General features: G+C 41.2%; 1 protein-coding gene across 1 annotated transcript; it reads right to left on the reverse strand.

Moving 5' to 3' along the window:
• Positions 1-250: 250 nt before the first annotated feature.
• On the reverse strand, positions 251-31,964 carry APCDD1 (APC down-regulated 1). The gene is made up of 5 exons (XM_064656946.1): positions 31,576-31,964; positions 22,126-22,309; positions 19,911-20,442; positions 6,577-6,898; positions 251-4,537 (listed from the first exon to the last, which is right to left on the reverse strand). The coding sequence occupies exons 1-5, from the start codon at positions 31,631-31,633 to the stop codon at positions 4,089-4,091; spliced, it is 1,545 nt and encodes a 514-aa protein (XP_064513016.1). The 5' UTR covers positions 31,634-31,964; the 3' UTR covers positions 251-4,088.
• Between the last annotated feature and the right edge of the window lie 40,125 nt (positions 31,965-72,089).

Below are 72,089 nucleotides of genomic sequence, written 5' to 3' on the forward strand. Positions count from 1 at the left end.
CCTGAAGATATGCTGTGAAACCCAAATCATCACAGCTGTATCGATCAGAGCTGTTTCTAATGACAGATGTGTCTGTTTTGTCTGAAACAAAAAATGTTTTCCTGTGTATATAGTAAGAAATTATCTTTTCTGTGCACAAGTTACTCAACAGATGGGGTTTTGGCTGTTGCTTTCTGAGGCACCTATCATGTTTTTACAGGTAGAAAGTCAACAGAACAGGAAACTAACATGTAGAGGAGGCAAAGAAATCTTAAAGTTTTCAGTTAGGCTTTTTTTTTATTTCAATCAATAGTTTAACAAGTGCTTAAACTTCCCCAGCAGTTTAATCTGGAACACAGTTGAGAAGAAAAATATCTTCTATAGCTTTACAAAAATAAAAAGATTTTTTTTCTTTTAAATCCTACACTTTAGGCAAGCACACTCCAACTCAAGCAAGATAGACATTATATCTTAAAATAGAGACTTCTGTTAATAGAAATGACATTTTACCCCAGGGCAGCAGGCACAATATGTAAATGGTATAGAAACAGAATAAGAACACTTGTTTTGGCTTTTCTGATCCCTTTTGTCCTATTTCTTAAATAGAACCTGTTAAACCAATTGGCCTAAGAGTTTCTTCAGGTTACCATTTCTTCTGTGTCAGGTAGCTTCTTGAGTAGGATATTACTGAGGGAAAAGTTTTCACCTGTCTTGGTAACACTGGCAATTACTGAAGATACCAACATTAATGGTTTCATTTTTTTAAAGCTTGTGCATTTCAGCAAGGGACAAATCACTCAGTTTGTAGGTCTTCCACTGCTAAACCACTTCCAGCTTAACTTCTTTAGCAGCCAGGGCTGCCAGCACATGAGGTCAGGTTGGAGAAATAAAATTAATGTAATATATTGTGTCACAAATGTATATGGTACTGCGGAGCAGTTAATTTAGTGTGTGATGAAACCAAAAGATTGGATAAGCTTTAGCTCCTCATTCTGTGCCTGTAAACAAGGAGAAGCCTCACAGAGAGTATGGACTGGCACATAAACTATGCACTCTGTAGACTTACAGCTTTGTCCAACTTGACTCGTATTGGCTAACAGAAAAATAAAAAATATATAAGCACATGGAGGGAAGCTGGTGCTGCATAGGCTAAGAACCCAGGTGATAAAATTATGTTTCTGGTCAACACTACAAATGAACTACAGGAGTCCCCAGATAGATTTCTTGTACTGCATTATGAAGACCTTTTTAAATACTTCCTTTTTAAGTGTCTTTAAATGGCAGGGGAAAAAGATCATTTATTATACAATTTGTACATTGAGTCACATTTGCATGTAGTCTAACCATAAACCTTGGAAAACCCAGGCAAGTCTGTGATTCAAAACAGCTGAGACATGAATGTGCTTTTGGAGGTAAGAACTAGACAGAGCTTTCTCTTGAAACTGATGTAATATTTCTGACATTAGGCAATTTACAGAGGAGCCACATAGTGCTAACCTGTAGATGATTTCCCTGATGAATATAGAAGATCATGCTGTGGAGCAGTTCCTTTGCTCTCTGCTTCAGTCCTGCATCACAAGCACATGCTGATTTCAGCTGGGATTGAGTTGTGTGTGGCACTTGCATGGGGAATGGACGTGGTCTGACAACTCCTAGCCATTGATATTTTTTCAGAGATAGCACTGCCTGACCTGGGAATGGTCAACATTGGTAGAAGAAGCTTTCCTTTGTGATCTAAGGAACATCACGCCATACCCATCCTCTTTAATAAAAACTAACATGAATTCACTCATGCTGCTAGGTCTCAAACAGAAGTCAGAAATTACACTAATGGTCAAGGGACTTGTTTGACTGTAATAGCTCAGTAACCCATTTGGATGCTGACTACAAAACTCAAGTCTAGCTAGAGAAAACCAAACTCCATCCTGGTTCCTAGCTACTCTTTCAGAGACATTGTTTCTCCTTCTTGACCCCTGAGTTAAAACTGTCCTCCTGATGCCCCCTTTACCAGCAACTGATCCAGAGTTGGCTCTTCAAGTAGGTTTGACTATGTGGAGCAGAAAACCATCAAGAAAAGCTGTTCACAGGGCTCAATTCACCATGGTGAGCTGGCTTTCAGCTCCTTCCAGCAGGCTGAAGGAGGATCTGAAGGTGGAGCTGAAGGTGGATGGATGAACACTTTCTCTGGAGACCACTGAACCAACCTGAGCTCCATTCCTGACTCTTAAAAAGTTTTCTGTGACTTTTCATTTGCCTGAGGAAAAAATATGGAAGACGTGATCTGACCTGGCAGCAAGTCTATGATACTGTTCCTTCTCCCCATCCTCCTGCTGTCTCAAAAGCAGGTGAACTGATTTTGTTCCAGATCTGAGGAAACTCACATCCATGTTTTCAAGGAATTCTTTTGCTATAGCAGACAGTGTGAAGACTCACTATATAAAGTTGAAGGACCTTCATTCAAAACATACTTTTCCTGTGATACTGAAAATAACTCACTAAAGGCTCTTTTTCTGACTCAGTACTGAATGGGGCAGCTAGAAGCTGCTGATACTGTAAAGAAACGCTATGACCTTACTCCTTATGTTTCTTACACAGGTTCCTGCTCCTCCTGCAAACCAAAATGTGTACATTAGTAAAAGCCACAGCCGAAAGGCTGCAAGGTTCACTCCCCATTAAAGCAGGGAAGCACGGTTCATCTATGAACTTGTAACTCCTTGCTGGCCTTAAATGTCTCCCCTACAGCCTCCAGAGTCTGCTCCGATTCACATCAGTGCACAAAAGGATATATTTGCCACCGAGGGAAACTTCTGAGTTTCTTTAGCAGGCTCTTGCTGAAGAATGCTCTCTGAGGCCTGTGCCTATCCTATTTCCCAGCAATGTCTCCCCAGACCTCCCCAAACAATACTGATTTAAGCTCTATGAAATTGTGGTACGTATTGGGACAGTTCAGCAAGGAGAAAAGGGAGGACCTGACTGCATTTGGGCATCTCTTGCCCCTCCCTATGGTAAGACTGGGCCAGCGTCCCTCCCTCTGCAGGTCAGTTTCCAGCTGCTTTCTTGCTCTCCTAAGGGCCACGGAGTGCTTGCTGCTGCAACTCTTTTCCTTGTTCCTACATGAGGTCACATCACTAAAAATACACCGCTAAGTAGGTTTGCAGAACATATTAATCCCACCTGCTTCTTTACTTTGTCCACCTGGCTGACACAAATACTGCACACTAAGCATGCAGAGTAAGGCCTCAGGAATATGAAAACAGAAGTTGTCCCTGCAGCCTTGTACTGGCAGCTTACCTGCACTGTGTGCAACCAATAGAAAAAATGCTGCTGCTGGCTGGCTTTGAGTGGGCTTGGTTGTAACTGCTTGCTAGTTACAAAGGGAGGCCTCAAAGCAATTACATAGCTAACGAAATTGAATGAGAAAATATTAAACCACTGATTACTTTTACAACTTAATGATTGTAAAAATAGCTTAAATTACTTGGAATATTCTTTTTTCTTTTTTTAATTAGAGGTGTTAACCATTTAGCACTTTTGGAACAGAGGGCTGTTGATCTGCTGATTCTTTTTGTATTATGAGCTGTGAGATAATGGCAAGATAAATCTTTGTGGGTTTCCTCCTTATATACATATCTACATCAGAGCTGTGAAGTCAGAGGGGGAAGCTGCTATCACAGTACTGGCACAACACCGAACCCTTTCCCAGAGCTACATTCTGATGAGAACCCAGGCGTTGGGGAGAAGAGCACCACAATGGCAGGATGGTAGAGACAACTGAAGCAGGATCATAAATGTTCATCCCAGCAGTTAAAAGAAAAATAAAATAAAAGGAGACCCCCTCCCTCCCCCCAGAAGTCTGCAGTCCTAAAGTGCAATTACTTTTGTGCAGTCATGTCAGGCCAGGGATCAGACTGGATGAAGTTCAAAGCACAAACATCAAACGAGTGCCGTTCGGGATTCGAGGAGGAAGGGGGAAGTAAGGAAAAGAACAACAGTTCTCAGGCATTCAAGTGCATCAAGAAAATAAATGTCCCTTTCTTTTGGAAGAAAAACAACCCCCAGTCTGGTGGAATCCTGGCTTTGTAGTCACGAAAAATAAGTTGTTTTCACTTCTAGCTGAGAATGTCCCAATATGACACAGTACAAATAAACAACAAAGCAAGAGCTGGGGCACTGGGATATTTTTCCGGTGCCCTGCTGCTATACAGCCTTATTTTATTCTCCTCTGGTGACTCTTCAGACCTGGGTACTGATGAGGCGCACTGAATCAGAGGCGTCTGGTAGGAAGTGGCTCTCTTCTCCGGTCGGTCGGGGCTGGACCCGTCGCTCGGCCTCTGCCCATTGTACAGCAAGTACCTGCCTCGGGCATCCTGCTCCATTTTGAAGATTTCGTACTCGGTGTGAGGTAGGCGGATGCCAAGCGCAATGCAGCCGTTCGTGTGGGTGACATCTTGCTGCACCCCGACTTGCCAGGATCCCTGTGCTCCGCACTCATTCCCGTTGAAGACATTGAGCAGCGAGGCTGTGGATATATCCATCGGAGTGACCTTCATGTGATTCACTGTGAGAGAGGAAGAGGGGAGCTATTAGCAGAGGGACAGAAACAAAAGCAAAGCCAACATGCAGATTGGGGCCTGTTAAATCAAAATTGTCTCCCCTTGTTCATTTTTAAATGAATTTTTCCTATTATAGGTGTGGCCAGCAAATCTATTTGCATCACTTTATTTCTATGACTTTGTGCAAAAATTGCTTTTTGCATAGAACCATTCCCCTCCTCCAACTCAGTTGAAAAAAAACCTGACAGCCACATATCTCAGCCAGAGATTAAGCAGAGCTTTTCATAGGTTCCAGACAATCCTTTACAGATAAAACCTGGTTGGTTATATTAGGTGATAGGGAGAAGAGGAAACAATAAAACTTTACTGATGTTTTATTACCATCTGTATTAATCCATAAGTGGGGCTGTTTATCATGTATTTTTCATCATTTTTTAACATCTGTTACCCTGTAAAGCTAATGAAATAATTATTTTCAATTAGGGAACTAGGAAAATATCACAGCTGCACTATCATCATATATTATATTTTCTTTTTTGCATGAATTATAAAATATTGCTGACCTACAGAGAGATGCTTTTTCTCATATCCAAACATTGGCTGCAGCTTGCAGTATCAAATGTAGGAGCGCTGCAGCTTCTTCAGTTCTAACCTGTCTGTATTTCAAAGGAGCTTAAGGCACATAAACTTTTATTTTCCAGCCAAGTTAAAAAAGTTGGGAAAAGCCAAACTGAATGAGCCTACAGAAGCTGAATAGAGATTTTTCCTGGTGTGTGTTTGACACAAGAATATATGAAGAAAGGGGATCTGAATGGATCGGTGCTGACCAAAACAGAAGCAAGTAACTAGCCCTCATGGCTCCCAACACAGCAAAATCCCAAATTCTCTTTCAAGTCATTTTATAGCAATATTTGTTGGGATTTTTATTCTCAGGTTTTATAAACAGATGTTTGACTCAATGGCTCCACAGTTCACATTATTTGCTCTATACGGTGTAAAAGGTAATTTGTAAAAATTGAATGTACAAGTTTTATCAAAACCAAATTAGTGACCTTGGTCTGTAAGGTAAGTTGGCATAGCATAAATTCAAGCAAAAACTGGATTTCACCCCATAAGCTCAGCTAGGACATGCTACATATGCAGCTCTAAAGAACAAAAGTTTGACAGGCAAGGGTATCTCCTGCCTCCTATGAAAATCCCAGATTAGTAAATTATTTCTTATAGTTAGATGCTTTCCTAAATTAGACTCATGCAAGAAGCTTTATGCTTCTCACATGGTAACTGAAATAAGTAGGAGAAGAGCCTACAGAGTGCTTGAGGCTTCCAGAGGCTTTGCTGGGGTTGGTGCCATGGTGGCATGTCGTATTTTGGAGATGTTTGTTTGTGTGAGTGGTTCAGGCCTCTGAGCTCTTTCCATCCAGGGAGCCGTGGGACTGTTTGCACTGGAAGGCTTCTCAGCTGCAGGGACCTGGGTGGCATCACCACTGAGTGCTGCTTTCCAAAGTGCTCGAGGGGTTTTGGTTAGATATGTCTAGTCTTTGTTCTGGTGAGATTAATCAGAGCTGTCTTTAGGGACACTCTTACTTGCTTGAGGGCCCCTTGGAAGCATATATAAAGATGTGTGCTGCTACATCTATCTTTGACAGAAAATTATTTATACTTCTTCAGATCTGAAATGCCTTCTGAAGGTCCTTTTTTCTCTCTGCTGAAGGAGTCCTAGGACATAGATCTAACCTTAGACATTTTTCTTAGATGCTTGAAGTCTGGCCACTGGACTCCAAGACTTAGTGATGGGAAATCTTATTTTCTTGTGCTGTACTTAAAGACCTCTGCCTCAAATGAGTATTGCTTCAGTGGTGTGAAATGCCTAGCAGCTGTATAGTTTGTCTGGGCATTCACACAACGCTTGAAAACTTCCCAAGAAATTATGAACTCCTAAAAATCACATAATGAAACCATCGGAAAACAAATCACTATGAGCAAACTCTGCTCTGGTCCATGACTACCTGACCACCTCTGCCCCCAGTGTAGCAAGTCACTCTACCTTTAAACACAAACTCTGTGCCACCCATCACTTTGGAGGAGTGGACTCCCCGGCTGTAGCGTCCCTTGGCGTAGATGGTGAAGGTGGGGTGCTTGCAGATGGGGTCAGAGTAGTGGTAGTAGTGACCCTCCCAGGTGTTGTTGTTGTCATGGAAGATGAAGTGCCGAGTAAGGAAGAGAACCTCTGGTCGCACCTCGCAGCGCTGGCTCACCCACTCCCCGTGCAGCCCTATGGTCAGATCCGCCTTGGGGGGCAAGATGGGAGGGTGGTGCTCGTCCGAACGGTAGATGATTCTGCACGCGATGCACGTGCGGTCGTGGTTCTGAAACAAAGCAGAGAGAAACCCTTGTTAGGCATTATCTGTGATACAGGGCAATGAATCAGGCCAGCCACTTCATGCTGAAGTGACACCAGCCCCACATTTTAATGGATTGTCATTTCTTATCTTGTTAGTGGTACCTTTGGTTTTGTACGTGTAAGACTGCACAGCAGGAGAGCACTTAAGAGATTAAGTCCCTTGTCTGCGTTTATCTGAAATTAACATATTAGTTCAGCTTTTTATAGAACCTAGAAAAGGCTGACTTTACCTTTCAAATCATATGAGAAGCTGGCAGATAGTAATTTACTATGGTAGGGACTTTGCAACACTTGTGTTAGAAATCAAGACATTTGCTGAGCTCTTATTTTGCATCTGTCTTCTTTTTAGTTGTTAACTTTGGGTACTGTAGATAAACATGGGTGTCCTATGGACATTTTTCTTTTTGGATGGCAGCCTGGGAGAACAGTAACCAGTGATTTTAAACTTTCTTCAGCTTTTCTGAACCCTAATGCAAGTTTGTGAAGTGTGTGACATGGCCAGTTACTGCTGAACGTGGTGAAAGCTTTATGGCCCTCTCCAGCCAGAACAGGGTCTGTGGTGCCTGCTGAGCTCCACGATGGCTCACTGCTGTGGGCCAAGCAGCAGCCTCAAGTAGTTAAGTACCCCAGCCCTAACCATGAGCACAAGGGGTGCCTTACTAGGGGCATGCAGGCTCCAAGTCCACGGCAGGAAGGGAGGGAATTTCACACTGAGGCTTCTGCCTCCTGCCATCAGAAACGACAGGGACCTGTAGGTTGTTCCTAAGGCTAACTCTTTCTGTTTCTGTAAGGTTTTTGTCTTGTTGGCAAAAGTTTGGCCTCTAAGTTTTCAAACTGTGTTTTGCACTTTTTCAATGGCAAGAGAGAGATAGCACCATTAGCTTTTGTCTCTGCTCTGCTAAGCCTTGAATTAAATTTTATAGACCAATAGAGGATTAGGATACTAATTTTTTAGCTCATTTTATTGATGGCAAATAATTAGCTTAAGAAGAACAACCCCTCAAGATAAAAGCAGTGTTGTCACCAAGGGAGGTCGTGGACTCCTCATCCCTGGAGGTGCTGAAGGCCGGTTTGGATGGGGCTTTGAGCACCTTGGTCTAGTGGAAGGTGTCCCTATCCATGGCAGGAGGGTTGGAACTAGATGATCTTTAAGTCCTCTTCCAACTCAAGTTCTGTGATTCTGTTTTCCTGGTGCCTGTGTTGGGTTGGTGATGTGCCATTTGTTTACATCTCAAGACTTGACAGTAGAGGCTTTCTACTCAGCTGGTGATGTGCGGAGGAGCAGCGTCCCCTGAGCTGTAAGCAGGCTTACACTCAGAGTGAAAGACCACACAGATAGCTTGTGCCTTCATCTCTCAAGGGCACTACTTGATCCTTCCTGGAGAGAGGGGGATGCACTGGGGGGGTTACTCGCATCTGCCTTGTTCAAGCTGTGAGGTGTTTTCCTGAAGTGCAGTTCAGAGCACACTGAGTTAAGAGCTAAAGCTCACCATGCAGCAATCGGGAAGAGAGATTTATAGAAATACTTTATCTTTGAGCCCCTTTCCAGCCCTCTTTTTTGAGGTCTCTCTGAAATCCCTACATAATATAAGTGCTAATATTCATTGCTCTTTAGAGTCCATGTGAGCTGCTGTGGAGTCAACATTTCTCCACTCACTGCCTTCAGCTCTGTGAGCTCACTTTAGGGGTGACATTCACACAATCTTCATTAGTGCCCTGAGTTTCTCCAGTAATATGATATGACCGTAGGCATCTTCAGAGAATCAACATACAACTTCCACAATATATCCCTTTAACACATATTATATTTGCCCCCAACCCAGACCAGAAAGTTTTTTTTGCCAAAAGTGAAATCAATGAAAAGTCCACTGTTCTACATCCCTGGGATGTAGAATAATGGTCTATGTGCAAAATAACTATAAATGGTGTAGCTGGTTGATCTGAACCAGTGCTGACCAACAGCCCTGCTCTGAAGAGGAAGGATGTTGGACTTGGTAACCTCCAGAGGATTTTTCCACCCCAAAACACACGGTCTTCTGGGAACTATGTGTCAACATGCAATTCAAGTGGATGCACTTTCCCACTGTGGAGCTTTTTAAATAATGTTAAGATACATTTCTTCGGCTAAATTCCGCAAGCAGGAGCAAGGGCTACTAGTACCTTAGTGAAAAACAAAGAACATTTAAGTGAGTAATTTAACACAACTGGTGAAGTTAGAACAGACTTATATTCAAAAAGTATTTTTGAATTGTAATAGAAATAATGCTTTTTCTTCTTGGACATCAACGTCCAAAAGATGCCACCACTGCTTTGCATGGACACCCACAGAGATCCAGGCCAAGGGATTGCTCTGTGGAAGATGCCAGTGTCTATAAACCACTTGTTTCTCCAGCGTGGCTGTCCTGCCATGAGGTACACTGGTGTCACTCCTCTCTAACACATTAAGGGCTAATAAACTGCGCTGATGACAGTAACTTTACAGCTGTGATTGTCCCACTCAAATAAAGTGAAGCCAGAAAGCGAGACAAAGACAGTGTTATAAAATTAAACGTAGCTTATATAAGCTGAATCGGTCAACAGTAGGACACAATTTCTGCTACAGCCCCTCCTCTATTGAAGTAAATTTGAAAGCTTTTATTATGTCCCAGAGGAGACCCTGGCAGAGCACTATGGGGGTTTGGTTTATATTCACATCTTCTTCTCAGGAGCCTGTCCTCCAAAAACAGTTTTTGAGCCAAGGCAATTTAACCTCAAAATGAGTGATGTCTGTTGCCCTTGTTCAAAATCTGAAGAAAACCAAACAGAAACTCAGCCTGTTGTCTTTCTTGTTCAACCCTTGGCTATGGGATTCCTCTGCTGTTTCTCAGGTCTAGTGGATGGACAAGGTGAAGATCTGTAATCAATCCTATTTGCAACTACATATTTTTTTTACTTTTTTTTTGAACCAGAAAGGACTATCAAGCATAACAGTTCTTTTAGCTGTTCTTCTAGCAGCAATTCTAAAGTTTCATCTCTTCTCCATGCCATTAAAAAAAATAGGTATTATGAGTCAAGGCTCTGATGCTGGGAAGGAATATTCTCATAGTTTGATGTCTTCTCCATCATACTGGAAGTGCAGAAGATGCTGACTGGTAACACCTGCAGCTGCTTAGTCCCTTGCCTGTGGCCAGTGGCAGAGTGGGCAGAAGAAGGCCCATGGAGATCCACAGTGGAAAACAATTCATAACCACAAGCAGCCCCTTTCTCCTTATCAGGGGTGATTTTATGTCTTAGGGCATAAGAAGGGGTTATTTCCCAAAACATAAAACTACACTGTCTGGCATTACACTGTGAGCAGAGTGACTCCTTTGGCAAACTCTAGGAAGGTTCATGTTAACTTTCTGATATTTTTCTGTAGCTCACCTGGCTCTTTGACCTCTGTGGTCCAGAACCAATGTACCTCTGTGCAGCCCTTCCAACTCTGAAGGCTTTGCACCAGCTCTGATGGTCTGGCCAGTTGGGCTGCTAAGAAATGTCCAGCCTGACGGCCTTCTATGTACTGATCACGTGTCTGAATGAAGGGACAGAGGTGAACCATCACTTTTTGCATCAAACCAGGAGTGGGACAGGGAGAGGTTGGGGCAGTGTGGAAGGAAGCAGAACTACACCCTTCCCAGCAGTGAGACATCGCCTGGCTCAGGCACCTCATACGCCCGTACCCTGAATGCATCGGTTCGCTGAGACCAGCACTTGAATCTAAGCCCAAAAAAACCTTTTTTTTTTTTTGCTGTGATACTATCTTTCACAAAGTTATAAACTTCTTAGGAGAAGAATATGCCATGTGTAAACTCCCTCAGCATTATTTTTGCCTGAGTAATGGACAAGGGAAAGATCTAGTTTTGCTATGAGGCAATTCAACTTAATTTTGGAGTAATTTATGTTTAACAATTGACTGTATATTTCCCTCTTGCTTCTTTTTGGACAGCTGCTCTTGGATCTTAATTACACTAGCTGTGGCTTTGCAAATCACTCCCTTTCCATGTGTCTCAGGGAAAGATTATTTTCTAAAAACAGACGTTCAAAGAAAATAGGGAACAGAGACAGAGGACACTTGAGTCCAAACACGATTAAGTACTCTCTAATAAAAAGCTCATTTGGGCATGACATAAACTAAAAAGTAATAAAATGAGCAGCGGACAGGATGAACATCTGTTCTATGTTTTGATTATCTTAGGTGTACAATGCAATATTTTTAATAGTGGGGTCTTGCTTGAAGGACTGGCCCCTGAAATGGCTGGAAGATCCCTTCCCATGATGGGTGCCTCCTTGCAGCTCTGCAACGCCAAATTCATAGTGCCCCAATTCCTCACCCTCCTGGGTGTTTCTTTAAAGCCAATTTCTGAACTAAGCCATGTGTGCTGAAACAAGCCTGAATCTCCAGCTGGAAACTCAGTGTTTGTAGTTGGGGAGAAATTAGCTTGTGATCTGAAAATTTCCACCAACAATTTTTCTTATCCCTCCCTCCTGCTGTCTCAGCTGAAATGGTAATAGGGCCAGAGAGCTCTGGAAGCCAAGCAGGGAGGTTTCTAATAAAAAAAGGCAAACAAGGATGAGGTTCCCTTGATCTTTTTTCCAATTGCTGTGGATACTCAGAAACATAAACCCTCCCAGCATAGTTTAATTTTCTCTTAAGTTCTATAGATTTCTATGGCTGCCTAGGATTAATTTGCCTCTAATAAATTCATGGTGTTCTTTATGACTGAGGCAAAAAAACTTATCATACAAATGGGATGCTCTCGGAGCAATGGTGAAATGAGCTTTCAATAACACCTAGAAACATCTATTTGGAAGGTGTTCCACTTTTGTCTGAATACCTTTGTATTTCGATGCTGTCGTTAAGAGAACAAGACATCTATGGACCAAACAATTTTCCAAACATACAGAAAATGTGTCCTTTCCTTAGGGTCCAAGCAGAAACTGAAATCAGTGCTTAATTTTGAGGCAAGGACCTACAATATGTACTGCAAGTTGTACTTAGGGACAAAGCAAACAAGCACTAATAGTAAAGGGGAGGATGAAAAACTAGTTATTTTTCAACTGCACGCCTTGTTCAAACATATTTGCTCTCTCCCCTGTATATCTAGTTACCCTTTATATCTTGAAAATGTGTCTGTAAATACTATTTGTCTGAAACACCTCCAATTGTAACTTAACCTTTCTCCAGCAGAATTATAATCAATGACTATTCTGATATTTGCTCATTTACATAATGGAAAACTAACATTATCTCAACTATAACTTACTGTTTTTTAAGGGAAGATTCATTGCTCAGACTACTTAGAGTCTGAGAGATGCAGTGCATTCTTAGCAGAACAGACTGAAAAGTTAATGTGATATTTTAAATTAGATTCTTATCCTTAAAAGGACATGGCTAAAGATCTGATTAAGTATACACAGTCTGGAGGAAAAGAGATAGGAAGCAAAATTTTGTTTTCTGGTATTCAATTTTTCTCTGAAAATCAAATGTTTCTCTTCAAAAAAAGGAGAAAAGCATTTTTAGGGATTTCTTAGTATTTATTCTCCATATGATGGAGAATTTTGACCATTTTCTGTCAGGCTCTCTCTGTTGTCTTTACTAGCTGCAAATAGTTGGTATTTTACCAGATTAGACACAGTAAGAAGACAAAAATAATAGAAGGTAGTAATGTATAGTAAGGTCCTAAACCACCTAAAAATATGGCAGCTGCTGTTATAGGAGGCCTGATGCTGGGGCAGATGTAGGACTACTGCTGCTCAGAGCTGACCAGGGCTAAAAAAAGCAGAGGACAATTCTGTGAAGTGGTGAACCCAGTTCCTTTTCTCAGTAGCAGTTTGTTTTAAACATGCAACGTCTTTAAACCTGCATGAAATTGCACAGCAGATTCCCAAAGTAATTCGAGAAATTGTCTCTCCTCTTTTATCTTGAGTTGCTGCACGGTGGACACATCCTTCCCATTCCATAACCAGGTTAAGAGATTCAGGTATCAGCTCTGCCTCAGCAAGATGGAAAGCACATGTTCTTTGCAATTGTCTGGGCTGACACTGGGCTCCTCACTCACCTCTCCCCCCCACCATCAATGGCAGTGTGAAGCCAAAACCCAGAAGCAGGTCTCATTCATGGTTGGAAAAGGAGGACAGGTTGCACCTATACAGTAGGGTGAGAAGCAAGGGACAGCAAAATCCCCAGCACTCATCCCAGCTCCCTTCTGCACCCTCCCATCACTGAGGAAGATGCTCCTGACCAAGCTGTGGAGCCCACGTGAGGAAACCCAGGCTCTGGTTGTTCACAGGGTCAGGTTGCTCTTGCACTGGGGGCTTCCCTTTTAGGGTGAATTCTGTGGCCATCTTGTCTGGCATTGGCTATGCCACATAGCACATGACCGGGTCTGGCATGTTGCACCCATCATACCCTCACTGCAGGGCAATGTGAGGTGAGGGAGCAGGCATTGGGTTTCCTCAAGCATGGGCTCAGGCTTGAACTGTGTGTGCAGTACAGATCTAACCGGTGGCCTGGGATCCTGTAGAATCCAACAGTCACAAAAGCTGAGGTAGGAAACCCCTGCCATGTGAATGCACGTATTACTGTGAGGGGAAGTACTGAAGAAGGGAAAGAAAAACCACGTACACCCACCCGAATACCATGTCTCACAGGCAGGGCTAGATGGGACAGGAATGAAGCATGCCTGGTTAGGATGCTTTAAACCTCACCACCCAAGAAAACCGGGTACCAGGTTTTAGTGTCAGTAAGTGAATGCTCCCAGGATGAGTATAAATGGAAATGTTCTCTTGGGAGAACATCAGTTGAAGGAAATGCTTCCAGCTCAACAAAAAACATTGGATGGCTTTGCTTCACAGTGCCAAGGAGCCAAGTCCACAGGAAGGAGACCTTTATGAATTGCTCAGTATAATATCAAGCTCACGTCTCCACCACTCCAGATAACTGCAGACCAAGACAATGCTTTAACAAAAGGCCACAAACTCTCTTCACTGCAAAAGTGATAATCTGCAGGCTTTCCATGACCTCATATGAAGCTGAGTTGACTAATGTGCATTACGCTGGCTCTGGGGAGTTGAGAAGCACGGCTGACACAGTTATAATTCAGCCTGCCAAATGGAATGAAGAACAACAAAGATTTAAAACTTTAATTAAAACTCTTGAAGCAAGTAAAATGCCAGAGAGAGTGGTAACTCCTTTACAGGGTTGTCAGATGGGGATTTCTTTTGGTGGGGAGCAGAGGTGCTGCAAGCAGGAAGGAGGGTAGAGATATGCTCAGATTTATCTGCAAATGTGTACCATATATTCTAAGATATTGAGGAATGGTTTTTATTAACTGTTCTTATGAAGGGAAAGATAGTGAAAGAATCTGAAGGCACTACCATTACACAACTGTCTGATCTACGATGTTAATTCTGTTGCACAACCCTGCATAAAACTGAAATAAACACAAACAACATGAAATGCAAAAGTCTTCTGGTTGTTCTTTTCTGGTGTAAACTACTTTAGCCTGGGAAAAAGACAAGAACAAAGAGAAAACCAGACTTCTCAGATGAATGTGCCTGCATGTCATCTATCCCATTAAAATGATACTAAGTTATGGTGACATGAATGTTTTATGAAGTATTAACAAAAAATATTTCCTGGAAAACCCAAAGGGACAGCTTAAATGTCCATCTTCAAGAACAAAGTATTCCCAAATAAAGCTGCCTTATGTGTTTATTATGCCTTTAAAAAGCAACTTATACAGCCCCTGAACCATGAAGCAATATTACCAGTGAGTCCTCTCTCCCTCTTACAAAGAGATGAAGCAACTGTGCTTAGATTCCAACCATAAAGAAGGTGTCAGTAGTTTAGATACATATCTTGAGTCGATCTGAAGGCCTGTGGTTTATTTTGCTATGCTAAATAGTTAATAGTGTGTCACTGCATTTGTGTTGGAGCAGGCTTTTACTGGAGTTGCAGAACAGACGGTGGTAAGTGCAGATGTGGCAGCTTCAAAGGAGCAGGGCCACAGCCGACAGCACTGCCGAGCACGGCAAGGGCCAACCTCAGCTAGAAGCTGTTTGCTTCTCTCATCTCTGCAGGGCACAACACACACTGTTACTGTTCACAAACCTGGAATTAACCCATTTGAACATTCTTCTGAATATTCTTTCTTTGCTTCCCCTCACAATTTCCCCAACCAAGAGCCTTTTTCATGCAATAATGAACAAAAGAAACCCTTCAAGTCTTGGCTTAATCTAAAAGTCTAGTGGCACTACTCAGGCAAACAAAGGAGTTTTGTCTGCCAAAATTTTACTTTTTGGTTGAGATAATGTTTTGCATATTTCTCTGAGGCACTTCACATGTTGAACTTCTATTTATTAACTTATGATTGCATTTCCCCGTGAGCTCCTCAAGTACATAACATTCCCCTATAGATGAAGTCACTGCATTTCAAAGAGATGAAGACTCAAATTCTGAAAAGCACAGAAAACTTTGCACACTTTGTTCTTTCACCACCTGGCTAAAGGAAAGCCCTGACACCAGTCTCCATACATTGAATCTTTATTAGCTGCAAATGCGAGGTGCTGCTGGAAGTCAGCTCTCAGAGGTGAATAAACCTGTAAAAGACAACTAATCCACTGGAATCACGTTTTCAAGGGAAAATGTCCTACTGAAAGAGCATGGCCAGCAAACGTTTGAGCATGACAAAGAGCGAAGGTTATCCTAGCACTTTCTAGGCTTCTTATGATGTTCCAGACCACTCTGGCCTTATTCCTAAGCAATGATCTAACTAGAATGACCGGTCGTCATAGTCCTGCTCTGATCTTTCCCGTTACTCTGCTAACGATAAAATAGCTCAAGGAGTTCTTTGTTTACAAAGCAATATTACTGAGGCAATTACATGTGAAATAAGTCTCCCAGAACTGCTCTTGTACACATTTTCTGTAGCTTGGAGCAGACATCTCTGAAAACATCTTCTGTGCTGCACAGTGAACAAATACTGCATTCAAGCCTTCCTTCATGCTACAAGTCCCTGTATACATTTGTGATTTTACAGCTAATCATGCAGCCTCCTTGCTGTCATCCTAATTGGGAACATTTTTTGTAGTATACATAATGATGGCCAAGCAGTTTCCCCAGCCTGCCCTTTCCACCCATATGTTCTCTCATGCTGGCTGAAGAAGCTTCATGGGCAATATCTTGAATCACTTGATGCACTTGCAACGCCAAGGGACATCAAAGATGTTCATCTCCATTCATCAGTCAGTCCTAACTGATATCTTGAGCCAGGTTAGGAAACGGCTAAGATAAATCTATAGAGTGATCTATTCATCATCTGCACTCAGGAACTTCCGTGTATTTTACGGGAGGAATTTGTTTAAGGTATGCTCTTATCTAAGAGAATTTGTAAAGCCTTAAGAAATGACATATTATATGTTTTTAAAAGCTCCCTGATTTTATATGAGCACTTGAGATACTGTAATCTGTGAATTTATTCAGATTTGTAGCTCAGCATAAAGCTGTCTGGTTTTTGGACAGCCCTTTTGATTTACCATCCTGTGGTGAAATCACTGCAGGAATTTGGATAAGGTCCAACTGTATTTGTTTAAAGTCCTGATCATGGGGCTTTGGCATTCCTAACATATCCAGCAATCATTTGCTTTTAATTACCGTTCATTTCAACCACACAAGTAATGAATGTGGCTACCACATCCAATTTACAGGCTGTGTAAACTCTTGAGCTGGGTGGAACTTTCTTCTATATAGAGGTTTAACTATAAATTTAACTCAAAATGTGAATCCTCTTAACTTATTTTAGGCAGACCTGTATAAGTCTAAAACATAAATAAATAAAAAGGAAATGAAAAAAGCCTTAAATGAAAGATTCCACACAATACACCTGATTCACTTCAGAGGCAATTTCCTGGCCTCCCCAACCTCTTGGTATGACTGTGGAAACCTTAAAAAAACAAGTTGATTTAACGTTTCTATTTATTCACGGTGTCCAGTTTCCAGAGGAGTCTGTGACTTGTAGTTTTAAACTCAATTTAGCATTTAAACTCATTTTCAGCTGGGTCCCAGTGGAGCAACAATTAGAAAAGGAAAAGAGTTCAAAAAAGAAGGGTTATAACCTTTCAACGGTATGTTTGCCTGGATCCTTTTTTTTTAAAAAAAAGCACTTCTGTTACTATTCTTCTTCCACTTGGCAAACACTAGGTCAGACAGCTGGGTTGAGAACCTGCTGGTATAGAGAACTTCATGCTTAGGTACAAATCAGCACCCAGGGATCTTTAATGGCAGCTAAGGCAAAAGTTCATTTTTCAGGGGTATTGCTGTTTATATCATGCTGAAAGCCTAGTATCAGCAGGCCCAGCTTCTCCTGAGAGAAAAGAAATCTCATGTCAAATCTGCTCATGGGGGACCCACTAGAAAACATAAAGAGAAGCTGCATTGTTGTACACTCAAAACTTGTGTTAAACCTACACATCTTTTGCCATTGAAGGCTCCAGCTGGGACTGGTATCCCAGCAATCCAGATGCTGTATATCTATCTATCTATCTATCTATCTATCTGTATGTATATATGTATATATGCTATACATACATTGTGGGAACAAAACAGACCATGGAGACAATGTCTGCAGGAGAAAAAGAAGTAATGTAACTTGTCAGAAGTCATAATTGGCCAAACTCGGAGTTGAGCAGTAGCCTGCAAGTCAGGACATGGGGGCCCCATTTATTAAACTACTCAGTTTCACCATGGAGAGCTGGAATCTGTATGTATTTTGGTGTACTCTGAGTTAAGCTGTGCTTTCTGTAGTGTCAGCACTTTCTGTCACCATTAGTACTGTTACGAATGGGCTTCCAGCGTCATAAATTCAGCCTCAATGATTCAGGCTTGCCAAGAGCTGGTTACCAAAAATCACTTTTCTTTTCCCCCAGTTCTTGTAAATATATGACATGGAAGCCTCCTCTGTGATCCACACTGCAGGTTCTCCCGACTGGAGTGCTTGGGACCAACTGGACATGTGGGGCTGCAGGATAACAGTGTGTAAGGTGACTCAGGCAGGCAGGCTGAACCTCCTCTTTTCTTCCACATAGAGGTGTCACCCACTCATGTCAGAATGGATGGGATCATGCCTGAAATATTGGGATTTGTAAACATAAAGGAGAGCATCAGTGCTCTCATTGTTTATTTAGCTAACCTGTCCAAAGAAACAGGCCTCTTATGCAAGATCTGATCCCTTAAATTTGAGAATTGTATTTTAAAGGGGCTATATTTTAGAGGGAAAAAAAGATGTTACAGTAGCAGAATAGACAGGCAGGAGAATCATCACCAGTTTGTCCTAAAATTACAGCGGACCTGGACAACAAGCTTAATTTCATAAAGCTGGCTGAGAGTATATTGGACTGTTCTGACTGTAATGAAATTACTACAAGGTGGAAGTGTAGGCATTTACTATGTTATCTGTCAGCCCATAATAAGACAAGTAGATTAGACCAGAAAAAAATACTCAGCTACAGTGAATTAAATCAAGATTTTGTCTCTGTTCATGTGGTCAGAAAAAGATGCACAACATTTTCTAGAACAGATACAATATAGCTGGTGTCTGAAAATTTCTATCAGCAGATACCTTCAAGGAAGAGATTTAGCAAAGAACCCTCACTCCCAAACAAGTAAAGTGAGTCGATGTGCTTGTTTAATTAATTAAAGAAAATCAAAATTTTGATGAGGATTGTGTTGTGGTTCATCTGCTGCTCCTGAAACTCTCTATTTTAGGAAGATAAATAGATTTAAAAAGAAAATTTAAATTTGCCTGTGGTCATTTGAAAAGAGCATAAGAATGACAGAAATGACAACAGTTTTGATACAGAAACACAGTTGACTGTAGATTATAATGATATCTAGGCCAGGCTATAAAACAATTAATAAAGGCAGATCACAAAAGGTCCTGAACTATTAAAATTTGATATTCACAGGAGGCAGACACAACCCATGGTTTTGAATGGAAAGCCAAGGCTTTTTCATCAAAACTCTTCCTTCCCCTGTTGTGTTTCCTGCTATTGCTGATAAGCTGTAGCTGATTTTTGAACCATTCATGACTAGGTGATTAAAAATGGTGGTAACGCATTAGCTGGAAGTGATGCTGTGGCAGCACCCAGCTGGTGGCAGTGGTACCTGGCAATGTGGTTCCAATTGCTGCCTGCCTTTGAAATGTCACCAGGAAAGATCTATAGACAGCCTTCCTGTTATAGGCCATCACTGTCTACTCCTCCTGTTTGAGTTGTATTTAGCTCACTATGGGCTGATCACTTCCCAGTGAAGTGGAGGGCACTTTGAGGCCCCTCTGAAAACTGAAGTATCAAATGGAATTAGAGCCCCATTCAAAATTCACCTGTTTTTCATTTCATTAATGTGTATGCCTGCATCTGGATCCATGACCTGCACAGCCCACTAGTTTTTTACCCTTCATGCTGCCCCTTCCAATTTCCTCTTCTCCTCTTCAGGTTATGGATCACCCAACCTTCATATGCTCATGGAATTCAATTTCCTCTCTCCCTGGCACTCCCACAGCTATACAAGCATCCACTGATGCCTGTTCCTCTTCTCCTTTCTCAGCTCTGTATGAAACCTTCTTCTCAGCTGCTAGCCTACAGCCACAGTTCTGGCCAACCACTCCAATCTCTGCCTACAAGTTTTTGATTCCATCTCCAGAGTGGCCTTATTGGCCTCAGTTCACCAGACTACTTTTTTGCATATTTGATGCAGTCACATAAACCACAGCAAAGTTACTATTCTCACAAAATAAGTTCTGTGATCTTTTGTTAAGTGTAAGGCTGCAACAGACCACTTATATGTGCTTATATATAAGCACATCTACATTTTAGGTTATACTACTCAGAAGAACTGAGTAATTTGGGCTTTGCCACCAGTATCTCAAAAAGAGGGCATATATACACACACACACACTTACCTTGGCATTTTGAAGGGGAGGTTGATAACTAGAGGGCCGATAGTACCTCCTCTGAGCAGCATCAGTGTGAATGTCTCCAAGGAATAGCTCCTCCACAAGGTGGTCTAAATTGTGGTGCAGGTACTGCTTCTCCACACGGATCAGCTGGAGTTCGTGCATGGCAAAATTCAGAGCTTTGGTGCATTCACAGCCATTCTCTTCTCTCAGCAAATCGTAACTCACATCCTGCTCCCAGGGGCTATCTTCTGGGATAAATCCAGGACACGTGTGGTTCACCAACTCGCTTAATCTTTTGGCTACTGCTTCGTTGTGGCATATGATCTGTATGTTGCGTAGCTGATAGTCAGCTTCAGTGCCCCCTCGGATGATCCAGGACGCCTGCCGGAGGCGTATTTTGCCACGTATAACTAACGTGTAGATGGGGTTTGTGCAGCGATTGCCACCATAATAGAACTGGTAGGCCTTGAAAGTATTATTGTGGTAGAACCTGTAAGATCTTGTGACGAACTCTGGGCCTGCTCTAACTTCACAGCTGTGGGAAGAAAGAAAGAAAGTGTGGAAACAAAATTTTAGCAAGGTGGCACATCATGTACACTACAGGCAACAAGACCCGGACCCAGAGACACCTGGGTGCTAATCCCCCCCGGCATGAATGGGAGTAAACAGGAACTAGTCATCTGTGGCCTGCTGATTAATCAACAATTCCCTCTGCTGTTATTAATGTGATCATATCTAAAGGCTTTATCTTCTAGGTTTAAATACTTCGAATCATGTTTTGCTTTTTCTTTTTGTTTAGGACCACCATGTGAATCAATTCTTCACTGAAAAAAGTAGCAGCCTTTTAAACATCTATTCCCCTCTTTTGCATGGTAGATTTAGCAGAATGACTGATAACATCAGAAAGTGAAGTGCCGTATGTCCATGGAATAGAACAAAGAACTGGCTTCTAAGCTGCAGTAGAAGCTTCTCAGTGTGAGTTCCATGAGCTCTGGTCTGCTGAGGACATGTAGGATCATGTCCTCAGCTTTCCCACTCAAACATTCAACAGGGCTGGCAGCTAACACAAACTTCTGATGTTAATGCAAAACTTCTACTTGGCTTGAATTTGGACCATGCTATATTCAGGGCGTTTTGTTTGTTTGTTTGTTTGTTTGTTTTGGGGTTTTGTTTGGTTTTGTTTGTTTTGTTTTGTTTTTAGTTTTTGTTTGGTTGGGTTTTGTTTGGTTGGTTTTTTGTTTTTTGTTTGTTTGGTTTGGTTTTTTCTTCTTTTTTTTTTTTTTCTGAAGGTGTAAATAGCAGTTAAATTCCACTTCCTGTAGAAAGCCTTTTTGTGCCTTCAGACTTGTTCCCCTTGTCATCTCTGCACTGCTTAACATAGATTCATAGAATCATTGAGGTTGGAAAACACCTCTAAGACCACTGAGTCCAACCATTAATCCAGCACTGCCATGTTCACCATCAAACCACATTCCAAGGGCCACATTCACATGCCTTTTGAACTCTTCCAGAGACAGTGACTCTCCCACTTCCCTGAGTAGCCTATTCCAGTGCCTGAATACCCTTACAGTGAAGAACTTTTTCCTAATATCTAATCTAAACCTTCCCTGGTGCAACCATTTCCTCTCATCCTGAAATACACTCTGTTAAAAAAACCCCAGTCTTTCCTACTACAAGTCACTTCAAATGAGGATGTGAATATTGTCTGCTGAGACACAGGAAGCAAAATGGCTCTCTCAGTTACAAGTCATCATGTGTAAAGAGTTATAGAACTAGCGAAATACAGCTTCTTAATTTTCTTTTGCTAATAAAACCTGTGCTAGACACATGCTCTGGAAACAAGTACTCATTCAATGGATCTAATGCATGTAGACAAATACAGTACAATGTTATGTTTGAATAAGCATTCACTTTGACCAAAGTTGGTAGGCTTCTTCCTATTCAAAGAGCGATTTAAAGATATTTCACAGCATGCTGTTTAAAATCCAGATTATAAACTGATTCATCAAGACAGCTTTATAGCACGCTATTCTAATGTACATAATGCTACTCCTTCTTTTATGCATAAGCATATAGAGAGCATCTGGAATTTAGAGCATTACCATATTAAAGAAAGTATTTCCCCTGCTGCTTAAAGTGGGAATATTCACCCTTCCCTCTCTGTTCCTTCACCCTCTTCTCTTCCCCATCTCCAGCATCTTGTTTTATCTTTCCTTACCCAGTAGAGACCCAGTGGCCCTCAATATTGGGAGGCATCTGCACAGTGATCCGAGCTCCATTGTGAAGGTGTTTCAGCATGTGATGACACTGTGACTCCTTGAAAGCCCTCCACGCGCTCTTCTCCAAGGACCGAGGGTGGGACCTGCTGTCTGGGTGAAGAAGAGCAGAACCTTCTCCCAGCCCTGTGATAGAAAGTGTAAATTATATCATTAGACCCTGCTGAGAAGGGCTTCAACATGATAAAAAAGACTGTGAACATCTTGAGTTGAACAACATTTGTTCGCGTTGTTAAGTTTCTGGACAAATACTGTTTACATTTATTTTTCTCGTCTGAAAAAAACTCACAGGAAGCTCTCCCTTTCTGTCAGACCACTAATATTCCACTACATAAATTTGCTTTACGAAATACACTAGGGAAAAGAGCTTGAGCAAAGTGTTGTGTTTCCACACCCAGGAGATGTGGCTCTGAAAATGAATTTTATAGACACCTCTGTAATCTCTGGTCAGAACAATCAAAAACCCGGACCTTCAAACTCTTAGAAAGTTGCATCCAGGTCCGGACATAAACTTTGTGGTTTCAGCCCACCTCTAATTTGAACGCTTCTATAATAAACTTGCAAATAAAGACTACTCTTAAAGTCAAGGCAAAACAGATATTAAAAGCAAAGCCTCTGCACACAGGAAGCCTCTGTGATGTCTGAGGTGGTCAATTAAAGGCAGATTCTGCTATTTTTATTTTAAAGGGGAAAAAGAATTTCAGAAGCTAACTTTATCTCCAGCACTCAGTAATTTTGGTTTCTAGTAATGTATACATGCAAAATCCACCAGCACGCTCTCTACGCAATATTAATTGAACAAAATGAATACATAGCTTGAAAAGGAATGTGTCTTTACTCTTTTAGGCACAGCCTGCTCTTAGATATGTTTGAAAACATGGATCAAAAGAAAAACACACATCTAGGGGTTAAAAGGTGACAAACCTTACATAAAGTGTTGGAAAATGTGTTTCATTGCCAGAAGGAATATGAGTACCAAAGAGGGCTAGAAAATGGATATGGGGTGGATGGAGCAGTTCGTTGAGTGCCTGGGAAGTTTGGGCAGCCATCTCAGGAAAGGGATGTCTTGCTGAAACATGCTCTCAGGGGCAGAGTCTGGGATTGATGCCCATCTTTTCTAGTGCCTTTTTAGATGACCAGGCTCAAAAATTGCACAGTTGGGTATCATCAGTGTGTGGTCCAACCCTACATCGTGCCAAGCCACGTAAGACAGGATCCTACACTTTATGTCCCAGACCCCATGTAACACTTGGGCAAATGCTTGGGCAGTGTGCAGCATCACTACAGAAATTACAAAAAAAAAAAAAAATCAGTATTATTTGGTGTTAAGTAGGCACTGTCATAAACCTTTGCCATTTCCTACTCCAAAAAAAAACCCCACAAAAAACCAGGTGTCAGTGATTCATTGTTGGCTAGGTCTTAGATCTTCCAGAAGAAACTTGGGTAACACCTGGGAAAATGGCATTGCTAAAAATATAAATACATGTCAACCATTTAAAAATGGCAATTCCTAAGCTAAACAGAGTCAAGGACTTATCCAGTAGACAGGGTAAAGAACAATCAGAAAGAATACAATAAATACCTGAATCTAAACAGTGCTCACCACCAAATGATTCCAAGATTTAATAAGATTAATGAATACAACCTCACAAAGTCTACTGGAAAATCTGGTAGCTTTGTTGCAGGTTACAAACAATTCTTCGATATGAATGAGGATTTATGGCCTTGCTTTCTAAAGGGTAATAAATACTAGGGATGCTTTGATATTTGAGCATGCCATCTGAGATGCCCTTCCAAGAAGCTTGATTTTCAGGGCGTCAGTATTTCTCCCTTTCTGGAAGTCAAGGCTTCTCAGGTATTTCCACATTGCTGAGCAGAGTCACTCATGTTAGCACCAAACCACTCCTATTCTGCAGCCAGATATGGTAAAGCAGCATCAGAAATGGTATGGCCAAGGTAGGGTGATGCTCTGCTTGAGCTGACTACCCAGGCTCAGAGCATCTTTTGGATCAGAATTGACACTGCCTGCAACGTACCTGGTAGAAGTTGTAGCCACCAGTGCTAACTTTCAACAGGATGTCTCCTACAGATACATTTTCTCATATTGGAAAAGACTGAAAATTTACATTTCCTCTTGAAGTTGTTAAGTATTTGAAATCTGCCACCAAGAGGAGGTTTTGAAATTGTTCAAGTGACTATTTCCAAGGCATATTTATTATACTACTTGCTTTTAAGCAGTTTTATTTTGCCTAGCTCATGTCATATGATTCATGAATACGTGAATAGAAATGATTTATTCATGTAAGCATACTTGGGCATTTAATTTCTTCAAGCAAAAATCCTTCTGTAGGAGGATAGCATCTTACATGTGCACATATCAAAGAAGAAAACACAGTGACCACATTAGACATTCTCAATTATTCCCTGAAGGAAATAATGAAAAGAAGGAGTTTTTGAAAAGGAGTTAAACTTTATGTGGTATTATACACTGTCTTCTCTTTGATAAAGCTCAAAAAGCAATTGTGTCCCAGCTTTTCATGTTACATGTACATAGTTCTGTCTGCCACTTGCAAATGATAAACTGCAACCAGTGAACAGAAGGGAGATTTGCATCAATAGCCCTAGAGACCGGTACCTGAAAAGGGGGTATTTGTTTGGGACTCTGTCCATCCAACTATGACAAATGAAGGCAAGAACAAGTTTATGTAATCAAGACCGGCATAAGAACATAATGAAGGCTGCAGAGACAGAGGGAGAGATGTAGAAAACACACACGGAGAATCATAGAATGGTTTGAGTTGGAAGAGACAAAGTTTATTCAGTTCCAAACCCCCCGACCATGGGCAGGGACACATGCTACTAGAGCAGGGCCTTCCCTTCTCCAGGTTGAACAACCCCAGCTCTCTTAGCCTGTGTTCATAGGAGAGGTGCTCCAACCCTCTGATTATCTTCTTGGCTCTCCTCTGGACTCGTTCCAACAGGTCCATGTCCTTCTTCTGTTGGGGAACCCAGAGCCGGACACAGTACTTGAGGTGGGGTCTCACCAGAGCAGAGTAGAAGGGCAGAATCACCTCCCTCAACCTGCTGGCCATGCTGCTTTTGATGCAGCCCAGGATACATTTGGTATTCTGGGCTGCAAGCACGCATTCCCAAGACATATTGAGCTTCTCATCAACCAAGACCCTCAAGTCTTTCTCCTCTGGGTTGCTCTAAATGTTAAGCAACATTACATCAATAGGACCCAAATATCAGAATATGAAATACAGTGTAAAATTAAGAGACAGCTATGTGACCTTCACCTATGTTTGCCTTGCTAGGGCAAGGAAATAGTTAATTTACTTCCTTACAAAGTAATCATTTCAACGCTTTTGTAATTACTGACATATGCCTGTAGATATAACTACCATAAAAAGGAGACGCAACTTCCTCTTGTGCCATCTGCAGATCAAACACAAGACCGGCGATATGCTTCCCACACAGAGCAGTAAACCAAACACCATCTTCCTGTGTTTTTCCTCGCAACAGGTGCTCAGAAGCAGAACAGTGTCCCCCTGCTCCATCCTTGGCAGTGCACACGAGGTTTTGTTCTGCAAAAATTAGGTCCTGCAGGGATGATGTCACTAATTTTAAAAGATCCATTTGGCCATGTTAAATGGGACATCGCTGGAAGACTCAGCGTTAAAACAGCCATTCACGAAACTGGGAAAAGGATTTCATGAGTCTTTAGAAGCCCACTTTGGAGCATAGATGCAGTTGCAACATAGTTGGAGCCATTACTTTCATTCAAGAAGATCCAAGTCCGCTATTCCCTACAGCACTGACAGATGGTAGGTTTCAGTATGTCCATGACTGAGCATCTCAGACTCAACTGAGAATATCTCAGACTCTGACTGACTGTTTAAATTTTTGTGTGTTATGAAGGAATCTTACCCACTTGTTAATGAAAAAACCAAACAAAATCCACACACCATAAAATTACTCAAAAGTGTGACAGACTTCAAACAAACATACAAAAAAATCTCTGCACGAGACCAACAGCAATAATTTCGTGAAGCCTGTGGTTGGCTCTCATTTTAGTTAGACCACAACCAGAGATCATACGATTGTATCACCCACTCCATAGTGTCTGTTTTCACAAAGGATCAAGTCCAAAAGGAAAAGGAAAATTCCAGAATCCATCAGAAATGCCAGGTAGAAAAACAAAGCAAAACAAAACCATTTTATGATGAGCTGATATCCAGCTTCTCTTTCAAAATCAAGCTCTAGCAGTGTAGGTCACAGCTTTAGCATTAAACTAATTGAATACAGCATGAGAGGTGCTACAGCTCACTGGGGATCCATGCCCGGGCCCTCACAGATCACGCTTTACAGGGGAAGAATGCAACATCCATCTGAGTGGGAAAGCGGAGGTCTGTACAGCTGCCACTCCGGTTAAGACATGGATAGGAGCACGCACCACACCAGACAGAGGGCTTCAGGCTCTCAGGTTCGCTTATAAACTTCTATCTGATGTGGGAACAACCATTGAAGATAAAAATAATTGTTAAGGGAAGATAGGTTACTTCCAAGTTCTTCAAAGATTTCTGCACATAGCCGCGAGTAAAATACAAATCTTAAAAGGGCAATCTGTTGGCAGCCCATTACCCAAACGTGTTTCAAAAATGGTTACAGCAAAGCTTTCCGCCAACATTTCTGCAAAAAACTGCAAGCTGCTAGAATAAATGTTTAGGTTTTCTTTAAAATAGTATGCAAAATAGTATGCAAATACAATTGCAACAAAGATAACATTGAGTTCAAGCAGAGTTGTGCTTGAACACAAATAGTTTTAATTTAATTCATGCCTAAATACCCTGGCCAAATTCTGTTCACAGCTACGCCAGACTGCTAAAGTATAAGGCAAATAATCTTAAATATTAACCTGTTTAGATTTTATCAGTTTAATGAACACCTCTACCAGAATCTAAGCCATGGCTTCAGACATGTCCAAGTGTAGCACTTCAAACCAGTTTCAAAGCTACCAGGTGTTCAGCAGGTTCATCCTTTGCTAAATAGGAGAATATATGTTACCTGAAAGTAGGATTCAAACTGGATTTAGGCTGGGATTGCTCTGCAGGAACCACTTCACCTTTATTTATTTATTTATTTATTTATTTATTTATTTATTTATTTATTTTTTCTTTTAATTTCTAGCAATGTAAATACAGACAAGCACAATTTGACTATGAATTAAAAAACCTTGAGTGATAGCACAAATTCAAAATATGCGATAGCTTCATCTCTGATAGAAACATTTTAACATTCATGCTTTACTCCTGCAGCAATCTCTTTTCAAGTTAGAACTTGTCTGAAACTTGAAAAACCTTACAACAGATAAAGAATAATTGGCTGGATTAACTTTATAGCTCTCCTTATCTGGGCAGTTGCCCTGCACAATTAAATAAACAGACATTTGGATTATGCTCTTTCTTGAGGTGGGGTAATGTTAGATAATGCCCATGACAGGCCTTTAGCTACAGTAAATTTACATAATTGCCATGGAGAATATAATGTCCTGTTACCAAGCCCTGATCTGTGTTTACCAGTGTTTTCCCTGCACTTGAAACTTCAAAGAGTCCTTGAAGGACTGGGACCTAAATTAGCAACTACAAACAAAAGGGTTGGGAAAGGAAAGCCGGGTTTTATGGCTGTGGAAGCAAACAGAACAATGACTTCCTTTCACATGTATCTGTTGCCTCTTGTGCATACAGAGTTTCCACATAACGCTTCCAAAGAGACACAAATTGAATGTTTCAGAGCATGGAAGATTCTGAGAAGAGATCTAAAGTATGTTTAGAAGGTACAGCTAAAAGGTAACTCCCCCCAAACCTGAAAGGCCCATCATAGAGTCCCCTGTTACTCTATAGCTCAGTCCTTACTCAATGCCCCATCTTGGAAGAGGTCAGAGAACCAAGCACCAGTTACACAGCCCATAACCTCTGCTTAGTTGAAGCTCTTTAGGATGGCTGCTGCTACCCACGCAGGGTGAAACAGCACTGCCTAGAGTGTGGGCTTGTTTATGAAACCCTGAAGGGTTAAAGCTCACCTCCCTTCAGGGCAGCGGGAACTCTGCCACCAACATGAGTGGGTGCAGTGCTGGGATGTCAGTGCAGTTCAATATCAATGGTAGTTTGGCCTTGCCCTCTTTGAAAGAAACATCTGTCAGAAACATCTGCTCTGTCCTCCACCCACACCCTGGCACTGGGATTTATTCCAGAACTGCCCTTAACTTCAATGGGACTTGTGCCTGAGTAAAGACAATGCTAATAATCCTCACTACATATAATCCTACCCTCTATCAGCCTTGCTTAAAGCATCATCTCAATAATAAAGTATTACCCTTGATTTAACTAGCTAAAGGTATTTGCCTTCAGCATGGTTGAGGCTAGTTTTGGGCCTCATCACATGGCAGCCTACTTCCTACAGACACCCTACAAAACACAAAAAAATTACCCTTGCTGTTGATAACATCTACATTTTGCCACTTTTAGCCCCCGGTCAAGCTACAAAGATGAGTGAAAGAGTTTACACTGACAAAATTGGGAACAAAATTGAGTCCATCTTATAACTCTCTCTGCAAACGCTAGAAGTCTTTCTCTTTATTGTCTTCCAGATTTTGAAATGTGTTATTTAACTGAGGGAACAGATCACATATGCCTTTTGCACTGAGTACAGTATATGTTCATTTTATAGCTATGGGTATTTATATCTTCTGATGTATTTACTTATTACTTTCCTGAAAAGGTTTTGAAATAAAACACTTCTATGTAACTAACTTAAACAATATTGCCAGAGAACTTTTAAAAGCACAAAGTTTTGCTCTGAAAAGCCCATCAGTCTTGTCTTCATAATCTTTATTAGTACCATTTCCATGATGTTATCACCTAATTGTTTTAAAGTTTCTAATTCATTACTCTAAGAGTAGCATTATCGGAAATAGACTAAAGTTTCTTTTTAGCATCTGCATTTGTAATAAAAAAGTTTACATTTACAAAAGAAATTAGCCAAATTTGTTTTGAATTCACTTGAACATAGCTCTTATTAATCAGGTTTCCTGGAGCTGAATGATCTTAGTGTTTGACATCTGAAACTTCTGTGGCTTTTCGTCTAAGCAAAGAAAACAGTGATAATGGACAACTTCCAGCTGCAAACCTTTTTTTTTTTTTTAATGACACCATACAGGTTTTTGACAAATGAGGACAAGTTTTTCCAAATTTTGATTCAGTGATGTTAAAGAAGGCATTTCTTAATGTAATGAAAGCAGAAGCTTTAGCCTTACAGGACATTTTAACTTGCTTTACAAAGCTTTAAGCCCTAAAAATCCTTAAACACCCACCCACACTCACTCGATTTTAACCCTTAAATTGCCACATGCAATAGAAATGCAAAAAAGAAAAACATCACATGCTGTAAAGAGGCTTAACACTGCAATTCCCTGGGATTGGTGGTTATTCTTACATATTACCAATTCGGGCTAGCCGCTGACCCAAGGCTGCTTCTATTGACTCCATGGCATGGAAAGAAAAGCTCTTGACCAAGTTAAAACTGACAGGGTAAATACATTTACATGCACTACATTTCAGTGCATTATATGCCACTGATATATTTTTCCAAGTTTGTAAGAGCATGGTAGTTTCCAAACACTTGCAACTCTGATCAAAACTGTGCACTGCTACATTAACAAGGTATTTGTCTTTATATACAAGGTGGAGAGTTATATATTCCTACAAGAACTCAGGTTTATGTTATTTGGTGAAATATAACTGCAGATGGAAGAAATAAATTATTTTTCTTCTTCATCCTCTTTTGGGAGCTGCTGTTTTGATCTGATCACTGGCCCTGATTTGTTTCCTGCTCCAGCCAGGGTTCAGCTCTGCTCTGTAATTCCAAGCAGATGAGCCAGAGAGTCCAACCCTGTAATTACACCTCCTCTCTTTACCCTCTAACTTCAAACCTCCCATTTCAAATTCTACATCTCAGATCACAGAGTTTTAAAGAACACCTCTGGCATCCCGTCAGGTCTGGATCAGCTAAACATGTTTCTGCGCTCTCCAGATTTCATAGCTGAGCTGTGAGAAGGGTATAAAATCCCCTCCTGGGGAACAGAGTCTCCTCCTCTTTCTTTCTCAAAACAAAATACACCATCAGAAGCCCATGCTCTTTATTATTTATTAAATACCATCTGTGTGCTTAGCACTTGTACAAACATAGAGAGAGAGAATCCCTGCCCCACAAAATCAACCCCAGGAATAGCTTTGAAATCCTTACCCCAGCTCACAGATATCCCACTGATTCCATGTAGGTCACTTGCATTTTAACAGTTAAAAAAAAAAATCCTGTTTTTACAAGCTTGGGGTCCTAAGAAATTTAACTGAAGAATGCTGGATGCTACAAAGGACTTCAGAATTAGGAACACTCTTCAAAACGATGCTATAACTGAGTAGCTTGAGTCACACTTTCAGAACGATATCGCACCCAGGTTTTTCAAATCTGGCTGCCAAATGTTAGACATACCTAAGCAGCTCATTAAACAGCCTCCTTTTCAAAAGTTCCTCTTGAAGAACACCAAGTTTCTGGAAAGATGGGTTATTTAAGTGCATAAAAATCAATTTACAAGCTGAACTTTTAAGTTTAAACAGGCTGACTTTTCTCAGTAAAATTTTGCCTTCTGTGCAGTTTCAGAGATGTCAGTCCAGGGCTAAACTGAGAGACTGTCAAAGTGGGACTGTGTGCAAGAACACCCGGAGTCTCTGTGCTCTGCAGCAAAACAATTTTAGTTGGGCATAAGACCCGGCGGCTGGCACACTCTGCTGCCGGAGGCTTTCCAGATAATACCTCCGTGGCAAAAGATCTCTTCTCAAGAAGCGGTGGAACGCGGACCCCGCAGGGCGCCTCGGCGAAACTCCCTGGAGTTCGGCAGAGCCAGCCCTTGCCCGGAGGCGAGTAAAGAAACTGTGTGTGAGGCGCCCGGACCAGCTGCTCCATCCAAGCAGTCACAGGCGTGCAACATAATCCGCCGACACTCACTTCGGAGCGGGGCTCTTCAGGCGCGGCTTTACCCACCTCGGTCGGCCGCCGCTCCGCTGCGCGGGGGTCCCGCCAGCACAGCGCTGCGGGCAGAGCCACCGAGGTCTCTGCCCGCCTCGCCATCCATAGGGACCGCTCCTCTGTCAGGAGACAGGTCCTGTCTGCTCCCCGTGCCGAGCAGATGGGACCCAGCGCTCACGGCCACGACGGGAAAGCGCACCCACCCGCGACCCTCTGCCCCAGCGAGGTTTTGGGGCAACCTCGCAACCCAGCCGGCTTTTCGGGCCACCCCATGGGCCGAGACCCGCAGGCAGCCGCCCCGCACTCACCGTGCAGCAGCAGGGCTGGGAACAGGTACCGCATCAGGCAGCCGTACGGGGCGGACATCTCCCCGCCTCGCAGCGCTCCGGCCGCCGCCACCTCCCGCCGCGCCGCCCGCGCCTCAGCGCCGCCGCGGGCAGCCCCCGGCCCGGCGCTGGGGGGCAGGCGGCTGGCGGGGCCGGGGGCCGCCGAGCACCCTCCGGGGCCGGGCGCCGCCGCCGCTCCCCCTCCTCAGGGCTTCCGCCCCGCACGCCGCCGCCTCCGACCCGGCAGGGCTCCGGCTCGGCCGCCGCTCGGTGCCCAGGGATGCCCGCTACTCCGCCGCCGCGTCCCCACTCTTCTCCGCGTAGCGCTACAACAGCTCCGCTTCATATTTCCCCTTCCAACAGGAGGAGGAGGAGTGGCCGGGAGGTGGGGACTCCTCCCGGGGCGGGGCGGGGGTGTCTCCGCCGCTGGGTTGACGGGCGCCCCAGGCTGTGCTCTCACGGCGGGGGGAAGGACGCTCGGGACCTGCTGGAGGGAACGGGACGGAGCGGGCACCGGGCGTCCCGAGGGCTGTGCGATCGGGCGGTGGGTGGGATGTGCCCGCAGGGTGCTGGAGAGCGCGTGGGAGAGGGGGCTGGAGGTGGCTGGAGGTGGCTGGTCCTTCCGCGGCGGCCGGCTGGGAGGTGCCGACGGGGCTGCGGCTCCCGGGGCCGAAATCCCGCTTCCTTAGCCGTGCGAAGCGAGTCTTTGCCGCCGCGACCGTAAGCTGGAGGGAAAGAAAGTTCGTGTGCGTCCTCTTTTCGAAAGGAAACCTTTGTGTGGTTGCTGCTTTCCACGTAAATCAGGCATTTTAAAAGCTAAAAATGAATGTCAAGGATGCCTTTGGTGCTGCACTCTCCTGCGCGCTTTTCCCCATGTCTGTTGATTAGTTTTGCTTTTTTGTCTAGTCTTAGGCCCTGGTCACGCAAACACTCATGTACTTAATGTACATGTGAGTGACTCATGTGCCTGAGTTAAAGCACAGGGCTTTCATTAGTGATACCCTCTGGACAGGGACATCATGTTTTCCAGCTTGTGTTTGGTCTCGTGGGCTCAGTTGTAGCGCCTTATGGCAAGGAATGTGTAACAAATTGGAGGAAATTTTGAGAAAATCAACATTACTGAGTTTTGAACAGCTTAGCTGAGCTAAAGTGTTTACACGCTGCGTGCTTAAAAAGAAATACAAACAATGTTGATTCCTTCCAACTCTCTTGAGAGGGAAGAATAAACTTCTTCCTCACTTACATAGGGAGAAAACTGAGACAGAAACACATAAGCGATGAGTCAGAGTTAGCGCTCTGGTGCCTTGGATTCTCAGTGTTGCGCTTGTGCCTTCACACAAATGTCTTTCAAGCCAGAAAGGATGGTTTCCGGAGCACTTGGTGGCGGTCTGTACAAGCCTGTAGTGATCAGATATCCTCTCAGTGACCTGGATAGAAGTGGACAGAGAAAAGCAACATCCTTCAAGAAACAGATGTCTATGAATATAGTTAATTAACACTGGATAAGGCTGTAGAAATATCCTTACCCCACGTTGCTTGCTCATCATCAGCCCGTTCCTGTAGTTGCCACAGAGGTGTTCGTGAGGCGAGTGTGTGAAGGGAGGTGATTCATGCCATAGATGCAGTGCATTAGGAAAAAAGCATTGTGTATACACCTGCCTGTTGTCAGGACTAATCCAGGGCAAAATTCTGATTTTGCCACTTGTAACAATCCTGCAGTGGCAGAGACACACAAGTAGTTTTTCTTCATCTGCAGGTTCAGTAAGTGAATGCGGTGAGCAAGAAAAACAACAATGTTCACTCAAAATGCAGTACAAGCATCTGTGTTTCTGAATTATGAGGACCCATGATGTGCTTCAGATCTGCATGTGCCAGTTGCCTCTCCTAAGAGAAGTTCCTGTCAGGGTTATCAGTGACATAAAAAGGAGTGTGCAAATGGACATTATAAGGAGCAGGGAAAGGCAGTGTGTATGGGAAAGCAGATTGCCCTGTTATTGGACATGAGCACCAGATTATTGCTAGGGAGTCCTGCCTGGTGGAAGAAGTCAGCCTAAAGAGTCTCACATGTTTGGCAGGCATACAGGTAATATGGCATGTGTGTATCTTAATGTAGTTCACCTGCTATTTACCTAAATATAAAAGGTAGGCCAGTGTCACTGTGAGCACTAGTGAAGGGCTAGTAGTTTTGAAGTATAATTGTGTAAAAGTATTAAATTGTATAAATTTAATACTTTAATTTATAAATATTTAATTTATAAATTTATAAAATTTATAAATAATTTAAATTTATAAATTGTATAATTGTATAAAAGCAGCAACATCTGAAAGGAGAGGCTTTTTCTGTTTTACCATCCACAGATCAAGCAACATAATTATCTGCAAAAAGATGAGGCTGGGGATCGCCTGAGAAAAATCATTTCTCCCAAAAGTCAGTTATCCCAGACGCTCGTGGTTTCTCCCCTGGGAAGTGACAGCCCCCATGATAGCATAACAAACAGCTTTTCATAAGAGGAAAGGGCAATGACTTCTCCACTGGACAACTTGGTAAATTGGGCTCCACTTGTGATTTACTATCAGTGCAGCTTCAGATGTGGTAATAAAATAAAATGAAAACAATACCCAGTGAGCTCAGACATGAAACAACTTGCTAAAAATGACACTTTGTCTTTTACTTGTATTCTTTTTTCTTATTTTTCTTATTTTTCTTTTTTGTTATTTTGAGGATATGGGTTTTTTCAGCCTGATGTATGATATTTTTTTTAAATATCGTCAGTCCTACTTGTTTCATTACTGTGCCCGTGTTCAGAATGTGCTGTAATGGGAAGCAGTGACAAATAACAGCTCTTTGCACTTTGATCTAAGCAGCATGTCACATCAGTGCTCATTAAAAAGTGTATTAACCAATCCAACCATGACTTTCTGAACTTGGGCTCCTGGGGTGTATACTTAATGTAGGTATAATGTAATATCATTTACAAAGGCATCTCTCAGCCGTATTTTCAAAAATACCGTAGAGGTCAAAGCATTTCAAAAAGGAAGTTGTCAGCAGAAGTTTGCACAGAAAGGAGCTGTGTTGAAAAAAACCCAAACCTGATGGGAAATATATTTTGTGGCTGGGGCCCTCTGCAAAAAGTATTAAAATAGGAAGAAAACTAACTTGTTGGACTTGTTGTGTGACACTTCAAAGACCTAGGCATATCAGCATAGCACTTGTCTAGCTAAAGTGCTGACTGGTTGGCTGGCTGCCAATGCCAATCTGGTAGTGAAAGATATTTAAAAGAGAGAGGGGATGGGAAAGAATGGAGGCAGAAAGCATTTGGGACACTTTATGCTATGGAGAAGAATGAGATGGGGCAGCACAGCTATGATTTGCTAATGGCTACATTATGTTTTAAAAAAGGCAATATGTTCTTTTGAATAAGTCAAAGGAGCAGGGCGTAAAGATTTATTGGAAAGGAGCAGAGTGGCTAATTCTCAAAGAAGCAAGCATCTGTCAGATTTCTGTTTGTGAATTGTCCATGACAAATTAATCAAAATAAAGGATGATTTGGAGAGAAGTTTTCCTACATATCCAGCTTGAGTTAGGCTCTGCAAGATGAGCTTGGAGCCTGTCCGATACATAGAAATAGTCACTATGTGGCTACTTGTTTTGTCTTCAGCTGCTAGAGGGAGAAGTTAATCTTTTTTGTGATGTAAAACAAATGGTGATTGGTTTGTTTCTCCTTTTAATTTGGATTAGTTTACGGAGGTATAGCAGGTTTATCCATTACTTCCTCTATCAGTTTTATATATTTAGAGTAAGTTGTTTAAGCTGCTGATATTTTTCTCATTCTTTGTTAAAAGAGTAATTGAAGGAACCTTTGGCAATATTTCCTAGGTGTTTGTGTCCCAGATTGTGCGGACTATTTCACTTGCCCCTACCAGAGATTTGATCTTTGGTACAGATACTGAAGCCAATGGAATTTTATGATTGTTTTAAAGGATGTTGAATCTGGGTTTAGTTTTCTCAGGCATGTACCTGTGGTAATGCTCTCCTGGAAACCATGGCTCTGAGATGGTAGAGTTTGCTGCAGGGGTCTATCCTTTATTGCTTTTCATTTTTTTAGCTAGATAACTAGTCTGAGTAGTATATTTTGTAAATGAATTTATTGTAGTTATTTAAGATACAATAAAACGAAGTCCTGTTATCTGGTAACAAACATAGAAAATATAGAGCAAGCATAGTAAAAATGAAGTTATTGTGGCCATTGTCAAGATAGGTTCTTTTCCCCCTCTTCTTTTCAGATACATACAGAGACATGCATGCACAGAGGCAAACACGGAGCCCATCTGCTAGAATAGACTTGCTGGTTTCACAAAGATGAGGTTGTTATCTGGAGGGTTTTTTTTTCAGTTTTCCTAGACTTGTTTGAGAAGTAGGTGGGAATAAAGTTATAAAATGACGTCAGAGTAGACCCTGAAGAGCTTGGGCCATCCCAGAAAAGAAAATCAAAGAAAGATGTAAATAATTCACACGAAGCAAATGGCTTTCCACAAAATAAGCTCTCTCCTTCTTGTTTCTCCTCTTGTTTCCAGCATTTAAAATGTGCTTGTCATTTGATTGTCTCTGTGTAGAATTACTTTACTACAAGCATGAACAATTTCATGGTGCTGTTGCTGCAACCAGAGATTTAGGGCCAGGTCCAGCTCCCAGTGAGCTTGGTGGGGGTCTTGCCATTGACTGTAGCAAGGGCTGGACCAGGCCACGGATAAGGCTGTTGAAAACACCAGCTGGAGCAGCTAGTACTTGTATGTTGATGGCGTTCATCTGGAAGCACAGCAAACAGGGGCTGAAGGTATTTCTTCATCCAACATATGTATGGGCAGCCATCCTAACCCTCTCCAGCTTTGCCATCCATTCCTGGCACTCCAGTACCATGGAAATGAGTATGGTAAAAATGCCTCCATAAATGTTGTTTATGCCTTCTATTGTTTGCACAGTGGCTCTCTGATGTTGTGACTTAAAAAAGAGCAAACTGCTTCACATAGCTAAACCAGCAGATTGAAAATATCTTGTAGTCCGGGCAAAAATGCCCTTCATATATCTTGCTTTGCAGTGCTGTGTAATCAGTCAGAGAAAGGATGATTTCCATCACTGAAGAAAAAATAAAACTTCTGGAAAAGTTTAAACATATGTAGAGTGTTGTTCATTACTGCTTGTATTTTCTCAGAGTGAAATTAAATTTTGATTTTGATTAATTTCTTAGAGAAAATGGAAGTTCTGGCAATTATTTATAAACTATCCAAAGAAGCAGATTTCATATCCAAACTGAAAAATGGAGTAACATGACCTGCTAAACTTGTGTAAGAGTCTCAAGTAGCGTCTAATGCACCTGGGAGCTACTTTCTTAGTTTATATTATTCGGGTAGTCCTTTTGGGGCCAATGCTTCTCCAGGTTAATAACATCCTTGGGGAAATGGGATTTTCATCCCTCACAGATCACTGCCAGTGGTCTTTGTTTCACTTGGTAAAGTTCTGCAGCAGGGGAGGGACAAAGAGTGGGAAACTGAACCTGTTCCAGGCAGCCCGGTTAAAGATAGAGCCATTCCCCAGTGAGGAGAGGGGGAAGCCCTCCTGCCCTTCTCACAGCATCTGATCTGAGTGGCCAGCTGGACCAGATGGAACTTGAGTGTTGCCTTGAGGGAGCAGGTGGGAAATTTTCTCTCATGGTTTTGTTCAGTGTTTGTATTTGGTGGTGGGTCTCTTGTAATGTGCCTTAGATACACAGATAACCAAATGGAAGTTGAAAGTATGACCCTGTCTCACAGTACCCCTGGATTTTTGTAGTGGCCCTTTGGCTGGCTTGTATCCAGTCTCGTTATTGTGCTAAGGTTGTTTTTTTCTCACTCTGATATTACAGAAGCCTCTTTCAGTCTTGATCTTGAATTACAGTCTTGGCATTCTGCAGGTATCGCAAACGTACCCACACTGCAAGCATTTTTTCTTTGTTCATTAGGAAGCTGACTTTTGTTCAAAACATTCACCAAATTTTAGGCTCAGGGTCCTTGCTCTCAAAAACCACTCATATGTTCAAGCACAAGTCCATTTTATCAAAGCTCATTCCCAAAGGGGGCTAACCAACATCTTTCAGCAATGACATAATGAAGGTATCACTGTGGCCACCAGTGGCACAATTGGCTTCAAAAAAATATAAAAATGTATGTTTTCCCAAGTAGTTTGAAAATAAGGAGAAGGGACAAAAAAAAGAGCAACAAGAGGTCTTGGAGAGTTACCATGTATAGTCTTGACAGCCAGTGTGGAACAGAGGCCAGGGACAAGCCTCTGCTCTGGTTTGATGTGCCAGGACAGTGCAAGCCACTTGGTTTCTCAGGGCCTCAGTTCATGAAGTTATCCACAGATTTGTTCTTTTTTCCCACTGTTAGGGAAACTAAAAGCAATGCTTATACAGTATGAACTGTAACTTAAGGTAGGAGTTGTCTCACAGATAGAATGGCATAAAATTTGTCTATGTTCTATATGCCTAAAATCTATGAAACATCTGGATAGTGCATTATCCATGCATATGCTCTTCAAGTCCATACACAGCCAACCAGCTTGCTGACAACCTGAATTAAACTGCAACCTTCCCAGACAATTCTGTCTGCAGCTCTAAGGTGTTCTCTAGACTATCTAAAAGCTGCCAGGTTTTGTAGGGAAACTGCTATCTGCTTAGAAAATATTACCAGCAGCTTCCTGGAGAGAAGCTCCAAGTTTCTCAGAGCAGTTGCTGAATTACAGTTGTCGGTAATAAAAAGAGTAGAGAAGAAGGAAAGGAAAGATACCGACCAGATGAATTCTGTCTCATTTCTTTCCTCTCCTGTTTCTGTGCTTGGAACAAGAAGTAGAAATATAACAGCCATGGTGTTGTAAGACATGTCTGTGTTTTGTGTGGCTGATGATATTTAAGGTCTAGAAAACAGCTAGTGAGTAACTGCTCAGAGTAACAGAGGGCTGCTGTGTCCCCTTTTGCATCTTTGGCTGTCATAAACAGTGCCAAGCAGTTGCATGGTTTCTGTGTCCAGAGGATCACAGAATCACAGAGTCATTTAAGGTTGGAAAAGACCTCTAAGATCATCAAGTCCAACCTTTGACCAAACACTACCTTGTGAACTAGACCATGGCACCACGTGCCATGTCGAGTTGTTTCTAACACCTCCAGAGATGGTGACTCCTCTCAGGGCAGTCCATTCCAATGCTTAACAACCTTTTCCATGAAGAAGTTCTTCCTGATGTTCAACCTGAAACTCTGGTGGTGCACATTGAGGCTATTTATGCCCTCTCATCCTGTCACTGGCTGCCTGAGAGAAGAGACTGATCCCCAACTTGCTATATCCTCCTTTCAGGTAATTGTAGAGAGTGACATGGTCTTCCCTGAGCCTTCTCTTCTCCAGGCTCATGAACCCCAGCTCCCTCAGCTACTCCTCGCAGGATTTATTCTCCACGCTTTTCACCAGCTATGTTGCCCTTCTCTGAACTTGCTCCTGCACCTCAGTGTTTTTCTTGTAGTGATGGGCCAAGAACTGGACACAGCATTCAAGATGCAGCCTCACCAGTGCTGAGTACAGAGGTACAGTCACTTCCCTGATCATACCTCATACCTCCTGTCCTGCCTTTTATGTTTGGACAAAGTTGCAATTAACTTGTGTCAAACAGCACATAGAGGTACCTTTTCTTCCTGCAATAGGAGTGATAACAGCAGTGCAGAAGCCCTTTATCCCTATCCCATCCACTGGCTGTGACCCTTGCATCGCTCTTTTTCTGCCAGACACATGTACAAACAAATAAACACCCCGTGCGCGGGTGACCCGTGGAACTGTTTTTCCCATTGGAATAATCGCAGTACTCCTATTATAACCACACGTGTGTGCGACTTACTCCTGGCAGATAATTCAGCAATTGTAAAGCTATCAAGTTACTAAAAATATCCCCTTCAGCCTGCTCTTTAATTACTGAAGTGTTCCCTATCACGTTACAGGAAGAAAAAGTACATTTGGTAGTAATTGTCTGACGTGATAGAGTCTACACACAGAGCTCTCTGCTCATCATGCAAGTGTGGTGAACTCCCTGAGATATTTTTAAAGGAGACTTCTGCAAAGGTTGCCTCCATTGTGAATCAAGGGGCAGACAGCTGCTGCTGCTGCTTTCACTTTGGTCTCTGCTCTCTCAGATCTGGAAGCCAATGTGGTCAGAGAAAGCAGCGGTCTATGACTCCACATTGATGCATGTCTGGGGAAAAGAGTTTCCTTCTGACCATTATTGTGTGTGAAATGGGAGCAAGCTGCCTGTGATGAATGGAGCTGTTTGGAAGGAAGAGGAAGGGGTGAAGTTCCTACAAATTCCTCAGGTCATTTCAGATATGCCTTGTGGACTTTCATTCTTCCATAGTGGGCACAGAGAAACCCAAGCAGTGGATAGGAGTTAACGCTTCTCTCACAGAGTGTAAAACATAGTTTGTCTTGATCTAGCTACTGTATATTTTTATAATTGTATTTTATGAACATTGACAGTAGTGTGGTTACTGTTTTCTGGAGATGCCACCACAACAGGGTCCGCATTCCTATGGGCTAACACCTCTGAGGAATACAGGAGAAGGGGAAGAGGAGTACAGATGGTTGGATGCAAAGGGCCCTCTGCAGTGTGCTCCACTGCTCTCAGACTCTCTCCTCACTTGAACATCAAGATTGGGAAATCAAGAACTTGAGAGAAATGCAGTTTGATTGCTCACATGCTTTCAGGGTTGGCCATTGCAAACTCTTGTTACTCAATCTTGTTACTGTCTGAGTCTGTAGGTGTTTATGAACTCCCCAAACTTTATTTTACATGCTTATGCTTGGTTTTGGGCATCTTAACAGTACAGAAGTTTGCTCTGAAGAGCTATGCATTCCTTAATCACTGGCAAAATGCCCTAGATATAAGCACTGGGAATGCTTCATAGTGTGATAAGCTGGATAGCTTGTATCCCAGGAATATTGTATCCTCAAATAAAGGATGGCAATTAACCTACTTTTTGCTGACCCAGATGACCCACTGTGTTCTTCCAACCTTGTCTTGTCCCTTCCAACCTTTCCCATTCTGTGATTCTGTGATTCTGTGATAATGGCAATATTTATCCTTTTACTTGTTTGTTGTTGTTGTTGGTTTTTTCCAATTTTCCAGCAAACCTCTACCACCAACTATGTTGTTCCGGGTTTTGTCTAGGTTTATACAGTTCAGAACTTTTCTCCTGCAGTCAGTGAGAGTTTCACCTCTTGTTTCAACAGAAGTGAGGTAGATTGTAGAGCTAGTGACAAGCCCTTTATAGTTCACTCTGAAAGCAAGTGCAAACAACTAAAAGAAATGTCTTAATAATTTGCATGTTGAAACTTACATTGCATAAATGTGGCATTAATATCATTAATATCTTCCTGGAGATAAGATGCAATGAACTTCTTTGAAGATGAATTGCTCAACTCGCCCCTGGCATGACTTCAGTGGAATCTCACCCACTTCTGACAGTGATTGATTTCGTCTGGAGAACTTTCCTCTGGGAGTCCAAGATGTCTATCTTTTCAAATCCACACAATCTAACATCAGAGAACTCAGAAGCAGGACTCTCAAGTTCCAGTACTAGCTCAACCATGAACTAGCATTATGCTGGTTATCTCATTTAATTTCTGTGGGCTTAATCATAAATCTTCCAGGCATACTTATTTCTTGCAAAACTTATCAGAATCTCACTTTGAAAGGTGTACTGATGAAAAATTTAAATATCCACAAATTAAATGCTTCTAAAATAATTTGCAAGTAGGGAAGGAGATTCATTCCCACAAAAAGGAAAGGAGGGGATGTTCCCTGAGGCTGTTGTATAAATTTTTGATCATGTCTAATATGGTGGAACAGCAGAGAAATATTCTTGGGGTGTTTGTTTGCAAAAGAAAGGAGGTCCTGTTATCAGCTTTCTCTGTTGTTGTGTTGGTGTTTGTCTGTATATACAAAAGTTAAAAGCACTACTTCTGTTGCAGAAGTGGCAATAGGTCAGGCTTGAGCATGAGTTGTGATGGGCTGCATTTAAAATTTGTCACGTTTGACATGGAATGAAAAATTCTCAGTACAAATGTCAGTTTTAGACAACAATGCCAACATTTTAATCTTTTATGTTAAGTGAACAACTGTGTTTCTTTAACCCACTTTTATGCCTCCTTGATGCTAGTTCAGATCTGTTTGGGGTCTGAAATGGCTTTAAGTGTTCATTTTCAAAGTCTTAAGTTTTAATGTTTTGGAGGCTTTGCATCTTGCCTCCAAGAATGTATGAGTATTGAGAGTGGGAATGGGGGCACACTGACAATTCAAGGAAATTTGCCTGTATTGCAGCAGTGTAACATAGACTTTAAGAGTGGAATCTTCTGCTTTCATACCTCCACTCTCTTTTCATACCTCGACTTTATGCTGTAAGTGCTTGGGGTCCTTTTTCTCTCTGTAATGATAACACTAATGGACCCCTGGTCTAACCTGACCTCTTGTTTAACGGAAGGGCTTTAATTAACACTGCAGTCACTTGTTGCTGAAGTTGAAGAAACCATGATTTAGCTAAATAGCCTTAGACATTTGACAGAACAAAGACAATTCAAAACATTCATAGGTAAACCCATATTTTATTATAAAAATATAGGGAAGTAGCATCTCAGAGATTTGGTGACAGTTAACACTTAGACAGATGTGCTAATAAGAAAAATTTTACAAGCTATTTGTAAAGATATATTTATCTGCATGTGAAGGACACTAAGTAAATTGCTGCATCTGAAGACACGTTAAGTAGAATGGGGTACACTTTATCATACCAACTGCATTGTATTCTCCTGTTACTATTTCTCTTCTGCATATGAATATTAGTGTTAAGATACTTAAAGTATGTCCTAAATATATATCTGTTCTGATATGTGTTGAGATATATATATATGTGTATATGTATACACGAATCCATACTTACATATATATATATGTATCTATGCCAAATCCTTTTATGTCTGAACTGTAGATTGTGTCACAAGATTAAACAGCTTGGTTTTGTAAAACTAAAATGAAACATCTGTTTGGAAAGGCCCTGGCATTGTAAGAAATTTTTGCAGGCTGTATCTGCATTCAGTGAACATTAACCCACATAAGTTTTTATAAGTATTTCAACTCAAAAAATCTCATTACGTACATTCAGAAACTGAAGCTAAAGGATCTGTTGAACTTAAGCAAAGATTTCTCCTGAATTGCAGTTGTTAAGTTTGCGTAATGTTCTCTATGGTAATCTGTTGTTTCCAGTGGCTCATAATTTTCTGAGCTGTCTTAGCTGTCTCCCTCCTTTAAGGTGAAATACATTTTTAAACACTTCAGCAAGAAATTATTAGTTTTTCACCACTTCTGTTAAATGCAAGAGAAAAATTTCACCTTACTTATCAGAAAATGCTGCCTGTGAACCTAGTGAAGGGGCCTGGGGCTAGAACAGGGGATCTGGGGATCGTAGTCCTTCTTTTACAAGGAAAGCAAGTATCTTTAAGAAATATTTACTGAACAGGCAGAAAAATGTGACATCCATCCGAAGAATAAAAATTAGTGAGCATTTAAAAATAATCTACATTATTTTTCCCAGGTCTTACAGTCGGGTCTTGGTACCCAGGTCTCTGAGATGCTTGGCACTGTTGTGTGTACAAGACATTCTTGCTTCTTAGATTGAAATGATTCCAGATTCTGTTCAGTTCTGTTTCCCGGTGAGTAGAGGATATATTTATGCATCTGGAACAATCCCTTTGTGATCTACCAGGGAAAAACACTTTGTAATTGCCATTCTTTCTTACTGCTGTTGATAGAGAGTGGCTGCCTCATGTACTGCTCACAGCAGCACTGGAATAGCACAGTGGGCGGAGGTCTGCTTCTCCTCTGGAAATCAGATCTCTTCATGTTACACTTTATCTGCCTGAGTAGAAAAGAAAAATAGAGTAGAATAATAGCAAATTGCAGTTGTGAAAAATTTCACAGTTCTCCAGCTACAACTGTCCCTTAGTAAAATGCACAAACAGGGAAGCATGAGGGATCTAGTTCTGTGGGCGTTCCAGAGTGGGGCAGGTTGGGTGTCAATGCAGTGTGTCATTTGCCTTTTGCAAGTAGGCTCGTCGAGGCAGAGGGACTCTTGTAGCCATTCCCACTTTGTACATTTTCTTTTGCATAGTTTGTTGCATCCTACTTGGGGCCTTGGAAAGATTACAATTTATAAGCTGCTCTGAGCTCTTAGTGAAGCTTCTGAGATTCTAGGAGTAAGGCTATTCAGTCTTCCACACAAGGTTGTGGATGCAATTATTTTGGACCAGGTCCTGGACCTTTTAGATGTACAGATATAGAGGAAACAAACATGAATAGAAGCTTTCAGAAGAGCAGAGACATAAATGTATACCATATTGGTCTACACATGCAGGTGGGGGTCCTTTAACATCATTATGAATCCAAATGAACTGCACTAGGCTTCCAATGCTTGCCCTCCTATCCCTACTCTCATGTTCCCTCAACCACACAGACTAAACAATCAAAGTACAGAATTGCTGTTTTTCAGTTTTAGGCCCCCTTCTTTCCCATATGCTTTGTGTTTTGGTTAGACAACTGGCTAAGACTTTAGAGGCTGGTTATTAGTATCCATGTGGATGTAATTTAACTGTCTTTTATTCCAGTCATGCTTTTATTGGAAGTTTAAAAAGATAGTGGTACAATAATAAAAAGAAACAAAGAAAAAAATTTAACATGTGATTCCTTTCAGAAAAGACACATTATTCTGTGAAATGGTGGACCACTGTGCAAAATAAATCAGGCTATTAAAGAAAAAGAACTAAAAAAGAGAGCCAATCAATAATAAGTATTAGTGTCTAACAAATACTAATCTACAGGTTAGACACCACATACAAAATTTAAGTTCCATTCTAGCATGTGCTTGTGTTCTTGAATAATCTTATATTTATGAGAATCATCTATGAGATGAGGCACACCATACATTTTCATGCATGCACTCTGTAGCTCAGGCGGCTAAATTAATTTCGAGTGAGGTCTGTTGACTGTATTTGCTAAGTGTATTGGATCCAACAGTGTGGCACATGTGCTCTTTATGCGGAATGAGGCAAGATCCCATATCCACATAGTTTATTTCTGATGAAATGTCATCTTATACATTTGTAAACATTGCTATTTCCCTCCTGGAAGCTCCTAACATTGTGCATAATTTCATCAATTTCTTGCATAACCATTTCTGACATAGCACGTACTTGGGCACGCAGCACAAGCACACGTAGCATTTAGTGAGGCCAGCATCAGCTGTGCTCTCATGGAATGATGGGTTTGCTTTTACTTGTAGGGATTTTGGGCTATGGAGTGACCAGTATGCTATGTGGAGGTGGAAGGGGCAGAGTTGTGCCTGTTGGTGGGAGACAGTCCCCTCATGGCACCCTCCTGAGGAGGCCTATGTCCTTCCTGTGTGGCTGCTGGCATCTCTGGGGCCGGAACTAACCTGCCCTCATGGCGGGAGCTGGGAATTTCAGTCCAGCCTTCCTGAAGACGACATCTGTGCTTTAACAAACAGGTCCTGGGAGAACTGAGCTGGATTTTCTGGTTTTGGATGCTTGTTCCCATCTGAGTGAGCAGTTGCTGCTTCTGGCTGGCACAAGCTGCTCTCTAGTCACCTGGTGATCCCAACCAGGGAACTGATCTGCCCAAAGCATAACCCCTCCTCAGCCCAGCCACTTTTTAGCGTGCGAACATCATGCCTATGCCAGTGTAGTGTTAGGAAGGACTGGCCTAGGATTAGGTGGTGTCCCAAGGGACGTACTCTGTGGAAAGAAATATGAGGCATGCAGAGCACCATGAGCCCAGGACTGCAGGGAGTTCCAGGTGAAAAAGACTTACAGTTAAGGCCAGGGTTGTTAGTTGGCTTTTTCTGCTCTAGGGTGTTGTATGTATGATGGGTGAAGTGAAACAGATTTAGGTTTAGTACTTTGCCTATTTAAATGGAAAAGGTATGCATCATGTAAGTTGCATTTTAAACAATTTTTTGTTGACATCTTTGTTGTCTCATCAGTTTTCCAGAGTTGAGTATAGAAAGGTAAAAATATTGATTGTATTTTTTTCCTCTTTTTATGATCTTTTTCTTTTCAGTGCAAAGAAAGACTTAAACAAAGATAACAGAGAGAGGATCATGAGTTTTCTCGTCCTTTTGAAGTAGCAAATGTCAAAGCTTATAAAAAACAATAAAAAAAGAAATCAGTTGGGAATGTTTAAAGAACACAAACATCAAAACTCTATGTTTACAAAAATCACATTTTTTGATAGGAGGAAGCGCTATTTAATTGAAAAAATGCCTGCCATCCCACTGACTGAATTATACAATGGTTTGGTGACAGTTACAGAAATGAAATCCATAAAATCTAGTTCTTCATGTCAAGCAGGCCACATTATCCCATGTTTTTCCAAGCAGAGCTAATTTTTAGTGCAGGATGTCTCAGTAGCATGAAAGGCTTATTTTGAGAGCCTTCTGAAAAGCTGACATTTGGAATCTGTCCAGGATAAGTGTTACTGACCCTTTTTAGGCTGAATATTTATTAAGTAAGCCCAGAGGATTTTTAGCTTGACCCTGTCAAATTTAGCAACAAAGCTTGTTGTTGGATGTTTTGTTGTTGCTGCATTGGTGTTTTTGCTTTCAGTGTCTATAAATAAATTTAAAAGTGTCTTTTTTGAACATATGGTGGAATGTTTGCACGTAAGTAAATGAGACAAAAAGTTCACAAGCCCTGAATTTTTAATTACAGTTAGACAAGCTTGAAAATAACATGGTTTATCTTGACAATCAAATATATTTACCCGTTTCCTCCATAACTTCTGAAGTTTTCTCTGCAAGAATTTTTTTTTTAAATGCCTTTTCTTTACCCTGGAGGACAAGATAATCCAATGTAACTTGCCTAAAGCAAGGTGGTGTTCTCAAAAGAAGAGGGTTGGCAGGTAACTTGAGTATGAGACGGTTTAGATGCTAGCAAAAATCTGTCACTGAAAGTACTTTTCAGCATCAGAGATAGAAAATAGGAATATAGGAATGGCAAACCAGACACGCATCTAAGCTAGGGTCCTCTCTCTGTTGTTGGTGAGCCATGGATGGCAAGATGAAAGAAGGATAGGGCTTAGCGCTTAGTGAGCAGTACTTGCCTGGTGTGCCAGCCAGTGCTTTGGGGTACAACATACCCTGAGCTGGAAGTTGCATCTGTAAAATGCAACAGTCCCCTGCAAACCTTTGTTTCATGAATTTGTCTGGTTGCTTTTTGAAACTGCTGGTATCCACAGCATCCCGAGACAAAGTGTTCCAGAGCTTAATAACACATCGCGTAAAGAGCCCCCCCCTTTCCCTTGTTATCCACCTGCTACCTCCCCTGTTCATGCTGTTCCTTGGTTCCTGCACTGAGGGGACAGTGCTCCCATTGTGCCCAGTTTGCTAACCCTGTGACACACATGTGTGATTTATGGACCTCTGTTGTACCCCTACTCGGTCATTTCATCTCCAGTCTATTCTATTTAGTGATTCCTGGTGGGGAAACTGTTCCATACCTTTGATCATCCTTGTGACCTTTTCCTGAACCTTCCCCAGTTCAAATATATCCTTTCTGGGGTTAGAGGAACAAAACTGCATAGGCTATTCAAGGTGCAGAAATAATGCAGTGGCATACTAATAACAACAACAATTTTTTTGTCTTTTCTTTAAAAATCCCACTGTTTTATTTTTCTTACTGATGGCTTCCTGATACAAAACCTATATTTATGTGAACATATCCACATAAAGGATTGCACTCTAGGGGGGTAATTGTCTTAGAAGCCATCATTTTGTACCAGTCTGGAGAGCTAGATTAGACCAGCCTAGCTGAACAGTAGCAATAAAAAAATAATAAAAAGAGTTTCTTTCAAGAAAAATAGGGCAGGATCTTTTTCTTTTTTTAAATCCAGAATGAAAAGAAACACTTCTAGGGCAATTCACTGAAATTTTCTTTTCATATTTTTGTTTCAAAAAGTCTTGCTTGAAAGTTTTCTTTGTTTGTCTTTCTTTACATTTTAAAGAAATATTATAGTGGTTTAGAGAGGATTCAGGAAGTTTCAGGCCAGGAACCTTACATTCAGACCTTGCAAAAGGCTTTGAACTAATGAAATAAAATTAAAGTGGAAGATCATAATATGCATTTGCAATGGGAAATTGTGCTGGACAAATCCTTGGACTTCTTTGAGTATGTTAATAAAGTGCTCAGTGGATAAAGAAAAATGAGATAAAATTTATTTAGACTTTGAAAGACCTTTGACAGCAGCTATTAAAAAATTAAGGTATCACTGGCTAAAAGTCAAAGAGTTGTTATTACTGAAAAAGTGGGAAGGAGTCAATTTCCATCCATGATCAGTTTTCATTATTACAAAATTCTAAGAGCAGGGTCTGACAAGTTTTTGTACCAGGGCCAATGTTTCATGTATACAGTAATAACTTGGAAAGGATGGTGAGCCCAGAGGCAGTAAGTCAGCAGATGGCCCTCAAATAATTTAGGCTAGTCAAGATGAAAGAAGTAGATAGAAAGACAAAAACTGGGAAAAATTTGGTGAAGCTTAAGAAATCTACTCATAGCAAATGAAGTATGGCTAAATGTAATTTATAAATGCAGTATTAGTTATTAAATCAAGGGATAAATACAGTGCAAATGTACAGAAGTGTTCTGTGCACTGTAGACAGTCCTATGTTACAGGAACTCAAGAGAAACAGTGAAAAACATCTGCTTAGCATGTAGCTACTAAGCTGCTACAAGTAGCATATGCATTAGGGAAAGTCCTACCCACGCAAGAAATAAAAACTATTCAGGTAGTCAAATCACTTCTTTTAAATTGAAGAAGTCCCTGAACCACATAGGTTTAAAAGACAAAACATTTATAAAGAACATAATTTTGAAGATGTTGCTTCCCTTTGCATAATTATAGTCGTGGTAGCAGCTAGAAAAGAGTTCTGACTGGTGAAAACCCTGACTTTGACTAAATTAGTTTAATTATCATTGCAAGTTATTTGAAGATTATAAAGATAACTATCTTTTGCTGTACCGATACTACTCATAAGTTTGAGAAAGTTCTCACATCACAGGCTTAATTTACTTACGACTTGTGAAATTGTTTCTGTTTTGTGACTGACCTGTGTAGCAATATAATCCCACTGATTGTCAAGTTAGGGGATAAAACCCATTTAGAATTTGTTTTTCCTCAATATGCAACCTTGTGCATGTCTCCCTTCTACAAACATTTGAACTAGTAAAACCCAATATCGTAAATATCCAGAGAAAGCAAACATAAAACAGCAAAAAACAGCTGTGAAACATTTGTTTACAAAGTTGACCAAATATTTGCAGACTTTTTTTTCACCTCCAGTATTCACTTTCCTGTGTAGGCACAGAGGTAGCTTTACTTCTTTATGTAGGCAATACGTTTCACCTAGAGAATTCCAATCCCTTTTACAAACAACAAGCAACACAAACTTCAATTACATTGCTGTCAGCTGAACTGCACTTGCCTATGGTGTGAGGTAGGCATGGCATACCAATTAGACGCAACCTCCTTTAGTTTTGATAGCATGCCAATATTGTATCAAAGAGGCAAAATAAATGGTAGAAATGGAATTTGACCATCAGACTTAAATCAACTGTCTCACTGCAATGAACAACGTCCCAGATCTTTTTGTGGCTGCAAATGGCAAGCTGCAGCACCTCAACAAGACCCTCTGAGTGATTCACTGGGCCAGGGAGTGGTTGCAGCACTCAGATCAGAAGTTTGTCAGAAGTTCTGCAGGATCGTACAGACCCCTTCCAGCTTTCTTTTAATGTCAAAGAAAGTACGTAAGGCATCAGAGAGCAGTCACCATGGATCATGCATGGGGCACTCAGTGTGTCTTCTTTCTTTTTCTTTCTTCTATTCAGGTAGATTTGCTGCAGCTTGAATCAAATGGATTCCATTTGTCAGTTTTCAGGGTTGATGCAGTATCTTGCCTTACATCTTGATTGACTTTTCACTCTGTGCTTTTTCCTCTGCAGCTGCTCGCAATTCTTTACTGTAAGTTGTCACAGATGCAGACTTTGACTCACATGCTTGCAAAGTGAATCAGTGGCAACATCTGTTCCCCCAGAGGGATGGGTGCACCAGCATTGAACCACACACAGCGCCAGTGCCTATGGAAGCTGGTATTTCCTGGCTTGCATTCTGGCAAGCACGTTCACTAATGGGAGGGGGAAAAAATCAATCCATGCTTCTTGCTTTTGTGCATAGGTGGGAAGATCTCCCCTGCATTCAGAAAGACAGGGTCAGAGAGAGGGAGTCATGTGGCATTACTACGAACAAGCATCTGAAATTTTCAATTGAATCCAAGGTTCCCTATATGGTTATTGCAGTCGGAGATGGTATTTTAAATGTGTGGCAGATGTTCCAACAACCTGTAAGAACATATTTGTTATTAAAACAAAAACATTTTGTAGGATACGTTTCCCCCTCTGTTGCTTTGGTGGACCTGCATGAGTGTACCTGAAGCTTACCTTGTGTGGACATTCCATGTAGAACAGAATGTGGATCTTTTGTGGAGTTCTCCCAATCTGCAGTGACATCTACAGTCTGACAAATAGAAACATAGTGGGATTTTGGGCAGTTCAGAAGAGGAGATACCAAGAAGAGGAGATCATGTGTGAGGCTGATTAAGAATCAGTTTCAGTCCTAAATCACGGCCCGGGTCTTTAGTTCTTCTATGATTAGCTGTGTATTCTCCCTTAAAGACCACCTCTGAGAAACTCTCAAAATTCAATGGTAAAATGGGAGAAAGCCAGAGATGAATGTTCACAGAGTCAGGAGCTGAGGAATTGTTTTATGAGGAAGGATTAAAATGAAGGGAGGTTTACCAGAATGGCTTAGTTTCCCCTTCCTTCTATTGGTAATACAAGGAATACTGCAAATTGTGGGTGAAGTGATTGTGAAAAAATCGTGGCAAGGTGTGGTTTCACATCCTCTCTGTGGCTGCCCTCCTACGTGGAGGTCTCGGTGGTCAGTGGAAATGTCCCTTTAATCCTGAGAAATCACAGGCTGGGAGAGCAGGCTGGCCAGTGTGAGACATCTTGGCCTACTTGTATTTTGAGGCTTTAAACTTCTTATTTCTATAGTTTTAAGGACAGGGATGCATAATGGCAAGACAATTATTCTCCAATACAAAATCTTGAGTTGAAATATCTTAATTCCTCGTGTGAGGAAATACAGGGCAGGCAGTGTGAGATCCCCATGGTTTTCTGGTAGGATCTATGCTGAGGGAATCACAAGGGAATTACCTCTTTACCAGACACTGGTTTACAAACAAGAGGTCATGGTACTTAAGAGGTGGCTTGATAGGAAGTTGATTGCAAGAGTAGGACTTGCAATCAGAAGTGGGGTCTTGAGCCTGGAAGTGCACTGGGAAGTGAGTTCATGAAAAAATTGGAAAAAACTGGTGGAAAAAGTTGGGAAACTGTCCAAAGTTCTGTGTTTGGTGCACTGTTGCCCTTGGCCTCTCTTACACATTCCCATCACTGAGTCCCTGACTCTTCTACTGAGGATTAACAAACCCCTTCCCGATGCATGAGAATATTCACTTGAATCTCATTTCTTTGGTACAATTTAAAACACTTGCCAGCAGGCTAACAACCATCTCTTTTGTCAGGGTGAGGAAAAACCTGGGAACTTTGTGATCAAGGCTATTTCTCATTTTCATGAAAGCAACAGGAAAGGTTTGAGCCACAGGGGAGACATTTAGAGTCAAAGAATAGAACTTGCCTCAGCAAAGTTATAATGCATATACACACAGCAACCAGTAGAACTTAGAAATCACAGAGTCTTGTAGCACCAGACCAGATTCTCTCTGAGAATGAACATGCATAAGAAATAAGACTTAATAGCTATTTGTAATTAAAAAAGGCTATTTGTTTATATGTGCGGTTCTCATGAATCCTGTTTTTTCACAGTCTAAATAAAGATAATCTCTCACATTTTCCTCTGTTTTCCTATGTATTAATAGAGAAAATAAGGTAAAACACCTAAAAAGGTGGTGAGATGCTTAGTTAATATTAAAGCATTGGAAAGGGAGATTGTTCTATGCAAGCAAGAGAATAATTTTATATGCTGTTCAGTCCTTTGTCTCCATAGTAATTGTGACCATGTAGTTTATGTTTTATTAGGAATATTTTCCTGAATGTGTGATAAGATCGTTACCTGTACCTATTAACAACTTACTCTTATAAGGGGGCCTTAGAGGGGGTTTCAGGATCTTCAGGAGAAGCAAGTGAGGTGCAGGATTTCCTTAGAACTGCATTTAATTTATAAGCAGAATTTCTCTCCATATTTCTGAAAGTTTAAGTGACACCTCTTAAGCAAGAAACAACAGAAGCATCTCAGAGTTTCCTCGTCTTGAGTAATTATTTTAATTGAAATGTCGGACTGTGTTCTAATTCCTACACCAAAATGTCTTCAAGGCACAGAGAAGAGGAATTATTTGTGGAATGCAGCACTAGCCAAGTCTTAACACACACAATGCAAAGAATTGGCATAGGCTCACCTGGTTTGCGTGCAGGGGAGTGTTGAAGTGTAAGTTTGGCCGGTTTTTCTTTTTAATTTTTTTCATTAATGTTACAGAAGAGCAAATCCGAATTGTTAATTGCCTGCTTGCTTTCCACATTTCTCAAAGTCAGAATAACTGCAGCTGTCAGTGGGACTTACCTTGTTGCAAACTGTATGGGACAATCCTCTCCCTCTCCTCTCTCTCCTCTCCCCTCTCCTCCCCTTCCTCTCCCCTCCCCTCTGCTCCCCTCCTCTTTTTCCCTTTCCCTTTTTCACCTACCTTACAATAATCATATTGACTTCTACAATTTTTTGTAGTCTGGAGCAGTTCCAACTGATCAAGTGTATCACTAAGGCTATGCAAAGAATTGATTTCTTTTTCCTCTGGCGATGTGGTTAAAAAAAAAAAGTAATCAAGATTTTGGTTTGGATTAAAATAAATCTAGACTTTTTTCCATTTTTTTCTCCCTAAGGAAGGATGACAACTCAAAATTACATTTTGTCGAATGAAACATTCTGTTCAACCCAAAATGAAACATTTAGTTTCCCAAACGTTTGCAAGAAAAGCAAAGGAAACGAAGGGATTCACAAAATTGGAAAATGAGGAGGAGGGTTTGGACACTTTTAACCTATTCCAGAGAACTCTTCTGTTTTGTCACTTTTCAACTTTGTATAAATATTTATTGGAACACAGAAATGAGCTCAGAGGACTGTTCCAACTTGCAGGCTACCTACGCCTCCTCTTGTATCTATTTCCCTTGAAGATTTTAAAAAATATTTAACAAAAAGTAGACCAGAAGGCAGCACCTTCCCCCCATCCCTGTTCTGAAGCACAGCAGAGGTAAAGATGAAGGGTGAGTTTATACACACCTTCTTTACATGGCATAGCCTTTAACTACTTCTAACCTGTACAGCTCACTTTTCCTGTGCTACCAAGCCCCTGGAGCAGAAAGTGATGAATTTTAAGCCAGATCTCTGTTGCAAACATCCAAACCGTCAGGTTTTAGTGGTGCTCCCTCAGTCACTTCTGTCGAAGCTCTTCTAGCCCGTACAAGATTTTCAAGAACTTAGACATCCAGCAGGTAGGATGCTCAACTGAAAGGTGAGGAACCTGCAGTTCAGTTGTTTTTTAAGTTAGTGAATGGCCAGTGAAAATAGATAGCAGGACATATTGAGACAGATGTCCTGCCCTGAATATGAAAAGAGTTGATATCATGGGTGAACTTTTGGGAGGTGAGTATCATTGGTTAAATCTCCTCTGGCAGAGGAAGGGAACCCATGTTTTCTCACATCTAGCTGTTTTCCCACTGCTACAATAGCAGTTAAAAGTATACCACAACTAATACTCTCCTGAGTCTGGCTTTCTTAACTTTTCTTCAAGCCAAAATTATTTGGAGAATTTGACCAGCCTGCTCTTTGCTATATATAACATGACAAATATTACACCAAATAAAAAACCTTCTTGAACATATGTGAATTTATAGTACAAGACCAGAGCAAACAGTGGGCTGTTTAAGGTGAAATTCAGCTTTTCTTTCAGAAAGCTCTAGAAATCAAGAAAATAGATGGCATTTCTCTCAACACAAATAGAGTGGTCCATAAGCAGCAGATTTTATAGCGTAGATACCATATCTTCTAGGTATAATTTTGTACTTGGTCTAAGCCCTTGACCAAATAATCTTTGCTGAAGTTGCTTTCAGTGTTTGGGTGTCTATAGAGAGAATATTAAAGAAGAATAAGAGGAAATAGTCACTTCAAACTACTTTACTTATGAGAATGAGCTGAGAGAGGCCTGGCTTAGGCTTGAATAGCTTTTCCAGAACTGTACATTTCTATGGTGGCGTAGTCATGAACATGGAAGCTTCCTGTGTTTTCCTGACACAGACAAGGAAAAGGGCTGAGACCAAGCCAATTGCTCTGCATGGAATTGTTACTCATCCTTTAGACTGTGGAAGCTTGCAGTCTATTTCCAATTCAGTTTTAAGAGTTCATTCTTGAGAAGAACTCTTACTGCATTTTTGTAGAAAATGGTAGCCATATATGTGGCTTTGTATATGCAGATGAAGAACTTTTGCTGGCAATCTCAACTTATGCTCAGAAAGTCTATTTAAGCTGAGCAAGCTGCATTAATAACCATCAAGTACTAGCATTCATAGCTTGAGGGTAAGCAAAGGGAGAGAGTGAAAAATGAGATTTTTCATTCCAGTTTTTTATTAGAGCTAGAAAATGAAAAATAATTTTGAAAAAGTGAGAAACCTTCATTTGTCTATAAAACGCCAGAAAATGTAGACAAAAGTTAAAAGGGAGAAGCAAGCTCTGATCAAGTGTTCCTTACTAGGTCTCCACTGAATTTTCACCTGGGTAGCTGAATTGAGGACACTGAAGTAGACTGTTCCTATATTGGTGACCCTAAATCACAAATACTTGTTTGTGTTTGTATTTTTACTTGTCCTGTTTTGCAAAGACTCACCATCAGGATTTCCCTGTGGCATTAAAATACAAAATTTCCATATATTTCAGAAAAGATAAACAAGAAAATGGTTTCTCCACATTTTACCACCATGGCTGAGTAAGTAGATACACATAATTTACTTTATGTTTTATATAGTATATATGTTTACAAAATATTAATGTACATGCCATAACTCACATACTCATATGTAATTATATTATAAAACCAAAATAATTTAGAATTGATCAAAACCTTTCATTTGACTTTGTGAGGTTTTAAACTCTTTTTAAAAACTCTTTAATGGGACAACTTTAAAGGAAAAAATTCCATTTTAAAACAAGAAAGAGAAAGAATACTGAAAATGTAAAATGAAACACTTTGGCCTGTCATTCATCTTTCTAAGATCTCGCTGCCAAAACTATTAATTAAATTTCACCTATCCTTCCCCTGCCCCCTTGCAAAAAGTGATTTTCAGCACGTAAAATACTCACTGAGGATAGATAACCTAACCTACCCTAGAGACCTTATGCTGCACTCCTTTCTCTAGTTTGCACATGTTGTGTTTGCCGTTATTTGCGTGCTCAAGCAACTGCCCTGATATTCATTTACCCGTTGAGCTGCGCACAGAAATCTACAAGTCATACTCTTGTTTAAGCTTCAGAAGTTTAAGCACAAAAATCTATGATAATCATACGCTGTGACTACTGCTGAATTTGAACAGCTGCCCTAATAGATTTCCAAAAGCGCAGTGAGCAATGCTAATTTAGCTGCTGGTAGGGCCAGGCTATCCTGCCTTCAGTGACCTGCCTCCCATAGGTCTTTCTGTTCTGCTTCCTCATGATCAGCCACACTGGTGCTGCTGGATCTGCTGAACTTCAAGATTAGGTCTGTGTGCTTGCAGAGGAAATTGGATTATTTTTTGCACATTCGTATGCTTGTTTTGTTTTCTGCTGTCAAAAACATTTTTTACCTGAGAAAGAAGGAGTTAATAAAAACAGGCTTTCTGCTCTTGAAATGTCAGCCACAGCTTCTCATCACCCCATGAAAAGCCCTCTTGTTTCCTTGCTCAGCTCCTCCTGAACTTCAAACAGTCCTATAATCCCTTTGACCTTAGAAGGTCAAAGATATATAAAAAGTATCATTCTTTGTGTAAAAGCACATTAATCATTCTTACCTAGCTCTTTATTCTCCTTTGAGGGCCCTGTGATATTTTAATTCAAGAACCACCTTCTAGCATTAACATATATAATTTCAACTCTTAAGCAGGTAAAAGAGGAGGAATCCTCTCTGTCCCCGCTTTTGCTGACTCCCTGAGTACAGGCATCTAATTTATTTTCATGATTAATTTAATTGCATAATTTTAAACATTAATATTCACTCGAAATGCACATACATATGTCCAACTGTACTATAAATATTGTTTAATTAAAATAATGAGTGGAAGCAGATTTTTAAGTATGGTGCTCTCCATTTCTATGGAGTTGGCATGACTTGAAAGTCATAGGACTAAATTCTGATGTCAATGCAAATCTGGAGTTTAATTTAGGTCAATGAAAAAATACTTCTGGACTTCCAGCTGAAGATAAAATTTGTTTTCCTTGAAGACCTGTATCCTGCAGTGGAGGGGGAAAGGGAAAATGAAGCAACTTTAGACAAACTTAATTAACTGTGTGGAGCCTGTCAAAGGTCAGGGTGAGATCACTGCGGGAAATGCAAGTGCGAGACTGAAACAACATTGGCAGTGGGAGTGGGAGGGCAAAGACAGCAGAAATGAGCCTTTCATCCAGGCATGGCTCCATGCTGGAGAGCAACCCGTGGGTGTCAGGGAAGAGCTCCTGCCTCCTTAGGTCCTGCCTCTGACAAGCAGCTCAATATGTGCTGATGCCAACAGGCAGGAACTGTCACATAACAAAATCATTACGCACGTGCTTGGTGCACTGCTGCATCAGGCCCAAAATTCACAGCAGGCGATGGTGGAGTGGGCTGCACTGAGGAACTTTGGAGTTGTTTTGAGCCTGACTCGTGCTTTCTCAGCTACCCATGCTTGATGTTCTTGCTAGAGTAGCTTTTTTGAACTAAAATATCTGAACTCTAGTTCCATGAGCACTGTTGTGACTGGTGTTTGCATATTTGGAGCAACTCTACATGAAATGCTTGGAAAGGGAGTGCACAGAAGCCTTTCTGAATGGTGTGGTTCAAAGGAAAACCACACGCTGCAGAACTACATCAAAGTGTCATAGCTGGGGAAAACCCCTCGAGGTGATATATACTACCTTTTATATTGATTTTATTTTTCTTCTGGATAAACAGAATTTTGTTTATCCAGCGTTTAGTGCCTTGCACTAGAAGAATATAAGTAGCAACCGACTGGCATGTCAATGTGCCAAGGGCTTATGTTGATGTCCAGACCTGTCCCCCTTTTTCTTGACCCTGCTGTTTTGGGACTAGAAACCAATCCTGGGGACATGCAGGAGCATAGCAATGTCCTGAAATTTGGGTGTCTGACACGGTTGTTCTCAGCTTCCTTCAGCCTTCCTGGTGTTATTCCAAACTCAGCATAAAGCACTCACTAATCTCCTTAAACCTTTGGAACAGGCCGATGAGATGATGAGAGAAGGACCACTCAAAATAGATGAAAAATCCAAGGAAAAAATTCCATTTTTAGTGCGCTGTGCTTCCCCAGACAGAGAAGCAAAATGCCTCTCACTGATTGTTGTCTTCTACTGGCTACAGAAAGGCTGCTTCTGAGAGTTGTACAGTTCCCTGATATTTTTACCTTTCCTTCTCTCTTCTCCTTTCCAAGAAGCAAGAGGAGTTACAGCTCTTCCCTTTTACTAGTGAATTCTGTAAGATGAAAATGAACTAAAATTATGGATTCATGCTGGGAGGGCAAGGGTGCACAACTGACAAAATGTTATCTCTGCTGACAGCATGAACTGATGAGCCTGGGCTGCTCATGCCATGGGAAATCATGTTTTAAGTCAGAGAACTACATGGAGAATAGAGGGAAATATTGTACCTACAAGAGAGTTTCACGAGTGTAAAATTCTCCAGCTTCTTAACATGAGATCCTGCCATCAAATCGATCTCAGGCCATCAGCCCTTGACCCTCTCACTTGTCTTCCCAGTCCCTTGGCACCTATCACCCTTGCAACAAGGCTGCTTTCCAGAGATGTTAGTGATTGTTCGCCTAAGCTCAGACCCACGGCTCCTTTTCCTCCTGAGCTTGTTAGCCCTTTCCTCCCCATAGTGTGGTGAGGCCCAACCTCCTTCCTGCTGCAACTGCCTCTTCTCTTTTCCCAGTATCAAAATTCAAAAATCTCAGCACTGCCACCCACCAGGACAAATAACCACAAGGGGTTCTTTCCCTGAATCCTTGCAAGGATGCAGCACTGTGCCCCGGGGCTGTCTCTATGTTTTTTTTGTTTTATTTTTATTTTTGTCTTCTATTATCTTTTAATTTTATTTTATTTTCTGAAGCTTCAGCTACTTTTGTCCTGAAAGACTTCAGGCACCTCTGTAGTCCCCAGGGATGTGATGAATTTTAACCTCCTACCTTCTGCACTTAACTTGGCTTTTTTCTACTCCCCTGCTACGCACTATTTTGGCCACTGAGCCAATTCACTGTACAGAAGGGGCTTTTCCCAGACCATTTCTCATATATAAGAACTCAAAATCACATTATGAAAGATGTGTATTTACTGTTCTTGGTCAATAACTTTCTTTGTTCAAGGCTTGAGGGGCTTGGTGTCCTAATCCTGCTAAAGGTATCACCTGAGCTGGTTATGAATCCCCACCTGGCTCAGACATGGGATACTGGGCATGAATTTCACTAACTTACCTCCCAGAATTTGAGAGAGGTGGGTTGATAGTTCAAACCTGATTTGTGATTTCAGTCCAGCTTGGAAAACCATTGAAATCAAACCCTCCCTTAAGGTAGAAAGGACAGAACTCTCCTCCAGACACTTGCAGAGGAAAATATGTAGTTGCTTGCAGGTTTATGGTGTGCGTGTGTGTGTGTGTGTGTGTGTGTATGTTAAAAAGCATAAAACTTAACCTAGGAACCGTCAGGCCAGGTGTTTTACCTGGTGTTATGGGTTTCAGGGTATTGGCAAGCTGTGATGCTCTTAATGGACGTCTCGGGTTTCCTGCTGGGACAGAGAAATGGGGCATTTATGTTTTAGTAAAAAGCATTTCCAGATACATGTGTGAAAGAAAGAACTGAAGTTGTAAAGGCTTTGGTGAAAACTACAAAAATCTCTTGTTTATATATTTGAGAACAATGAATAGTTTATTCTGGGTACTTTGATGCGCAGGAAGGGTTCTGTCCAAGCCCTCTTGCTTCAGTGAGAGCTCTGACACACTGCCTGCCTTGTCCTTGCTCAAAGCCTTCCCAAAACTGAGAAGAGTAAACATAGCCAGAGGCATGCCCCACATATTGAGCTCCTACCTGTTTCAGGTGAATATGAGAAGTAGTTCAAGAGAAGGATTTGAAGTATGCTCCTCATCCAACCCTTTTGCTTTCTTTACCTTTTACGACTGGAGCAAAGCTAATAAGCCTGCCTATGGGAAAGGCTTTTCAATCATTACAAAGAAGCTGGCTGGAGGAAGCTGACAGTTCACTGGTATCCAGGAAAAGGTTGATTTCCTTCTTTATAAACATCTCAGAATAAGGCTATAGAAGTAATAAAATATTTAACCTCCACCTATTTAATTTCTTGGACACTCTGTCAGAAGAGAAGTGAGGGAGAAAGTCAAAGAATCACCAGTGTGCTGGTGTGCTGCATACAAATTGGATTATTTCTTCAGAAAAGAAAGGAAAAAGTCAGTCTGTGAGTATCCTTTGCAGGTAAGGAGGAACATCACACAACTTCTTGCTGTTAGATTCACAAACATCCACCCAGCCCAATTTCCTTTACTGGAGAGGCCAAAAACTTTCTGCTTCACAGATATTAGAAGGTGATTAAAGAAAGAATCTAGTACAGGATCTAGAACTTATCAAAATTACCTGTGACCTTGTGAAGATCTGCCTTTGTGCAGCCTGGAGAAAAATCTATTTATAGTATTCGCCTTATTTTTATTTGGTTTCCTAATATTAGTCAGAATCATTTTACACCTGTCTTTTAGTACCCTGTCATGGAAAAATTATTCTGAATAATCATGACCTAACCAACAGCACCTGAAGCCAATTTTGCTTGAGTAGCTTTGAGCTGATTCAGCTGATTGTGGTACTGAAGAGGACGGTGCTTTTCCATCAGTCCCATACCCAGTTTACAGAGCCTTAATTTAAGATATTTGGGAGTGTTATAGCACCCACAGCTTGGATGCTTCCAACGAGCTTGGGCATGCAGGCAGGAAGCATCTCTCCTTCTTTATCTGATGCCACTGAAAGAGCCAGCAGATCCAGCCAGGGCGTGGACAGAGAGCTACATTTGTCAGTGGGGTTGGGTTTCTTTCGCTCAAGAAGAAGTAGTTCATGTGGAGAATAAGGACCTTCCATTCAGGAGATGCAGACAAAAGGAAAGGCAATGCCCTCATGACTGCCTGGGGTGGTGTACAGTCACTCTGTGATATTGCCAAATATTCAGATGTGTAACAGGGACCATAGGCTGTGCAAGATGCGATCTGTAAAAATCCTCTCCTGGTCAACAGACTTGTTGGACTATGAAGATCAGGATGGAATTGAGAAGGAGAGGTATGGTAGCACAGAAAAGTATCAGAGAAGGTATGATGAGAGTGAAAAAGTAATGTGCCACTTGAATGGTTAGCACTGCCTTGTGCTGATGCTGTCTGTTGCTAGAGTGGGAAATGTCTTTTGTAACAAAACAGAAGAAGACATCTTTTACTCTGAGTGTTCAAGGTGGGTCCAGGATATCTACTGATAGTTCAGGGCCTCTACTTGAATCTACATGAAAATGCTTAAGTACAGAATGCAAAAAGAAGTGCAAAAAATTTCAGCCTAAAAAAATCTCCAAAATGGGGAGAATTTCTGATGTGGGAGAGATGGGTTGGCTTAGAACTGTAGGTAGACTGGATATTGATAGTCATCCCAGAAGATTCAGGAGCGACTGCCACCTTCCACTGGTCTGAGAGGTAAAAAGCATGCAGTAGGGTGTGGGTAATCAGGCCCCCTGAGGAGAGACAAACTGGAATCAGGTGGGATAAAGGTACTGCAGTCAATTATAATCTGGGAAATACGCTGCACTTCACCAGAAGGTCTGGTCAAGAAGGTCCTTAGAGGCTTAACCACAAGATTAGGGACTATAAACTGCAGAGCACATTCTGGGATAGTAGACGAGATAAGGTTTAAGCAATGTAAGACAAGCAGGTCAGGATTAGGAGAAAGAAAATTATTAAAGGTCAGATCAGAAGCTTGTGCAGCAGGGTCAAGAGCTAAGTAGGGAATTACAAGTGAGGTTCAAAGGCCAAAGCAAAGACTGAACAGACAAGAAGCAGTGTATGCTGAAAATATACATATGGCCCATAGCAAAGTCTACCTGTACTGGATTAACTAGGACCAGAAAGCCTGATTTTGTGCTGGGTCTCAAATACTTACAGGGATGAAACTTGGAGGCTGCACTTGTCTTTTTTCAAAGAAAGGAGGTTTATTTATCACAGGCAGAATATTCTGAGATTCTTTTTTTTTTCTCTATGAAGATAACTAGCTTTAAAAAGAAAAAGTGCTGAAGCACATGATGGTAGGCCTCATCTTTGCAAATATTCAAAATAATTTACAGTGTCCAAACCCTTCCAGTCTAGACCTTCCAAGTCACCCAAAGGTTGTGGTCTGACTGTAGAAACTTCTGAATGACTTCTGTGGTTTGTATGCCACAGGCTCTCATCACAACAGTCGCTCTTGTCATCAAGTGTTGGGATGCTTTGGAGAATGTCACACCTTGTGGCATCTACAAGGGCTCTTTACCTATTGCTGTTCCTTATTCTACTTAGTATTCTCTTTCATCTGGGTCAAAAACTGGCAAGCAGAGAAAAGATAGTAAAGTCATTACTGTTTTTCTTGGCCTCAACAGGCTACAGACCCATATTATTGACTGCAATGAAATGGTGCTGGAAAGAAATTGAATGTTTTGGTGCAGAGTACTTGAATAAGCTTCAAAATCTTGTGTGTTCCAGCTGAAAGATCAACATAATTTTGGTTTTAAAATGCTGACTCTGCTCTGGACGGCTGCTGCTGTTATGACTTCATTAGCGTGGCACAGATTCTTGTCTCCCTTGCCCTGGCTTTAATCTGAAGTAGCTCTGTCAGCTCACTGGAGGTATATCTGACTTAACTCAAGCTGAGAAGAGAATCAGGCCACAAATGTCCTATGCCTAACTCTTTCAGACAGGAAGGAACTTCTGGTTTGGATCCCTTCGGGTTCAGAGGAAAAAAAAAAAAAGCTTTAAAACCTCAAAACCAAACATAACCTTTCTTTCCCCTCAGCAGCAGGTTTTGCTTATAGAGTGATAGTATATGGCTCTATTTAGTGTGCTGGAGCTGCCCTACAATGATACAGTACATTTTCTATTTTCCTTCTGGGAAACAGCCGGCTCCCCGGGAATGACGTGTGGACACAGCTCGGTTAAGCTGTTCAAGCAGGAAGCAGTGGGTTTGCAGAGCTGACGCACTTTGGCTCCCTCTGCCACCTTCCATCCTCTGGTGGCATAGACAAAGTTCATCAAGGCAGACATGACCTACGAGGATGTTTATGCAATAAAACAATGAAGTATTTTCTTTTTTAGGCAGCTCTAATGACACTGAAGTTATATCACTAGAAAAGAATTTTTTCCAATGATAATTGCAGCCTACTGCTAGATTTAGATTTTGACAGAATTTTACTAGTGTAGGAGGGTGTAGTGCAAAACATCAAGCTAAAGCAGAGATGATGAGAATGACAAAGCATTGATATGGCATTAGTAGTCCTAATGCAGAGCAATGGCAGAGCTGGGAGCTTGTTCTAGGTTTCCTAATTCACAGGACCTGAGGTTTCATGAAACCTGAGGTACATGAAACCATGATTACACTGTTGTGGTGGGTTTCTAGGTGGTTCTCTGCTCCATCATTGACCTCTGTGGCTGCAGGGAGACAGCCTGCCTCACCATGGTCTCCATGGGCTGCAGGGGAATCTGCTCCAGCCCCTAGAACACCTCTTCCCCCTCCTTCTTTGCTAACCTTGGTGTCTGCAGAGTTCTTGCTCTCACATATATATTTTTGCTCCTCTCTCTGCCTGCAATCTTCTCTTGTGCGGTGGCTTTTTCTCCTTCTTAACTACATTATCCCAGAGGCACTACCACTGTTGCTGATGGGCTTAGCCTTAGCCACCAAAACCTTGCCATGCAAACCCAACACAACCGTACAGGTCTGGTGGTCTGCCAGAGGAAGACAAATTAGACAATTTCTTCTCCAGTCTGAACTCTTTGTTTTGTGAGTGCAGCTGAAGATGTTGATACAGATTTCTGTGTGACAACTTAGTGTTCTAAGGCTGTTGGACTCAAGGATTTTTGGTTCCTTACTCAGGTTGGAGGAATACCTTTTGAACTGCTACTTGTCTTGCCAAGACAAGTGAAATGAGTGGATTGTTAGTATAAACAGTGGTTTATTGGTGTTAATTGATTATTATCAGCTAATGGTAGATCCCAACCAATTATTCTTAAGGAAAAATAGTATCCCTGCAACTTTTCTCCCATTGATCTAGGTGAATTTGAGATCTTCATAAAATAGTTCAAGGCCCAAGTCACTTCCAGACTTCTGTCTGATGAATAGGGGTTGTTGCCTGGATGTTGTTTTTATTCAGTAGTTTGGTTTAAACCAATACATGGCATTGTCTAAACACACTCAGAGGCTTTGGTAATAGAGACATCAACAAACCAGTAATTATACTACTTGACAGCCTGTGCTGTGGCTTGTGCAATCCAGCACTTTACTACACAACACAATAGGCTAAATTCATCAAAGTGATAGCAGGGTCAAAAGGGTAGAGTTGCCAAGGCATAACTCACTGTATTTTAAAGGTAATTTTAGTTTTAATTTCCTTTTTGATTAATGTTTAAATTTTCATAAAGATTTTCCAGGGGAGAACAATAGAGATGTGGAATAGATGATAATATAAAACAATTAAAATAAAAAGTCTCTCTAAATCTCTCAGCAGAACTTTTTCCAAGAGAAGTCCTTCACATCAAAGCTAAACAGGCTGTTCCCCTTTCCCTTCTGTTGTCCTGCAAATGAGGACTGTCTTTAAATAAAACTAACATGTTGCCCATCTGTTACGCACAGCTAAAGGAAATTTAAAGACAATACTACTAGAATTCCCAAAGATACCATCTAACCCCATAAAAAAATTATTTTCACAGTTCAGATCAAAGAGCTCATGGATATTGGACTCATTCCATCATGGTGTGTCCTTCGGAAGAAACTCCCACAGTCATATGATTGTTTTGCCACTGCCATCTGAAAAAGTACTCAGCCTCAGAAGTTCCCTTTGCTCTGACTCCCTCTCCTGTCCCCTGGATTATGTTTCATATCACTGATGCTATGGCCATTCATGCCATCCTCTTTAGATTAACAAGGGGTTTACTTTTCCTGGATGGTGCTGAGATCTCCTGTTGCTCTGAGGAGGGTATTGGGTAGCTATGAATGTTGGACTGTCAGAAATCACCTCGAACTGTGATTCTTGCCTTTGGTCTTTCAGAACTGTCTGCTGATCTCTGCGTATCACTGCTGAGATGCCTCACTGGTAACCATGCCTTAGGTCTACCAGCTTTGAGGGGCTTTATGAAAATGCTGGTGCCATTCATAATTCTAGAAAAGTGAGGAGGGATTAGGTTTTTTTCTTTGGATCACACCATGGCCCAAGTGATCTGCTCTTCTGTAGTGGATTAGATGTGGTGGTATGGTGTTATCACACATGGGAGACTAGCACCTGTTGCAGTATTTTAAAAGCTGGCCAGAGCATGCAGTGTTATGTATTATGTTGGGTTATGTGTCAGGTGTGTTACACCACAAAAAAATTGGAAAACTGGCTGCATGGAAGGGCAGAAAAAAAGCTCAGACATATTCATGTTCAAGGCAAGTGAAGTATGAGCTACCAAGATATTGGCTTTTCAGAGGCAACTGAGAGCTCTGTGGCTGCTCTGTATATATGGACAACTTGGGGTTCACAACCAGATGCAGATGTTGCCACTCTATAATAACTTGTATTGCCTTTTGCCCTTTTAAAAGACACGGATCCAACACAGTAAATAAAGAGAAGCCACAGAAAAGCAGTCTTTTCATTTCTAGTTAAATGGTCACTACTGATTTTTCTCATGAAATGATGCATGTTGCTTCATCTATATGGCAGCCATGGATAATGGCTGTCATACTGCTCCCAAGGAATACTTTTTGGGAACTGGTCCTTTAAATTTGGCAGAGCAAAACATCTGTGGTTCTAACACAGGCATTTTGTGACTTGATCTTCCTCTCAGCTGGTAAGCTTTCTTAAGTTCTTCTTTCCTCTTCTTTTTCTTTAAAGCACCTCTGAGGTAACTTTATGATTAATACACTGCCTATGATAACACTGATAAAAATAATCTCTGTAGCAGTCTTGAGTCCTATGAGAAGAACACACATTGCAGACAGTTTACAGAGCTCTGACGACAGGAAGTGTGGCCATGTCCCGAGATATGTGGTAAAACAAGCCATGTTTCTTGTAGCCTGTTACAGCAGGAGAAGCTGGGGAGGACGGCCACACTCAGATGCATTTTTGCAGCTACTTAAGTTTCCCTGTTCTTAACCACTTTTTTTCTCTGGGATTCAGGACTTGATTTGGTATACTGGGCAGATCTGTTTTGAATTGCCATTCAATGCATGTATGTCTGAGCAGCGAGATGACCAGTAGGGCTGCTTGTAGTGCAGATCAACACACAAATATATCGGCTCTCAAAATGTCAGGAATGGGACCACTTATTTTAGAAAAACCTCTGCTATACTGTCATCTATGTCCTAATTATTTACACATATACAGGAAAAGAGACTTTTCTTAACATTACATGCTTAAGGCAGTAGCTAAGTATCTAAAGATCGCATTGCTTTAAAATACTTATTGCTTTAATTAACATGCTTTAATTTATTTACTGTGTTGGATCCGTGTCTTTTAAAAGGGCAAAAGGCAATACGAGTTATTATAGAGTGGCAACATCTGAACTGAATGATTCTTCTTGCTTAATAAAGAACATTGAAAGTGAAATTAAAGATTAAGACTATCATGATATACCTGAATGTAAATGGCATAGTTTTTGCAGTCTATTAATAAACTTAAATTGGATCATAATAAAATAAAATAACAGATAAAGGAAAGTCGGTTGATGTATTTAATTTAATTGCTTATCTTAGTAAAAAGCCTGCAAAAAAGGTTTAGACAGTCATGATGTGAGAAACAAAGTGTTTTGAGAAATACTCCTTCCCTCCTTGACAAACTCCAAGAATATTATAGCAAAATATTTCCAAAAAAGGGAGTGAATTCACATCCTGGGACATGATAAGTAAATAAGTTACCTTATTTACTAATGATATGCAATAAGAGACAAAAACCCACCATGCAATAGCACAAAATTATTTCAATGAATGTGACAGGACAATGTCAGATGGACTTGAGTAAATAACAGATAAAAATCAAGGAAAGCTAAAAGTAACATTCTTTTAGAAGAAACATCTGGAACTCTGAGTTTCACCACAGAAAAAAATCTTAAACTCAAGTCAGCCAGCAGAGGTACGGAAGATCTCCAGAATGGGAGGAGGGAAGATCACCTCAGTTATTTGGTGTTGGTCTCATATGTCTTCCACTGAATCACCACAACGTGGTTGGAAACAGGACTGCAGTCTGAGAGTTTGATCCAGTAGTGTATTTTTTGTATTTTGAAAACCAATATTTGGATGCTGTTGTGAAAGCTTTGCATTCAGCATATTAAAAACAGAACTCAGAATCAAACTTATTAAATGCCTAAGAAACAGAATGTCAAACAATTAAATGCTCTGGTATCTTCACAGTGATGTGGCCTCATCAGAAATATTGTGTTCAGTTCAACCAGCCAATCTTAAAACCAGTTTTATAGTTTGTTCTAGAAAGGAGGTTAATGCCTCTGGAGATGCTGAAATGGTCAAGTCTTGAAGATAAGGCTGTGGGCTAGCTGGGGTGATTCCTCCAACACAGTGGTGTGTTTCCTTTGCCTTTAGCATATTAAATATTTAGGCAATGACTGTTTCATTTCCTGAACTTGCATTCATCTTGTTTAAAGATGCACTTAACTGATGTTTAATAAAATATCATGGATACGCTTGAATTTAATGAGTTGCCATGTCAGATTTCATTTAAATCCTTTGATTTTTGTCTTACATTTGTAGCCTAAAGCTCTGTGTTTCATTTTGACCAGAATTATTGCTCTAGCTGTTGGCACTGGATTCCCTATATTTACATACCTGCAAAATAAAGATTGAGCCAAGCTAAATTAAAACTTAATAATAATAAAACCCCCTCAGAAAATGAAAACAACAACTGAGCTCCATACTTCACCTCCTCAGAAATCCTAAACCACAACACATCAGCAAAAAGTACCTTTTTGCTTTATTACTCAAAGCATGTTTATGTATTTTGGGCCTGAAATGAATGGGCCCTTCTTAAATATGACATCTGTGTATTTTAAAGCAAGCTAGAACTTTCTGTGGGGATTATGCTAAACTGACACCCACAGAGATTACAGACTCCTCTTTTCATGTGGAGAGGATGTCACCCCACATGTTTGTTTTTGTATGTGAGCATAACCCGTGCTCCTGTAGTGCCTAAAATAGCTGGTTTGCTGGGTGGATTGGGGGATAATGCAGCCTGTGCTGCTGGAACTCCAAGTCTTCTGGTATTTTTATGCATGCCTTTGCACATAAGCAGTCATGGACATAGGTGTGTGCTACATGTCATACCTATCTCAGGCCCCATTGTCGTGATCTGTGGCTGCAAGTATCCCATAGTTACATCCACATATGAGCTGAAGTGCCATACTTTGACTTGATGATCCTTGTGGGTCCCTTCCAACTCAGAATGTTCTATGTTTCTATATAAAAAGCAGGCACAGGGCTATATTACTCCACCAGAAGCCATAAAGTCTTTTGATAAGACAGAGAAAAAACAGAAGGAAGTATATGCTGCCATTGCTGATAAAAGATTTGTCATGAAATAAAATGTCTCTTTTTTTGTGTGACTGACATTTTCATTTTTAAAACTGTTTCTCTTTGAAAAGAATTTTTGCAACAAAGAGTAAGTTTTAAAAAATGTTTGAGGCGATTAATTTTTTTCACTAGCGAAATTTTTTTTATTGTGTTCTGGTGTTTCAAATTTCCAGGGCAGGAAAACTTATGGTTGTGACCTCTGAATTACCCTTTTGTCTTGTTTGGTAATGTACTTATTTTGCAGGTCTGCATACACAGGTATGTAAACAGAGTGGTCACTAGTACACATGAAGAATGGCATAAATGAGCAGAAACTCCCAAGTTCACTATGTGAAATCCCAGTCCCAAAGATCACTTTTTATTCTGTATTTCTCTGTATTATCTGTAAAACAGAAGCAGGCATTAAATATAGCTGAGTTGAAGATGAGCAATCCATGTGAGAATGCCTTGTGGTGATTAAATTTTGGCATGTCCAATGCTCATATTTGCCCCTATTCTTAAATCACAAACCTGTAACCTCTACTAAATTAAATTTCTAATGAGAAAGTGGTTTACAGGCTTGTTGCCGATTTAAGAAAGTGACTTTTTGTATTTTTGGCTCTCTGTATGAGACCTTTTAAAGTACTGCCTGTCAGGCAAACAGTAGCTACTGCAACCATATTCTTAAGAAGCATATGCTCAGGTGTACTCTGCTCAGGCAGAAGCAACCTGTGAAGTTAATTGGTGCACGTAGCTATTCATGCCATATTCATTGTAAGATGTATTAGCTGCTCTTTTCTTTACCGTTGATGTAATCTCTTGAGAAAAAAAGATCTGCTGGAGGGAATGACACTATAAATCTCCTGGCTAAATCAAGAGCAATGTTAAAATTGTAATCCAGTGTTTCCCCACCACCAGACTGTTTAACTAAGTAGCCCATGGGAGAGGTTTATTCCCCTTTTATAGTGTGTTCAAGTGAGACAAAGGATTTGTGTGGCCAAGGATTAAGTGGAAAAGACCAAGCTAGTCTTTCTGTTATTATGCCTCTCTCTAAATCAAAACCCAAAATGGTATATAAAATATTTCCCTTCTTACACTTCAGTAAATCACAAAGTTATTTCCCCAGTTTTCCTTTACCTCAGCACACAACATTTTACTTTCAAAGTAGAAAATGTCATTTATATACTTCTGTGTTTTCCCTCCTTTTACTTTAATGTTTTTCCAGGGGATACAGAATGAGCAAACCCTACAAAAGTAGTTTGAGAAAGTTTAAAGTGCATTAAACTTCCCCTTGTTAATGAAGGAGAGGTGAATGAAGTAAAACATAGATGTGTCTGGGGCTTACTCTTTCAGGGCTGATAATGAGATTTAAAAAAAAAAAAAGTAAATGCTACTTAATTAGGCACCTGTTATGTTCCATTGTGATCAGTGCTTTAAGGGGCAAAAATGCCAAATGATGGTGATTTCTGCACAATTTTGAAAAGAGATAATTTCTCCTCCCCCTTTGCTTGAGAAATACAATGAGGCTGGCTTTAGCTGGCTAATAGATATTTTTAAATCAGTTTGGGAAAAGTTATTCCATGAGGTAAGGATCCTGTTTGAAGTCAAAGCTGTTCATCTGAAGAAACATCCGTCACAAGACAAGAAAAGAATGATTTCTTTGTGACTGGGAAATCAATGAGACATCTGTTTTAATGTACAGGCCAGAAGTAATGCAGTGAGTTCAAAAGGGAATCATAAAGAAGGCTGCTTTTTGTCTCTTCTCTCCAGTGTCCTTAGGATGAGATTCAGCAAGGTATTTTGCATTAGCAGGAGTTTGTGTCCTTAACTAAGTGGTTGAGGTAGACCTTTTAAAGATGCTGATTTTTAGGGCTATATGGGCTACTAGGGATCTGTGTTTACTGACCTCATAAAAGAACCCAATTTGGGATGGGATTTTGCCCCTGTTTTCCAGACACTGATTGCTCAAAAAGTTAATCTTGCCTCATTCTCGGTGGGGAGCAGGAACTGGAGGCTGTGCAGTCTCTGGGATGCTTGGCAGGAGGTTTAAGACTGATTTGCCATGGACTTGCTCTTCCTGGAAATATTGTGCCTGGGCTGTAGGCTCCCCATCTGGAGAGGCAGCAAAGCATGTGCAGATATCACTGCATGTGGTATGATTGTGTCTGTTTGTCCTGTTCGCTTCCTTTCTCTCCTCTGGAGCCCCTGGAAAACTTGCTGGGTCCCCGTCTCTTGTCTTTCAAGTGCATATGCAATGAATTTAGACTTTCGCCTGCAGGCTGTTCTTCGAGTCTCTTTAGCTTTCCTGAATGGCAATGCTGTGGGAAGCAGCAGAAAGAGGTTTAAAAAAAATATACATCTCCTTATACTGGAAGGACCCTCCCACAAAACCCAGATACCCTGAGTGAGACCTAACCCCTGTATTTATAAGGTTTTTTGAGGACAAGAAGGAATTAAACATCGAAGACTCAATTACCAGAAAGCACTTTGGATTAGTAGTATTTCATCGTTCCTTGGTGGGCATGCACTGTATAAGGTTTAAGACCAAGAGGAACCCCCAGGCGTTAGGTAATGGACTTGTTAGAGACTTGTGGTATGTGTAGTGTGGAGTCTCCTTATGGCAAAATTGGGCTCGCAGATGCCTTTTTCCAAAAGGAGAGAATAGCAAGAGGATATGTAGCTCTGGTAATGTTTGAAATCTGAGATCAATGGTCACCCTGGAAACAGCATGTTGCAAGTCTGAAAAACCTCCTGGCAGTGCGTGGGTGGAGTAAAAAAAAGTCTTTGGGGTTGTGTGTGCAATTCCAACAAGTTGTGCTCTGCAGGAGGGAAAACAGCTACTGAGGGGACACATGCACACATTCTCTGGGGAGCCATCTTATCACCCCTTCACACAGAAAGCTCCTGAAAATGGCGTTGTTTAGGACGTGCTTTCCTTTGGGAAATGTCAGTGAAATGAATGCATTTTTGCTCCTGTCAGCACAGTCCTGTGGAAAAAAGATTGTGGAGAGATGCACAGAACAATAAAAAAAATAGTCAAAGGTGGGAGAGCTGTGCCCTGCCAAAAGCAGCAAAACCCCCTTCAGCTGTTCCCACTGAATAAGATGTTGGTATTGCAAATTCCAGCCTGGCTGGTGACAGAACAGGGTCCCAAACCTCCCTATGCCCTGATGTCATGTATTGGGGAATGATGCAATCTGACATTTATGGATTGACTGTTGAAGCAGACGCATGGGAGACCACGGGCAGGAGCTGCACAGCCATTCCTCACGTACACACAGCTCAGTGGTCTGACTTCTGTCAGTGCTGGCTGCTACCCACCTGACAGCTTGTAATGATACCTTGCTGGTGCACTGTTCAAGCTTCAGTGAGATGCAGTTTGGTGGTTTCCTGACCCAGAAATGGGTATCTTGACATCTGACAGCTCATGAAAGATTTTTCTTTTATGAATTGGTCTAATTATGTCTTTTAACAATGTAAACTTCGACATCCACAAAGCTGTCTGACAATGATTCCCCATATTAAGCATATGATGGTTTGAAAAATAGCCCTCTTTCATTTGCCTTGAAATTACCACCTGGCAACTTCTTTTGATGTTTTTATTTCCTATATCATGGGGTATTATGAAGTCTTTGCTCATATCCTCCTTTCCACTTGTATTTTCTTCTTTTGTCTCTCTTCTGAGATGAAGAGTCCTAGTCCTTTAAATCAGTTTTTCTACAGAAGTTGCTTCATGCTTTTTGTCAACCTGACTGGCTTTTTGTGGCCCTTTTCTAGCTTTGTTATTTACATTTCGTGATGGTGGAATGAAAACTGTATTCAGTATTCAGCAGGTATATGCACATAGACTAATGCAATTGTTTTGATATCTCCTCCTTTCCTAACAAATTCTGGTATTTGATTTGCTTTTTTGGTGACTATAGGACAGTCAGGGGAATGGAATTAGCTACTGTGATCTTAAAATCTTGTCTTTAAAGGGTAATAGTGAAGTTTAAGTTAGGATTTGTTCAGCGCATATGCATTTGTTTACACTGAATTTCATTTGCCAGTCTGTCTTTGGTGAGACGCTTTTTGGAAATCTAGAATTACCAGATCCATTTGATCTCCTCTGGTCCATACTTGTTGAATCCTTCCACGAGCTACATCAGCATAGTGATGTGACTTCCTTCTACAAAAGCTGTGTGGAGTCTTCCCAGCGTATTTTTATT

Source organism: Pseudopipra pipra, chromosome 1, assembly GCF_036250125.1.
Source record: "Pseudopipra pipra isolate bDixPip1 chromosome 1, bDixPip1.hap1, whole genome shotgun sequence".
Taxonomy (NCBI): Eukaryota; Metazoa; Chordata; class Aves; order Passeriformes; family Pipridae; genus Pseudopipra; species Pseudopipra pipra.

Bases quoted from the DNA above. Each gene is read 5' to 3' on its own strand.
- APCDD1 (XM_064656946.1), bottom strand. From the start codon at position 31,633: ATGTCCGCCCCGTACGGCTGCCTGATGCGGTACCTGTTCCCAGCCCTG. The intron at 20,443-22,125 runs GTAAGGAAAGAT...TTCTTCCCACAG, and splicing joins GGCCACTGGGTCTCTACTGG to CTGTGAAGTTAGAGCAGGCC. The intron at 6,899-19,910 runs GTAAGTGTGTGT...GCTTTGTTTCAG, and splicing joins CTCCCCTTCAAAATGCCAAG to AACCACGACCGCACGTGCAT.